Raw genomic sequence first — 72089 nt, forward strand, 5'->3', positions numbered from 1 at the left:
AGGCGCCGCGACATTTAGGCTCAGCGACAATTTGGCGCCGCGACATTTAGGCTCCGCGACAATTTGGCACCGAGACATTTAGGCTCCGCGACAATTTGGCACCGAGACATTGCCGTAAAATTTTCGTGAAAGATTTGAGATATTTTATTAAGGAACATGACAAGTCCTTTTAGGGGGGTTCCCATTCAACCGAATCTCATTGGACAGAATCGCAATCGGCAGAAAATGTTTGGCTATAATTTCAAAATCTAGCCCAACGGCGGGTTTCAATTGAGGTGCAATATTTTATAACATTTTTAAATCAGTTTAGGGTTAGGTTTGGTTGCAATTGGTTTATTGATAGGTTAGGTTAGGTTAGGTTAGGTTAGGTTTAGGTTAAGGTTTAGGTTTAGGTTTAGGTTTAGGTTTAGGGTTAGGTTAGGTTAGGTTAGGTTAACTTAGGTTAGGTTAGGTTTGGTTGTGTTTGGTTTGGTTAGGTTTGGTTAGGTTAGGTTAGGTTAGGTTAGGTTAGGTTAGGTTTGGCTTATTATAAGTCAAAGAATTGTTTGCTTGCAAAGATGCATTGTTTGCGCTCAAGGGAATTAAATTCATTTTAGTTCCATCGGGTGTATATGAGCATGCATTCTTGTCCCAATGGACCGAATCCGAAACCCGGAGAAGTGCGGGTTTTTCGGTTGATTGGGACTGGTTACGGCCGAATGCGATTCGGTCCAATGGGGCAGAGCCACTTTTAGGCTTATATTCTTTTTATTCAACTGACTTCAGAGTTCAACCATTTTTTTGTTTATCTTCATTGACTTCCTAAAATAATATGCCTTTTCCAAAATATCGTTGTTCATGTTCGTTGACTTTCCAAAATAATATGCCTTTTCCAAGATATTGTTGTTTATCATCATTGACTTCCCAAAATATTATGCCTTTTCCAAAATATTGTTGTTCATCTTCACTGACTTCCTAAAATAATATGCCTTTTCCAAAATATCGTTGTTCATGTTCGTTGACTTTCCAAAATAATATGACTTTTCCAAAATATTGTTGATTATTTTCATTGACTTCCTAACTAAGGTTAGGTTAGGTTATGTTCTTTTTTATTATTTTAAGACTGTTTTGTAAAAACAAGTAAGGTTTCGTGTCCTTTATTGGGGATTGCGAACTTAGCCATGCAGTGACGCACAGGGACAATACACGGGTTGCCAAATTGAGAGGTCATTACGGATTTTTAGAAGAAATAATGGAAAAATTATTGGCACGTAAATGTCTCGGCGCCTAAATGTCGCGGAGCCTAAATGTCACGGCGCCTAAATGTCGCGGCGCCTAAATGTCGCGGCGCCTAAATGTCGCGGCGTCTAAATGTCACGGCGCCTAATTGTCTCGGCGCCTAGTTGTCACGGCGCCTAATTGTCTTGGCGGCTAAATGGCGGCGCCTAAATAACCAGCGCCTAAGTGGCGGCGCCTAAATGTCACGGACCGTTCCTTACTCCCTGGATATATCGAGAAATCATAAAACACAATTCACAATCATTAACCCCCACTTGTACAATTAAGTGAAATGCTTAAACTTACTATTACAATCCCCATCCATGTAAAAAACTAACGAAAAATATCACCTCACCACAATCGTCTTTCATTAACTGTCCCTTCATTGACGAACCAAAAATTTTACACTACTACTTCTACGAGAATGACAACAGGGCAGGTCAAACTAAGAGCCTTATCGTAGATGTACATCATACGATGAATGTTTAAATAGAGGAGCGGGATTGAATGCGTGAAATCCTTATTGTCGACGGGTGACAGAAATTTTAAAGGGAAAGTTTAACACCTTCCTTTACATTAAGGCATTCCTATAATCGTTTCTTTCGCTTTAGATATATCGAGAAAACGTAAAACACAATTCACAATCATTAACCCCACTTGTACAATTAAGTGAAATGCTTAAACTTACTATTGCAATCCCCATCCATGTAAAAAAGGAACGAAAAATATCTCCTCACCACAATCGTCTTTCATTCACTGTCCCTTCAATGACGAACCAAAACTTTAACACTACTACTTCTACGAGAATGACAAAAGGACAGGTCAAACTAAGAGTCTCATCGTAGATGTACATCATACGATGAGGCTAAAAATCAAAAAGCGAGATTGCTTTTCTCGCTAGTCAAAAACTTTTAACACGAAAGTGTTAACCCATTTTCCATTTTATAGAATATTGTAAAAATCAGATGCCAAAAGGTTCATCATCCTTGTGAAACTTTGTCTAAAGTAAATTGCCTTGCAAGCCTAGATCAAAATATTGTATTAATGGTATTTTAATATTATGAGAACCTAATTTCGGGGCCCCTCTGAAATTTACGGGTAGGCTGTAGCCTACCTAGCCTACCCCCTGGCGGCGCCACTGTTTATTTCGCGTTGCTGAGGCGAGATTTAATCACGGTCTCGGAATTGAGAAACAGATTTTTGCACTTTCCTTTTTTGTCAGTTCTGGTGGCGGTTAGAGAGCAAATCAACCCAGTTCCTAATAACGGCGGATTATTTAAAACGATCCCTGAACATGAAGTAAATTCCATATTAGAAATTCTATTAGACGACTAATAATAATCTTAGCAGTCAACAGATGTTTTCATACAATGCATTTCGGACCCATGCCTGTTAATAGTTTACCCATTTTATAACAAAATAACGATGGATTTTTTATGTCAAATAAATTGTCAAAAAAAGAGTGGCCTATAAATAGATTTTTTGTTACAAACACAGCAAATAAGGGACAATACTTGTAATAAACAAGTTGGGAAAACCAAAATATTACCTCTCCGTGTCAAGAAGATTATATAAACTTAAGTATCCAATGAAAACGTTATTACGTGTTTGAGTTGGGGTTTCCCATTTTTGTTGTTGTTTTGAAAAATATATCGCAATGCACGGGCCTTGATAGATATAGGAGGCAATGAATGAAATATATCACAATGCACGGGCCTTGATAGATATAGGAGGCAATAAATGAAATATATCACAATGCACGGGCCTTGATAGATATAGGAGGCAATGAAGGAAATATATCGCATGCACGGGCCTTGGTAGATATAGGAGGCAATGATAATCTCTCTCTTTGCACGAGAGGTTTATCTTTAATATTTAAATAAATATAATTATTTTTAATTATTTTAATCTTCAATAATTAACATTAATAATAGTTAAATCGTTTAAAATAAAGTTATACCTATTATCTTCTTAAACTTTGCTAATATTGACGTTTAAAGTGAAGGGTACCCCTCTTGCCCGCTTTTTTCAAATTTGGGGTATATATACGATTCGTTTCCATTATAATAGTAAGGAAAAAGCGCAATTGCGAAAACCTTTGGTGGCGATCCCACCTTAGGGAGGCTAGACGTTTCTCGTAACCCTAGCTGATCGCCGCGTATATCCTAAAACCAAACGATGATAATGGAGTAGAAACCAATGATACAGATTGGTGTCTATGTGGAATAGACGGAAGACCAGTGGATGGTGGTGTTAGAAGCCAGTGTAAGTGCAGACTGGTGTCAATGTGGGATTGACAAAGAACAGAAAATGGTGGTGATTAGAAGCCAGTAAGAACAGACTGGTGTCCGTGTGGGATGGACAAAGACCAGAAGATGGTGGTGTGAGAACTCAAGTAGAGGAGCCATTTCCGTGACTGTGAAAGCAGTTCGGAAATGGCGAACACGTTTGCTCCGATACGCAAACTGCGAACGCGGTCACGTGGGTGTAACAACGGACAGACAGACAGACAGACACACAGACAGACAGACAGACACACAGACACGGCCGTTACAGAACCTCTCCTGGACTACGTCACACGGAGAGGTAATAAAAAACAGGGTGCGTAAAGCGTTTCTAGAGATTCTCAAATCTGACAATATCCTTTGTTATCTTCACGTCTGTTAAATAATATGGTTCCGAATTTCCCTAATAGGTCATAAAAACCATTGTACACTTTTCAAAAAAAATCTAACCTATAACAAGATAGTTTCTCACGGTCCTGAATAACACTATGATTGTGTAGGCGAGAAGAAGGGCTACGTAAAGCAATGAATCACAAAATAAATTCCGTTCATAACAAATGGTTCGACCAACCCCCCAAAGCCCTTGCCTGAACGTGTTTACGGAATAGGTAATTTCTAATCAGCCGGGTAGCAACTAGGCACTTAAATATAACATATTTAATTCCTTAAGAGGCTAAATTTCGAAAGTTTTATAGTAGAGACAGCGCCAATTGAGCTAGTATTCGTTATGAAAAGGTTTATCTGCGGGTCAAAATTCTCAAAACAAGTCCAAAAATTAGACGTCTTTCGCAGGAATAGAACAAAAGACCTTTCTCCACCGATGTGTATACAAAACTGGCATAACAAAAGGCGTATAACTCCGAAATGCTATTGATTGGGTTAATTTGGGATTAATGATAATTTTCGCTACTGGCTAGTGATAGACTAGTACCTTTAAAAGGGACACAATTGATTGTGAAAGGTTTGTAAATAAAGAAAGCTAAACCCAGAGCAATTTGGTCCTATATGGACAAATAATTCCAGTATTCCAAAATAAAATTATGGTTTTGTCTGAAAAAGGTCACTGTCCGTCTAACGAGGGATTAAGACTTTGAAGCACTTAATTTTAAAAGTGTTAACGCATTCGTATCATGGGGGCGATAGAGTCAAGGGATTTCTCTTATCATTCATTAATAAAAACGGCACACCACAACGTTTCGTCTTCTAACGTTTATTTGTAAACCCTAATTAAATAAACCTGTTAACCTCACTAAAAAATCAGAGACTTTGTGAGAATGACTGAAACAAACAAGGATTTGAGCATGATTTTTCTGCAAAATCAATCTTAATCTCGTCAAAGTTCTGTATAGGCGTAAATATCTGGCAAGGACTGTTTTACTCTACCCAACTTGTTAACAATGTTGAACCCCCAACCAGTATTTAAGATCGGCTTAAGAGACTTCATGGAGCGGGAAAATCACAATATATTGTATGGTTTGCGAAAAAAAGGTTAAAAAATATACTGTTTTTTAACATGTGTTTTGATTAATCCTAGATTGATACCGCGTTTACTTGAGATGTAAGCACTGAAAGTTTTTGATTTAGCTGTCAGATTGAAGGTAAAATGGGGTATTTAGGATTGCTTTGTTACATTATTTGCTACGTTAAAGATGATAAAAGAGCGTTATTTCGTGCATCTTTAAAAAAAGAACGAAATTAGTCTCCTAGCCTATAGTTCTGGAAAAATACTCATATATTTTCATGGTTTCGGTTAGCGCACCAAAAATATCCTAAACATGTAGAGACTTGTCAGGATAATGCCTTCAAGGCAAACACCTAGAATCAAATGTTTCGTGGTAGGAAGAGTCACCAACTAACAAAGCAATAAATCACAAAATAAATTCCATTCGTAACAAAACAAATGGTTCGGCCATGCCCCTAAACCCATTAAGACACGTAGGGACGTGCTTAAGTAAAAATAAGAACGGATGGGGATAAATCCTTTTGTTATGGATCAAGTTCGACCTCTTCCCCCTAACCCTCATAAATCCAAGTGGGTGGTTAAATTAAAGAAAGGGCAATAAATTACAATGTAACTAAAAAAAATCTATGAGCATTAGACAACAATCGAAGGAAGCACCACCCTAAAGTCTGAACTTCTCAAGAATAAGCGACCCTAACCACTAATAATAGTGTTATATTAAATTTAGTCAAAGAAGGCGTCAAATTTTGTAACTATTGGTGTAAAAACCAGTATTTTTCATGATATTCAAATGTTATATTAAGGAAGATTTTTAATGACGTAACTGAATGTTTAAATTTAACCATTTCGTAAGATTTCTCTCTTTTGTTAGTTCATTTGTACGTTTCTGTTTGTAATATTCCCCGTTTGTATATACTCTCGTATTGTATCTAGACTCTTGTGCCCTGGAGGGGGGTCGTACCCAGTTCACGACCCTATCCCTAGAGCCTTATTAAATAAATAAATAAATTGCAACAATAAGAGTAAAGCTAGTTTTGAGGTATAGAAAATTAAATTCCTTAAGTCTGTAACACCATCTAGTTATGTATTGAAATTAATGATTCTGAAATAAATGAAAATATGCTTTTCATCGAATCAATTTGATAAATATTGCGAAAATCATCGCAACGTTTTTAGTCATGTGAACTGTTCTTCAAATGACTCGTTTCGTCATTTTAAGGCAACTAAAGAAACAAAGTGAGTTGGATTAACTCAAGTCAGTACTTTGAAATTTCAAATTTTGTATGCAATTCTTTGGGGAATTTAGGAAACCCAAATAAGCATTTTTATAGAAAAATGTTGCGTACAATATTTCCTTCTATTGCTAGAAATCCATGATTCATGCACTGGCATTAGCTAAATGACACTCTGTGTTGTACTTTGAACTTTTCGCTGCTGCTATATTCTGTTTTAGTATATAGGGATGTATGTCTTTTCTATAGGTGTTAGTTAAAATCTGTGTTTTTCCCTAGAACAGTGTAAATAGCAGTGAAATTCTAGTGTGAAACTATGTAAATGATTCGGCATTGTATACATACAGGGTGTTTCTGAAAAGTCCATCACAAATTAAGGGGCGTGTTTATGGGACCAAACTGAGCGGAAAGTACCAAAGAACATGGGGTGTACAACATTTTGTTACGGAGATATGGCCTTCCAAACATTCGCCCCTAAAACAAGGAAATATCCAAAAATGAGGAGTAACACTTAAGACCGACTAACCAGCTTGTTTAAAATTACTAGACAATTTCAATAGCCTTTAATCGAACAATTGATTTCTACCTTTACTAATCAGAAGCGTATAAATGAGTAGAAGTATGCCTACGGTGGTAATGTAAAATTAATCCCAAGTGACATGATGTTTCAAGATCTTCCCAGCACCAAGTAAAATGAATCTGATTGAAGGGACTTTTATTAGCACAGCGTAAACAACGTTATTTTCAGGAATTAGTCCAAATGTCCACGGGCGGCATTACAAAAACGAGGCAGTCTTTCGAATGATACTTGGACATGTTGGAAGATCCCTGGCTTGTTCCTGCTATCTCAAACCGTAAAAAGCTACGCAAATCTTCATCATCACGGACAACACTCTTGTACGTTAGGTATGACCTTGAGAAAACCTAAAAGGACATCTCGAATGTATTTGAAAAACCCATCTCCAATTAAGGGGCGTGTTGTTTGTTTCCAACAGAGTAAACTCGCCCAGAGAACAATTACAATGCAGAGCCACGTTTCGGCGTTAATGGCCCACAAAGGTGGTCCCAAACAAAAGAACAAACTTTAATTTGTTTCGTTCAGAAAGTATTTCATGTGTCATAGATAAAACGCCATGATTAATGCACAAAGAAAATGTTATTGACAAGTTTTCGGACCGCGATGCTGAAATGTGGTGGTGCACCATCGTGCATGAACCACATTCTGTTTATTAAATCTAAGGGTACGTCTTCGAGTAGTTCTGGTAAATCGTCCCGTAAGAACTACAAGTAAGCCACACCGTTTAACCTGGGCTCTAGGAAATATGGCCCAATTAAATTGTCACCCACAATACTACACCACACGTTTAAGCTGAATTGTACTTTGTGAATTCTAACGCAAGTTGCGTGTGGTTTTTTCTTAATCAGCAAACCAATTGGCGGCTGCTTGTTTTTGGATCGTCCTCGAAAATAGTGAGAACTTCGCCTATTCTTAAAAAACAGAGCACTATGTTTTTTAAGAAAGGAATAAAAGAGGTTTCACGTACATGTGTTTGTTTTATTAAACTCATAATTCAACGAAGTCCGTTACAATGCCTTTCTTCACAAATGCCGAATATGCGGATATGCACCTAATGTATGGACTAGCCGAGGGGAATGCCGCTGCAGCTGTACGCTTGTATCAGGAAAGATTTCCGCAGAGGCGACTACCAAATCGACTGACGTTCGAGGCTGTGGACAGACGTTTGAGGCAAGATGGACGAATCCAACCGGCTGGACCTCAACCTAGAGCGAGAGCCATCCCAGAGGCCGTAGAAGACGAAGTTCTCACCATTTTCGAGGACGAGCCTGAATCAAGTACCCGCCAAGTTGGTCGCCGATTAGGCGTAAACCACACGCTCGTGTGGAAAATCCTCAGAAGCCACCGGTTTCATCCTTTCCATGTTCAAAAAGTTCAAGGTTTGAATCCAGCGGACTACCCACGACGCACGGCGTTTTGTCAGTGGTTTCTGGCTAAAGTAAACGATATCGATTTCCCACGGGATTTGTTGGTTACTGACGAAGCTAACTTTTCACGGGATGGTATTATTAACTTACATAATAAACATCAATGGTCCCAGCTAAACCCCCACGCAACTTGCGTTAGAAGTCACCAAGTACAATTCAGTTTAAACGTGTGGTGTGGTATTGTGGGTGACAATTTAATTGGGCCAAATTTCCTAGAGCCCAGGTTAAACGGTGTGGCTTACTTGCAGTTCTTACGGGACGATTTACCGGAACTACTCGAAGACGTACCCTTAGGTTTGGTAAACAGAATGTGGTTCATGCACGATGGTGCACCACCACATTTCAGCATCGCGGTCCGAAATTATCTTAACGCGACCTTCCCTTTGCGGTGGTTAGGTCGAGGTGGACCTGTGGAGTGGCCTGCTCGATCACCCGATCTGAACCCTTGTGATTTCTTTCTTTGGGGCCACCTGAAAGACTTAGTTTATCAGACTGAAGTGCCCGATGTTGAAGAGCTACGTCGACGAATAATTCACGGCTGTCAAACAATTCGCGAAACTCCAGGCATTTTTCAACGTGTAAGGGAATCATTTGTAAGACGTGCTAATGTGTGCCTTAACGCGGGTGGTGAACACTTTGAACAATTTTTGTAACTAGATGCAATTAAATGTTAAAACTTGTCAATAAATTCATTTTCTTCTTTTGTTTGGGACCACCTTTGTGGGCCATTAACGCCGAAACGTGGCTCTGCATTGTAATTGTTCTCTGGGCGAGTTTACTCTGTTGGAAACAAACAACACGCCCCTTAATTGGAGATGGGTTTTTCAAATACATTCGAGATGTCCTTTTAGGTTTTCTCAAGGTCATACCTAACGTACAAGAGTGTTGTCCGTGATGATGAAGATTTGCGTAGCTTTTTACGGTTTGAGATAACAGGAACAAGCCAGGGATCTTCCAACATGTCCAAGTATCATTCGAAAGACTGCCTCGTTTTTGTAATGCCGCCCGTGGACATTTGGACTAATTCCTGAAAATAACGTTGTTTACGCTGTGCTAATAAAAGTCCCTTCAATCAGAACCATTTTACTTGGTGCTGGGAAGATCTTGAAACATCATGTCACTTGGGATTAATTTTACATTACCACCGTAGGCATACTTCTACTCATTTATACGCTTCTGATTAGTAAAGGTAGAAATCAATTGTTCGATTAAAGGCTATTGAAATTGTCTAGTAATTTTAAACAAGCTGGTTAGTCGGTCTTAAGTGTTACTCCTCATTTTTGGATATTTCCTTGTTTTAGGGGCGAATGTTTGGAAGGCCATATCTCCGTAACAAAATGTTGTACACCCCATGTTCTTTGGTACTTTCCGCTCAGTTTGGTCCCATAAACACGCCCCTTAATTTGTGATGGACTTTTCAGAAACACCCTGTATACTTTGGTATTTTAATACTCGTGCTCGAATTGACGTTTCCCTAGAAATATTTTGGTTAATTAGCTTAGTCTTTGTTATAGTAAAAGGTTGCTATACTAGTTTCTGCGAAGAGGGGGGGGGTCAAGAGGTAATAAATTTTTATTTAAATAGAAAACAATTGGTGGAATTTTGCTAAATCAAAAGTGTTTTTGGTGAAACATAGGGTAATTTTTATAAATTTAGCTAAAATTTATCGAAACGTTTTTAATCATTTGAAATGATTTTCAAATGACTCGTTTCGTGTTGTTAAAATGCAATGTACATGACTGTTTTCGTTTCGGTGGATTATTCATTTCCCCATGTATTCCTATGGGATTTTAGGAATTTTAAATTATCGTTTTCGTGTCGGTCAATTGTAACGTAGTTGATCAAAAACGTTTCGATTGTTTTTTACTTCTAACACGAAATGCGTTGTGAATGATGCTTCTTTCAATACCGTTTTACGTTTTCCACAAATTTTTGATTACGTTGCCGATAATTTTGATAAATATAGTACGTTTAGGTTAATGTTTCGGTTTAATGATATATTGCCTTTCTGTTGACGCAATGGAAACATCTTAAACTTGTTGAGACTTGTCCTAATAATACCCTCGGGGCAACCACCTGTAATCAATTAAATGCTTGAACCCCATTGTAGGATGTGTCACCGCTCACCTCAATGACATAAACTTGGACATAACACATTTGTGTGAGTTATAAATCACTCTAAATATAAATTTCATTGATTCAATACAAATGGTTCGACCCCCCCCCCAAAAAAGCTATTAAGACATGCCTGGACATGTTTACGTATAAATAAAAACTAGATGGGGATAAAGGTTTAACCCTGCCCCTTTAATAAAACCTGGTGGGTGGTCCAATTAATGAAAAATAAATTACATTGATAGCAATGCAAGGAATCTAGTGGCACTGCCAAGCCCCCCCCAAAGCCCTTTAGACACGTTTGAATGTGTTTACGTATAAATAGAAACAGATGGGGATATAGTTCTACCTCATCCTCCCCCTTAATGTCATATAATATATACCTGTTAGGTGTCCAAAAGGCAATTTTGTAAACTATAGAGAGTCTATCACTTCCGAACACTGGAGAGAAAGGTTGTTGACAAGGTTTGTAACAAATCATGTGTTACGTAACTAATTACCAGCTATCAAGTTGTGTAAAAAGTGCCGTATTTCTTCTTTTTTGATACTAAAATTTACTATTGTTCTAACCCAGTAACTCGCTTAATAACCAACACACAAAAGGAGTACATCTAGAACATCATCGTAGCTTAATTTGTACCCTTTTCAATAAACTACGTAGAGCTTATCTCAATTAAAACTGGTTCTTTAATATAAGAGAAACATAAACATACATGGAGACCTCAAAATCATACAGAGAATAGCATTACAGGATGGTGTAGAAAGGGCCTACTGAACCTATAAAAATCATATCCTTAATGTACACAATATCCTAAAGATACACCTAGTAATAATAATACAAAACATGAGTACACCTAGAACCGCATCGTAGCTTAATTGGTACCTTTTGCAATGTAAACCATATCTCAATTAAAACTAGTTCTTTAGTATGACATAAACATACATGGATACCTCAAAATCATAAAGAGAATAGCATTACAGGATGGTGTAGAAAGGGCCTACAGAACCTATAGAATTACCAATAAATCATCCCCTAAATGTACACAATATCCTACAGTACCACTATGGACACTGAATGTAGTCACCATCGACAAGTCACGTGACTTCATACCGATAAACCAAAAATAAATTCAAATTTCCCGCCAACAATATCACGTGATACGTGCCGTCAACCCCCCAACCATATTTTCCCCCTTCAGGCACGGTACCATCTAGAGGAACGAGATAGATAGAAAGGGGGGGGCAACAAATGGGGCTACGTAAAGGCAGCCTGTATACCGAATTAATTCGGTTTACAAGCGTCTATATTCTCAGACTTTCATTTTGTTTTTCTTGGGCTGTTTCATGCGGACGGAGTTCTCGACGGAAAACTACTATTACATCGATACTCTATCAGACTTGGTCAAATCGGGAATTCCAACAGGAATGTTCCCGGAAACATACGAACACCTCCAAGTTTCGGTGAATATTCTTCTGTTTGTTAAGTTTTTCAATTCTTCTAACGTCATTGGCGCGTATCTACAGGCACCCCAACACCCCGTTGTTAAGGAATGGCTAGGCGCACTCGATATGAAGAACGTATATCGTAATTTTATAGATATTGTACTTGATAACTTTTTTCCCATTATTTCCGGGAAGAAAGCAGCGATCACAACGGTCGACTTTCTGATTAATTACTTGATAGACTTCGAAGACGATAAAGACGACAAAGACTTCTTACACGCGATCAAAGGAGCTATTTATTTGTCGCAGCAAGACGTTTCCTTCGACTACCTAAACACCATGTTCAACAGCTCTTGGTTAAGAAGAAGTCCCTAACTGCAAGAGTCCCTCCAACTGAGGTTGGTAATGAATTTTATGGTAAAATGAGTGGGTTTGACGAATGTTCTATTGCAGCATGGCGCCCTTTTTCGAAACGCAAGTTTTCAAGTACCTGCACAGAAAAAAAAGTGTTTACACACAAAAAAATGAGTGTTTCTTTGGAGTGAAAATGGTGTACTTTTTAAATACACTTATCTATATTGCCTAACATTTTCACATGAATAACAAAAACGGTGTTATATTGGTATTTTAAAGGTGACCATTATCTTCGAAAAAAAAATCTTAGTTAATGAAGGTGTAAAATCCATCTGGAATTACTCCTTTTTTTTGGAAAGGGTGTTATAAGGGTAGATCTCAGATTTTAAATTTTATAAACTGGTAATTTTAGCACAATTCTGTAAATTTTTCATTGCTATATATATAGTTAAACTGTCTCATACAATAACGCGAGAGGCGAGAGAACAATTTCTTATTTTTTTATTGATTTATGATTAATATTACTATGAAATAGTTTTGTGGATAATTAATATTTAGTGAAATGAAAGTTTTAAAAGAGTGTAATTTAAGAAAACACTTTTTTTACAAATTAAAAACACCCAAAATAGAGTTTCGTCACCTTGAGTTTATCCGGACAATTTAAGGTGTAAATTCTGTAATAAAAAACCTTCAAAACACCGTTTGAAATTAAACGTAGAAATTAAATAATAATACTGCGTGTTTGCTTCTAAAATGAGGTCTTCCGTATGTTTTAATTTTGAAGTCAATCCAAAGATTATTAAGTCAAGGAAAAAGACTTAATTGTTCGTTTTAAATTAATTATAACAGCATTTTTTAACGATGGTATTTTCTTAAGAAAATATTTTTATCCCTGAGTAAAACGTATGGAATTGGTGATCAGGTGGTATGGTAGCTTTATAAAATCTGCTCAATGTCTTATGTGACACTTTTAAAAGCGTTACGCGGCATTCTTAAAAGCGTTACGCGACACTCTTAAAAGCGTTACGCGACACTCTTAAAAGCGTTACGCGACGCTCTTAAAGGCATTACAGGACACTCTTAAAGGCGTTACGCGACACTCTTTAAGGCGTTACGCGACACTCTTTAAGGCGTTACGCGACACTCTTAAAGTTGTTATGCGACAAGCTTAAAAGTGTTATTTTAAGCTCGCAAAGGTGCTGAGACGCATCCTGTAAGGAATTGCACAACACACATAAAAGAGTAACAATTATCTTTTAGTACGAAAGACGAGTTGATAAGGTGTTAAACTGCATCTCTGTTGAACAATTTCCATTCTTATTTTCGACACCCATTGTTCAAATAAGTGTGTTTAAATCCTTTCAGCTTAATATCTAATGAACAGTTTCGAAGTCCACCTTATTTGACATTACCCATAAAGTTCTATAATCATTAATTGTTTTGACGCATTGCGTCCCGGGTTTAACATTTTTAATCCAATCAAACAAGGTTAATTTATCGTTAAGCGCTCACGACGCCCACACTCTGCGTATACGGTCCAAAGTATTGGTTATCGTTTGAATTAATAGTTTAGAAAACCCATATAATAACAAAATTTCTTCTGCACTAAAAGTTCGTGATTCTGCGGATGAAAATTTGAACTACAGACAAACCTTTCATTAAAAATCCATAAATATCTCAACAATTTACTGGAACATGTTTATTTACCACAATTTAAATATAAATTTGTCTTTTAGGCATCATGTTACAATAATAACAAAGGATATGTTATGGATTATGGCTAATTTCACCTTTCCCTTATATTTAGATATGCCTTCAAATCGTTAAACAATGTATCACTTAGCAACTCTGTTATTATCAGAGAAATTTTAGCAATGGACACTTTCGTTAAGTGTAGTTTTTTGGGGCTATTTACCACTTTTCAAAACCGCCTATGTTGTGGACGTTTGGTCGAATGGGACCTCCCAATTATGGTTTCGGTCTGTGTGAAATGTGGACCCATAAAAACTACTTTTAAAGGTGTTAAAAAACACTAAATATTTGTGTGTGTACAGTGAAAAGTATATATAGCACCTTTATTGAGAATAGCACGATGTGGTAAAAGTGTCAAACTGAATTAGAATCACGCTGTGTAATACAGCCTTCCTACAATATTTCACGCCTTTTCTGCACTATTTCACACTTCAGTAGTTCAAATTCACGCGATTTGAAGAATATTGGAAGAAGATACAAACACTTAATGAACACCTTTTAAAAATATTGTTATTAAAAGGTGTAAGAAATAGCTCAATGAAGTGTAATAAATGTGTCAGTGGGAAATATTTTTAAGATGCAGTGTTAAAAATGGTCCATTTAACACTTTCAGAGGTGTTGTTTTACAACTTTAAATTAAGACCAAAGGTGCTAAATCACACCTTTTGTTTTTCTTTTCTGCACTATTTCACACCTCAATAAAAAATTGACGCCTTTTGAAGAATATTAGAAGAACATACAGACACTTTAAGAACACATTTTAAAAATATGGTTCTTAAAAGGTGTAAGATAAAGCCTTATAAGGTGTAATAAATGTGTCGGGGGAAAATATTTTTAAGACGCAAAGGGTTGAAAATGGGCTATTTAAAACTTTCAGAGGCGTTATTTAACCACATTAATGGTGCTGTTTTTGGACCCGTCAAAATTAAGACAAAAGGTGCTAAATCACACCTTTGATTTTAAGAGTGTAGGTTTGCAACATCTGAACATGTTTTGATGTTAAACATTGGTGTGATGTAATGTTTATTGCTTCAATGTTGATGTCTAATTTCATATCTGTTTCTCTAAGGATCTTTATAATTGTGTTCCAAATAGGAACACTTCTTATTCTATCACGTTTAAGAGGTAAACACAGAATAATCTTAACACTAAGCTAAACATCAACGGTTACCAGGTGTTATTTAACGTAACATGTTTTTAATACGTTGGTATATACCTTAAATTTTTTTAAATCTTTATCTTAAGAAGAATTATAATATTTTAAAAAACAACTAAAAAGTGGAGGTATATTTTACCACAAGGTGAATAATCTAACACCTTGTGGCTATATTCATAATGTAAGTCACAATGGCTTTCATTTTATATTGAGAAAATGACTTCCTTGACTCAAATTTTGAGCAAAATATATGTTTAAAGTGATGGTTCGACAAGAAGAATAAATAAGCTTTCTTGGCTTTAATAGTAGAACAACATTTCCAACAGGTCGGCTAGATTTGTTTACATAGGTATATTCCCATTGCTTAGAATTCCATTAGGCCGAATCCCGCCAAAGTTTCTACTGAATTTAGCCCAACCGCGGGTGTTGGTATTTACAATTCAAACGACGCTATTTGTCGAATTTAGCGACCTCAAAAGTGCTAGCGTTTTCAATACATTCGTGCTGCCTTGGAAACGCCAATATTTGACGACTATGCAACAAGATGATAATAAAAAACGACCTCGGTAAGTTTTCAACACCGTGTCTTCTAAATACTGTATATAAGATAACAGTATACAGAAGTGAAAATTGGACTTGGGTTAAGCATTAAACAAAAACAATTTCGTCCAATAAAACGTTTTTGTTCAAAACCAGGTTAGGTTAGTAATATTTTATAAATCATTTAACATTGTTACGCCTTTTCCAAAATATTGATGTTTATCTTCATTGACTTCTCAAATAATATGCCTTTTCCAAAAAGTTACTGTTCGGTTAGGTTTGGTTTGGTTTGGTTAGGACGTCTCTTCCTCTTTGGGGTGGTTATACACTTCAAGTACAGTAAAACGGCTGGCTTAAAGTATTTTCATAATGAATATAACATAAAACAATAAATCAATATTAGCAATTGATTTTATTATTTCATATATTGCTGATTTATTACTATTTCGTTCTTATAATCCTTAGTTGTAAAATAATAATTTAGAAAATGTTTGGATCTAGTGTTTATTTTACGTAGGCCGTGAATTGTTTTAAGTTAATTTAATTTAAATTCGATCGGGAAAACCCGAAATGAGGGTTTTTTGGTACAATCGGATTGTCCCATTTTACAGCATCGTAAATCCTCCGAAGTGAGAGTTTTTCGGTTGAATGGGACTCGGTACAATGTTACTAAAGTGTTTAAGTTAAGCTAAGTTGAAGTTCAACGGAAATTGTGTTTTCCCACGAGGAGCGGCACGGGTTTTTCTGAAAACAATGTATTTTATTTCGCAGGAATTATTTAAACCGACGCACGTCATATACCATTCAAATTATTTCAAGATAAACCTGCAAATATCTTTAAAACTAAGCTTATAAACCCTTAAACATGATAGGAAGCTAAGCCTATAAACCTTTAGTCATGTTTAAAACCTAAACATATAATCCTGAAAACATGTTATACAACTAGGCATATAATCGTGTAAACACGTTTTGTTACTAAGCATTATAGCAAAATAACCTGACATATACCACCTTAAACATGTTTAAATACTAAATATGACAAGCGATCAACACATTTTGAACCTAAACATAAGATGTTGCAAACCTAAACACCATTCTTATTTAAACATGATTGTTTTTAAACATGATAAAATATCTGTTGAATTTTCGTGTTTAGGCAAGTGTTTAGTTTCTAAACACTTTTTTTTCTGTGTGGATTTTAAGAAACAATACAGGATTGAACAGTTCAAGTGGGAGAAACCGTTGAAAAGCGTTTCTGATTTGGACCAGAGTAGCGTCGGCGTTCCTTACTACTTTCTTCTCATGATGTTGTCGGGAACAGTAGCCGTCGTCATCACCGAAATAATCTTCTACTAATAAACATTAATGATGCAAATTAAAAACGTCACCACACCAGATCTAAATTTCTCGATAATACATCTAAACTTTCTATTTACTTCGAAATGTAGTTCACCAACAAAATCACTGCGTTTTGCGATCTACTCTTGAACTTATTGGGGGTAATTATGCAGTTATGACACGAATGCAATTCTACACTCTAAGAAATGGAAGTGTTAAAAACGTGTTAAAACGGTGTAAACACCGTAAAAACACCCAAAAGAGAGTTTTTACCTCTCCGAGTGACGTATGTCACGGAGAGGTTCTAATTTCGACGTGTCTGTCTGTCTGTCCGTTGTTACACCCACGTGACCGCGTTCGCAGTTTGCAAATCGGAGCAAACGTGTATTCAATTTCCAGACCGCATTTACAGTCCCGGAAATTGTATTCGACTTACAGGCTATTACTCCATTGCCTGTTTAACAACTCTGTTCATTTGTCCACCCCACATGAACACCAGTCTGAAGTTATTGGCTTCTAAACACCACCATCTTCTAGTCTTTCGCCCATTCCACGTGGACACCAGTCTGTACTTACTGGCTTCTAAACACCACCACCTTCTCGTCTTTGTCCTTTCCACATGGACACCAGTCTGTACTTACTGGCTTCTAAACACCACCATCTTCTATTCTTGTCCATCCCACATGGACACCAGTCTGCACACCTGGCTTCTAATACCACCATCATCCTTAAGGTTAATACATACGCGTCGATCGGCTAGGGTTACGAGAAACGTCTAGCCTTCCATTGATGGGGTCTTCCGCCAAGGTTCACGCAATTGCGATGTTCTTATCCATAGCTGCGATTCGAAACCCTTATATACTACCTATTTGAATAAGGCGAAGCAGCAGTCATATCCTTCAATTCAAACGTCAATATTAGTCAAGTCTCTCAAGGTAGTTTAATTATTCTTTTTTAAAACGATGTAACGCACAATAAGGCGAACAACTAACGAAGAAAATATTTAATATTAATTATATTTATTTTAATATTTAAGATAATCTCTTTTCTCAATTCAAAATTAATACGGAAGAGTTAAAAAGCAGTCTATTTTTTTGTCTGTGTGTGTCTGTCCGTTGTCACACTAGTGCGCCGAGTTAGCAGTTCGCTTTGTTTTGATGTGTTAAGAAATCCTACAGAACCTTAATATTCACTTTTTTCATAATATAAAGTGAATATGTGGAAATCGTTTTCGTAGTTACGATGCATTTAGTACTTTTGTAGCTTTAAAGCTCTGTTTCATTTTGATATTCCAAGGATGTTTTTTATAATTATTATTTGAAATGGATGTTTAAATATTACTTAAGCTATACTACATCTGTTTATAGCATAATCCTTTCGTTATTGAAGACAAGAAGAACGCTACTAGGTCGGTCAAATGAACTTTTATTAGTCAATAGGCCTAGTGAACCCAAAAGTAAACGCTTGGGTGTGGTTCTCGTTTCTGTAATGCAGAGACATTAACGGTTCAGAGTGGGCCGAAAGTTAAATACACTTTTAAATAATCGGGCTTAGATTTTATAATTGAATAAAGCATCATGGTGAAAATCTAGGCCACGTTCAGCAGAGCTCAGCGCTGTTAGCAGTGTCGTACAGAAGGGGATTTTGTTTTAGAATTTAGACGTCACGGTGCTCAGCGCTGAACCAGCGCGGTCACCAAAGAAAATAAACGGGTGTTTGGATAACGTTACGTAATACGCTTAGTTCTCAGCTTGGCGGTAGGAACATGGAGGTATTATTACAAATAGCTCTTGCCAATACCTCCTATATAAGTATCAAGGCCCGAGTATGCTCCCTCGTCAGATGGGGATTGGAACTTGTATATAATTGTGCGGTTTCCCCGTGAGGTGGAGCTCGTTTCAGGATATCTTATTTCAAATCACGCCCGTTCGAATTAGCACAATGACTTTGACTATTTGGCCAACAATCGTTAATTAGAACTATTTTATGTTTAATACTAGCCGTTACCCGCGGCGTCGCTCGCGTGTAATAAGAACTTCCATCTAAAATGATATAATGAATGTTTAGATTTTACTGATGACTTTTTTTGTAGCACCCTAGGAGCTAAGGCACTCGGCACAGTCCGTCAGCTCGTCGGGATATTTTTAATTACTTTTCACGCGGACATTATCACATAAAGGGTTTTTAAATTTTAGGCCACCATTTAAAAAGATGGCAACAAATCGAACCCGAAAGACCTTTCAGCCCGTCTATAGGTTAAAGGAAACCATTGTACTAGATATTAGTGAAATCGGTTGAAACGCGCAGACTTTATTGCATATTGAATATTTTCTTACATTTCTGGGCGCCATTTTAAAAGATGGCGACAAATCGAACCCGAAAGACCATTCAGCCCGTCTTAAGGTTAAAGGAAACCAGTGTACTAAATATTTGTGAAATCGGTTGAAACGCGCGTACTTTATTGCATAGAGAATATTTTTACATTTCTGGGCGCCATTTTTTAAGATGGCGGCGGGTTGGAAAAATCTTTCTTAGTACGCGCCTACTACTTATGAGTAACGTTCCTGCAAAGTTTCAGCCTTCTAGGGCAAGCGGTTTGGGCTGGGCGTTGATTATCAGTCAGTCATCTGTCAGTCAGTCAGTCAGTCAGGACTTTGATTTATATAGATATAGATTAATAGACTTAATTCAATACCAGTTTCATACTTTTAATTTATAATTATAGGCAAGCTTAAAAAACAGGTGTTATTAAAGTTGAAAAATAGTTTTATTAAAACTCAGTGCATCAGTTTTAATTTTAAACTTTTAATAAAAACAATATCTATTAAAATTCAAAATTATCTTATCAAATTTTTACTTTTAAATCTCATTTAAATGAGTGAACTTAAACATCAACTTATCTTGTTTAAATAATTATATTCAGGGAACCATTTTGAACCTGTTTTGAAATACTGTTAAGAAAGAATTGAAAATTTATTTCTACATTTCCTATTATGAAAATAGACCAATGGTTAAATGCTTTTTAAGTCAATATTTAATACAAGTAAATCGATAATCAAATATTTAGTACTTCTTTAGTATTTTGAAAAAAAAGTTAAAGAAAAAGTTAAAGAAATTACCTTAACATAAAGTAATATAAGAAACCTCCCTACGGGATGTTTCTTATATTATATCTGCCTTAACGCATAATTCACAAATGTGACGAACAAAAAGTTCTCGAGCAGTCCCTCCCAGTCCGCCAAGACAACCAAGCGAGCCTCTCGTCTGCTTCAGACGCCACAAACACGTGATAGCTGTGACGTCAAAGTCTGGAAACGAGCGCCGCGCTGCGTCTAAATCCCGCGAATTAAAATGCCTCATTTCGAAGATAAAAAAATTCCCATACTCGGGTCTTGATACTTATATAGGAGGTAGTGCTCTTGCCGATTCTGATGGGACTATACCTATTTAATTGGCGTGAAACCAGTTGATCACGCGAGAATTTTAAGAGACATGTTAGTCTTTCTAATTTTAATTATAAAAGTTGTTCTTATCTATCTCTATAAATATGTTATATATGTATATCCTTATAGAGTAATTTCTTTCCCATATACGGCAACGTTATAACCCACTATCTCTTACCTTAGTGATATCCCCCCTCCCCTTCCCTTCCGGGGGCAAATAGTATTCTCTAGTACAAAGTTGCCCCAAACGTAGGGGATACACAGTTCACTCCCCCTTCAGTATTTGTTCATAAAAAGAAACATTTCCATATCTGGGTAAATAAGTTTGTAAGTAGGCTTCATCTTGACTCGGAGAGGTAATATTTTGGTTTTCCCAACTTGTATTACCTTGGGGCCAATTTAAAGTGTAAATTCGGTGTAAAATAACACTATTAAAACACCGTTCGAAATTAAACATGAACAAGTTGGGAAAACCAAAATTTTACCTCTCCGAGTCAAGAGGTGTACTACTACAAACGTATTTACCTAGATATGGAATTATTTCTCTTTTTTGAAGTAAAAATTTACGAAATATTGAAGCAGTATTCCAAGCATAGCGAATAATACAGTAAAGCAGACGACATTTTACATCCAATAAGGATAAATCTTGGGCAATGGGGAAAAGATCAGGAAATGAAGTCTACGCTTCAGCTGTATACAATATATTGTGATAGCTACATTGACAACTGGTTTGCAGTGTAAACTCTATCGTCTCGTCTCACCTCAACAATATTCTTAGTTTGCCAACATGAATGTTAACGTTAAATAACACCAAAGCTAAATTGTAGCTAGACGCACTAATAGGCAACGCGCACCTTAAAGAGAATAAAAAGTCTGTAGCTACTACCCGTTTACCATTAGCCCTTTTACTATTCTAATTGCCACCATGATCTTTTCTTCTATTATAAAATCTTAACCTGATTATTTAATAGTGTATTTAAATTTCGGCTCACTCTGCACCGTTGATGTCTCTTCATTTCAGACACGAAAATCAAAGCCCAAAGTTTACTTCACCTCAGGCCTCAATTATTTACTCTTTGTTTCAATAAGCCTATTGCGGATGATCCTTAATATACCCGCCGGAGTCTAGGTCTTAGTTTTCTTCATGTAATCAATAAACCAAGGATTATTCTATATACAGATGTAGTATAGCTTAAGTAATATATAAACAGCCATTTCAAATAACAATATTAAAAAAAATCTTTGGAATATCAAAATGAAACAGAGCTTTAAAGCTACAAAAGTACTAAATGCATCATAATTACGAAAAATACTTCCACATATTCACTTTATATTATGGTAAAAGGGAATATTAAGGTTCTGTAGATTTCTTTACACATCAACACAAGGCTAACTGCTAACGCGACGCACTGGTGTAACAATGGACGGACACACACAGACAACAAGTTGGGAAAGCCAAAATATTACCTCTCCGAGTGGAGATGACTATCACTACCCCTTAAACAACCTAAATATATGCATCTATCGCTTTTTTTAATTCTTTGCAAGTGCAGGAATTGAATTTTAAAATAGTCACTTAATTACCCCTATATTATAAAACTTATCGACTTCATACTTGTATATTATCATCATTACTTGTCTTAAATAACCTTCGACGGCCGAACGAGGTTCATCTTACATAATATAGGGACGATGTCATATATTTTAACGTTCACTTTATTTACTTTTCATTTAATTCAAGACCATAACATTCTGAAAGTACATTAGGCTCAGAAGACAGTATTTATAATATTACATTAGTCTCAGAAGACAGTATATATAACACTTCAACAATACTTCAATATATACAAAGAAATAAATAACATAATATTAAACTGTACAGTAAAAGTTAAATATAACCTAATTAAAACCATAAAACCCACAATACATATGGGAACAAAAGGTTCTTGAAAAACCATTAACAGAACAGTATTTATAATACTTCAACGTTTCTATCTATATACAACAATGAATAGTTATTTAACATTATATATTGGAACCTTCAGTATAATTTAACATTAAGCAAATTCGAACCATAAAAACCCACAGCGCATATGGGAAAAAAGGTTCTGGGAAAACCCATTTGGGAAAAAACCATAATCACAGTTGAATTATTAATATTGAAACACTTATTTTTAAATTATTGATTTTCCACTTTGACGTCTGAGCTATCCACGAATAAATTGATTAATAGCATTAACAAACGATGCAATGGATGTCAAATATTCATGTCATAATACAAGCTAATTCGAACCATAAAAACCCAGAGCGCATATGGGAAAAAAGGTTCTGGGAAAACCCATTTGGGAAAAAACCATAATCACAGTTGAATTATTAATATTAAAACACTTATTTTTAAATTATTGATTTTCCACTCTGACGTCTGAGCTATCCACGAATAAATTGATTAATAGCATTAACAAACGATGCAATGGATGTCAAATATTCATGTCATAATACAAGCTAATTCGAACCATAAAAACCCACAGCGCATGTGGGAAAAAAGGCTCTGGGAAAACCCATTTGGGAAAAAACCACAATCAAATTAGGACTATTAATATTAAAAACTTCTTCAGACTGTTTAAGGATGAATGTTTGGTGGATAGCGTCCGAAAGAAAGCAATAACCTAGTAGATGAGGCGTAGTTCATAAAGTTTCGTTTTTTCGAAACTATTACATAGGTGTATTGGCGCTGTACGTTTCAGATAACAAAGACCAAGACGACTCCAGTTCCACAAAATAGGAAAACTCTGCCTCTTGGCGTTAAGTTTTTCTCCTTTCTGTATTTCCACTGCTAGACCGCTATGCAGCCCGCCCTTGTATTGCTCTACTTGCTGCTCCCATAACATTGAACGTGCTAGAACTATAGTTCTAGTCGATCAATTGCGGCGAAGTCCAACTTCCGCTTTGAGCGTTGGCCAACTTTTGAGGACGCTGCAGTGTTACCAACGGCAGAAAACGCAGCCAGGAACATTTTCAAAATCACCTCGGCCGCGTTTTGCCGAAAAAAGGGGATTTTCGACTAGGACTATTGAATTGTCGCCGATTATTCAGCCATTTCCGCTTCGCCATACCTAAAACATTTTTAAAGTACGCTATACAAAATTGCTCCATTCTTCACCAAACCTATGAAACTTGGTGCAACACTTACACTTTGTTCAGTGGTTCGCCTTTACATGAACCCACAGTTGCCGCTCCAGATCTCAGTCATCTGACGCAACCATTTTAACGTTTTGAGAGTTGTATTTCACCTTTATTAAGCCTAAGGATAAGCCTTGAGATATATTTCCCGACGTATTTTCTGAAGAACCACAATAAATCACCTCAACGATTATCCCCATTAACTAATTATCACTATTACATACCTTGTTTACAATTTCGTTGGCCTTGTCCTCCATGGTTACCCATGAACTAAACCAATGCTGTAGGGTATTCATGAACTACGCATATCCTATAGGGTATTCATGAACTACGCATAACCTCTAGGGTATTCATGAACTACGCATAACCTCTAGGGTATTCATGAACTACGCATAACCTCTAGGTTATTCATGAACTACGCATAACCTCTAGGTTATTCATGAACTACGCAAATCCTGTAGGCTACTCATGAACTACGCCAATCCTCCAGGTTACTCATAAAATATACCATATTTTTAAATGGATTAATACCAAACTTATATGACCGTCAATTCCAATAATGATACTTACCATTTTTTTTTCAAATCTTGAAGTCAGATGTGGGTTCTTTAGTCAAGGATCCCAAGCCTTGTGTGGGTCTCTTAGTCAAGGATCCCAAGCCTTAAGTGGGTCTCTTAGTACAGGATCCCAAGCCTAATTTTAGGTTTCTTAGTACAGGATCCCAAGCCTAATTTTAGGTTTCTTAGTACAGGATCCCAAGCCTAATTTTAGGTTTCTTAGTACAGGATCCCAAGCCTAATTTTAGGTTTCTTAGTACAGGATCCCAAGCCATATGTGGGTTTCTTAGCCAAGGATCCAAAGCCTATTTCTCGTAGTTTAGACCCTTAAAGCAACATGCGGCTCCATTGGCGCCCCTACCATGATGCCTAACCTTGTATATACATAATAATTTTACCTTGCCGTAGGTAGGTAACAATGAAACTTAATGCATTAGGGAGGATCTGAAAATTATCCTAACAAGTTAAACCCAATGTACAATAGAAAGGTCGTCAATAAGGGGCGCACTGGAGCTCCACCTTGCTTTAAATAAATTTTTCCATTTCAAACTATGTTCTTTTAAAAATGCAAATACCCTTGTGGTAAGAATAATAAGACTCTCTATAACATGCATCGTATCGGTCTCGAAAAAGTTTGTTACCAAACGCCAAATCTAATTGACAATGATAGTCAGTCGAATACTTTTGTTCTAGACCCGGCAAAAGAGATATTCCATGTGAATCAAAGAACATTCTCAGTGCCGTTTGGCTCTTTAAAAAGTTAATATTGAAATCTCCAACCACAACTGTTGGAATAGACGAATCATATTTCATGTCAAACAAAGGGTTAAAGTCCTCAAACACAGTTCTCAAACTTCCTAAGGGAGATTTGTACAACAATACCACAGATATAAGTTCTCCTTCTATGTAAACATCTAACCAGCAACGTTCCACGTGAGAATTTCTAACAGGAATGTCGCTTCGTAAAACTCTAGTATCTATCTCTTTAACTTCGTTTTTAGGCGTGTCTCTTAAATATATGGACGAACCAAAAGCAACTCTGCGTGCCGTACTTGGCAAGTAAATACCACCTACTTCCTTAAAAGATGGCACTCTAAAATCGTCCGTCTCTTTTTTCCACGTTTCAACAAAACATAACATTTGACTTTTCATTATTACATTGTCTGCTAAAACATCTTCTAAATGAGCATTTAAAGACTGCACGTTATGTACATAAATGTAAAGGGGATCATGCAAGAAAGGTAGTTCGATGCTTTTTGTGTCTCGCAACCTCTTAAGTTCCAATTCTACTAGGTTGTTTTTGGGTGAATTAGGAACTTTAAATTTTCCATCAATATATAAACCGGAAGCGGTTTTCGCTCTACTACAAGCCACATATAAATGCGCTCTTTCAATTTTTTTTGTAGCCTTACAATGAACCACTACCGAGGAGTAAGTATCACCCTGACTTTTATGTATCGTAATGGCCTCAGAAACAACCAAAGGCAATTGTTTCCTAGAAACTGAGGCATTATTTTGTCTCCATTTTCTATTAAACGACTTGATGACCTTTTCAACAGGCGTCCACGAAGCGTTAATATCACTATTCAAATATAAACCATGACATTTTTGCCTCAACATTTTCCCAACTTTGGGATCGTCAAACTCCATCCATACCCTGAACGGGATTTTATCCCCGACCCTATTTGTGCCGTACTCTATCTTTCTTAACCAACCTGTCGCGCCATTAGTTAGTCCGTCAGAGGTGTCAACATTGTTGGTCATCATAGATCTCGCGCCACACGCAAGAGTCAATTGTTTGGGCAGACCATACGTATCAGACGTTGCTAACTTTTCAACTTGGGAAAGTATCTTATTTTTAACTTCACTACTAAGATCACCATTGACAACATCTACTGAAACCGAAACAGCCTTTTCCGTATTCATGTTTAAAAGCTTATTTTGATTAAATTGGTTTACTTCCGCGTTAGTGGCGAAAAGATGTATCGCTTCTTTTGGGGGTACACGCTCAGGCGTTACCTCCAGACTACTAAAGAAATCAATATCATTTTGAGTCATACTTCCCACAGCCATTCTATTTAAAGCTTCAGCAAATATTTTATCATCCCTCTGTCTCATAATTTCCTCAAGTTCGGCAAATTCAAATTGCTCCCATATTGGGTTACCAATTAACGACGCGTAAGGATTATCTTTCTCACTTTGACCTTGAAATGCGAAATAATCGCAAACTGGTCTCAATTGGTTAAAGTCTCCAACTAGAACGACAGACACACCACCAAAATAATCAGGACAACCCATAATCTCTTGTAACCTAGCGTTTACCCGATTAAACACCTTCGCTCCAACCATTGAAATTTCGTCAATTATTACTAGTTTTACTTGACCATAGAGTAACCTGCATTTATGAAGTGTTTCACTTTCCAATCTCGATATATTTCCACCAAATTGGCTAACGGGTAAACTAAAAGTACTGTGCAAAGTTGCCCCACCTATGTTAAAGGCAGCCTTGCCAGTAGGTGCGCAACGGATTACTTTCGCTTCCGATGGATTACTCCCAGGTTGTTTGTTGTAAAACCTTGACACAGATTCAAATATAGCACTAATCAAAAGACTTTTCCCCACACCAGCGCCCCCTGTAACAAAGAGACGCAACGGAGTTTCTTTGCTTTTTACATGATACAAAACATGGTAATATATCTCTCTTTGTTTGGAATTCAATTTTCTAAGAAGGGCGTTGTACTCAGAGTCATTAATTAAGGTAATTGACGGAGCAACAGTATTTTCGGCATTGCCATCAATAATATCTCTATTAATATTTCCTACAGGTTCTTGAACCGTATTAATTAAAAAATCGGAATCATCCATAGCTAAAGATCTATCAACTTCATTTCTATGTTCTAATTCAGGCTGGATATTAGTAACATCCACTTGAATTTCTCCATTTTCAAAATCTGCTACAGCCTGTTCTACGGCTTCTTCGTCAATTTCATTGTGAAATTCTTTCCTAACTTCATTAATAGTTTCGCGACAAAGCTCATATTCTGATTTCATATCCTTTGTCAAAATATCATTACTTTCATCGCGCCAAGGCTTAAACAACATTAATTGTTCACGATAAAAGTTATCGGGATCTTTTTCTAAATTGAATCTTCTGTACCTAATAATTTTAGCACGGCCACGTTTCCTAATAAACCCTGATTCATCTTTAAGTTTCAGCCATTTACCACAAGTTTCAACTTCATTGCTCTCTCCCTCATCAACATGATCGTGGGCGGCTTTAGTCACTCTACGGGCTTTGGAATATTCGTACCAGGCACCAAATTGAGCTAACGTTATTGCCTCTAGTTCCTCTGGCCTTTGAACATAATGTTCTAGCATCCCAGAGGCAAAAACGTCATTACTGTCTGCTGGTAGTTCTTCAAGTTCAGATTGACTCTTTAGAATGTGTACACGATTTTCAGGGGCATTGGTGTTTATAAATACACAGGCGCGACTGCACCTGGACACAGGAATTTGTAAACCACAGTAAGCCGCTTCCTGAGCGCTTACCTCGTGGGCATTCAAGAACTGATTAGCAATTAGTTTCAACTTCTGTTTTACTGAACATTTATCATTTTTTGCCTGTTTAGAAGCTTCGCGCAGAAGCAAAGACATCCCTCTTTGAGACTTTCCTATATATGATACAATATACATAACCAGTGCGTAAGCATCAAGAACGAATTGAATGTCCATATTCGCCTGCCAAAGACGCAAAGCGCACGGATTGTAAGGATTAACTCTAGTATCTTTGGGGTGTCTTTTCAACAAAACTGTTTTCCTTTTGAGGTCATAAGTAACGGCAGAAATATACTCGTCTTCAGTTATACGCAACTTAGCTAGCAACTCCTCAAAACTATCTACCCAAAACTCTTTTTCTTTCGATTGCAACATCTCATACAATTTCTTTGACCTTTCCTTAGATCTGAGTTCTTCCTGTACGCTACCAGGCTCTCTTAAACTAGGGTCGTAAATTATGGTTCTGGGCATAGGTGGAAACGGGATTCCAAAACGACAAACGGAATTATTATCGACCTTCTTTCTACAAGTCGTTGTGTGTTTGTGAATTTGTAATCGTGTTAACAAATCTAAATGTTCGTCATTGTGCTCAGCAGCACAAGAAATAACATTATCAATAAATTCCTCTACTTCCTTAACATTTGAGAGATCATTTTTAAGTTTTGGAGCATCTTTTATCCAAATCAAACCATGTTGGTGGGGCGAACCTCTTTGCTGTATTTCAACTCTAAAATAATAGTCTTCTATAACGCCAAGAGGACCTAATTTCTGTAAAGCCTTAAGCAAAGCCCGAAAACGGTGGTCAAAATATCTAGCGCAAGTAACAGGATCATCCTGAATCAGTTTTGCCCTTTCCGAAAAACTTAAATTATTAATATCATCGTTAGGTAAACTCTCCTGCCCAGAGGTTAGTCTCAAAATATTCAGTAGCTCAGGCCATTTACTTTCGGCAGCCGAAAACGTTATGAAAAAGGTAGCCGTACCAAGCTGTCTAATCATACCCATCAATTCCTTTTGTCTGTGTTGCCAATAAGAAGGCCAGCTCTGTAGTCTTTCTAAAACCCTAAAACCATCATCCTGCTTAATTAAAGCATCAAGAGAACCTGCAGAAGCTAAAAGTCCAGCAGTATAATTCGACCCATCTGTTCTTTTAGTTTTCCTCATGCAAACCTGTATAGATTGACTAACTTTCAAGGTTTCTAATTTGACAAAAGAGTAAAACAATTTCGAAGGATTTTTAGCACAGCGCCTATCAATATTACGAAGCTCCCATTTAAAAATATCACCAAAACTTCCCTTAACCTTAAGATTCATTTTTTGACCTACGTAAATGCTCGGGAATGACAATTCTTCCGCATCCTCGTCAAAGAGTAAAGACATTGGGGTTTGACCTTCACCGGGAGCAAACTTAACATGCATGGTATTACTTGGCAAGAAATTACTTAAAGAAACTAATAATGTGTCTTGATTCCCAACTGTTAACGAACTACTTTCGTTGGGTTCATTCCACATATCATCGCTATCATTCTCTGCGTTTATTGGCGCTACTGGATTATCTCCTGATACATCAACTTGATTTACCTGACGGTCATTTTCGTCAACAATAAATTCAAGTTCTTCAGGAATGGGGTCTAATATGTCACTCTTAACGGTAATTCCATGTTTAACATACAAAGGCGTTTTTACCAGAACGTTAAGGGCCTCTAAAATGACTTTGGGTCTCACAGTTTCGTACAAATAGGGTGTGTTATACTGCATTCTTCTCATAAACTCAATTTGAATAGTATCCGTGTCTCGAGGTAACCTGGGTAAAACCGAGGCGGTGGACTCTACATTTATAGGGACGTTAACCACATTTCCTTTAATACCACGTTGTTGGTCACACCCTAACCTTCGTATTTGCATGAATGGTATTCGTGGTGATATCATTCTTTCTTCTAAATTACTTATGTTACTTAATTGCGCAGGTATTTCAGGAAACACAAATCCATTTTCCCTTGAAAATTTTGGAATTTGCTTTCTCTTAACGCTTTTATTACAAGTACTACACAAAAATATTTCATCATTCAACTCTCTTTGTTCAATACCAGGGACTGACAAAAAATCTATGGACTTTACAATGGTGCCAGATGACTTAAAAAAAAGATTTGAACATCCTTCACACGGCCACGTTGGGCCATCTTTTATGCTATCAAAATAGGTCTGCTCTATAAGCGAGGGGTTTGCTCGCCTATCTGCGGCCGAAGATCTTTGTCTAGCACGTTCAACATCTCTATACTCGGGATCTTGGCGTTTAGCCGCCATACCTGTCTGGTTTCTAGCACGTTCAACATCTCTAAACTCGGGATCTTGGCGTTTAGCCGCCTTACCCGTCTGGTTTCTAGCACGTTCAACATCTCTATACTCGGGATCTTGGCGTTTAGCCGCCATACCTGTCTGGTTTCTAGCACGTTCAACATCTCTAAACTCGGGATCTTGGCGTTTAGCCGCCTTACCCGTCTGGTTTCTAGCACGTTCAACATCTCTATACTCGGGATCTTGGCGTTTAGCCGCCATACCTGTCTGGTTTCTAGCACGTTCAACATCTCTAAACTCGGTATCTTGGCGTTTAGCCGACTTATACAATTGGTTTCTGACACGTTCTCTTTCCCTATAATTTGGATCTTGGCGTTCAGTAGCCTTACTTATCTGATTTCTTACACGTTCGCTTGCTTTATACCATTCATCAACCCTTTTTAATTTCTTGGTAAATATTCCACCCTGATTTTCAATTTCACAATTTGACTCATTCTCTCGCTTTTTCCCCTTACCTAGCGACTCCCTCTTACTGCATTCTTCATTTTGTCTCAAGATTCTTAATCTTTCTAAGGGATAGACATTACCATGGGACGTACAAGGTACTTGTTCATAGCCTTCGATTATTTCACTAATATTAGCATTATCATTTTGTACATTATTGGGTTCCTCATTAATAGATATGCCTACGCTTACGGTACTTTCAATAGAGCTTTTATTTAATGCGTCATCTTTCGCAGAATCATGGCCAACTGGCCTCGCGGTAGGACCAACATTGGGTGTGCTAGAACCTGTTCCCGAAACAGCCTTTTTTTCAGCTGCTAACACTCTTCTCCTTTCATTTTCTCGTTTCCTAAATTCAGGATCTGACCTTTTTGCCCTCATTCTTTCCCTTGCCTTTCGTTTTCTGATTTCCTCTTTACTTAAATTATTATCTTCCTCCATTTACTTATTAATCAGTTAAATACTCACAAACGTTGGCAAAATCAATCTCCTTAAATACTCACACAGGTTGGCAAAATCAATCTCCTTCAGTAATACGTAAGGCTTAATTATATTATTTGCCGAACAAAATTAATCGAGCAAATCTAACACTTAACTTCTGCCTTCGAAATTCTATCAAAGAATGAATCAACTGTTTAAAAAAAGGTTTTTTTCGCAAATTGGGCGCTATCATACCAACAGCAATTCCGTCATATTTAAAAAATATACATTGCCAACACTTTTTTCAAATAAAGAATGATAAAAGTGCGTAAAAAAGGTCTTTCACAAATAGGCCTAGGGGGCGTATAAACTAAACAGCAACAACGCTCTACAGCTACACTAATCTTACACAAACAAGGAGTACTATAAACCCACTACTGGAAGCGGTATTTTTATTCAAACGTAAAACAATTTCGCTTAAGCTTAACATCTCTAGACATCGGTATAAATGTCTCTATCACTCCTAGGTAACTGTATGCACAGGATTTTACGACATTATAACTCAAATTCATCTGATTATGTTTTAACAAGGTTAAATCTAACTGGGAGTAAGATGAAAGGAGTAGAAGCTTATCTGTCTTAGGAAATATGAAATTTTATCTTAACAGTTCGTTAAATCATAAGTTTATAACGAAAAAACGCGGAAGGGGAAAACGAGCAGACAACAGCGATTTTTGGGGGTAGAAGGTTAAGAGCGCCATCTGTCGTCCGTGCCAAAGTTGAACTTCCACTCGAAACGCAATGAGAAAGTGGATAAAATAATGCCATCAGCTATTTAACTGCGTCGATATATTTAACGACTTGACCCATGACATGCCCATAACACTGGCTTCTATGAATCCTATATATTCTTGGATGCTAGGAAACTTGGTAGACGTAACAGTCTGTACCAAGTACCCAAGCATCCTTCAATAAACGCCTGGCAACATTGTGGTACGCATGGTACAACTAAAAAATAGGATGTGTATCTATCTTTCCAGTCACTCCAAGTCGTTAAGCCCTCATTACAGAGGATTTGAAACACTATCGTAATTCCAAGTGTCTCGAATCTCTACGTTCCTGTCCATTATGAACAGTGCTGAGAGAATGATACATCAGAAAGAGCCATTCAAATCGAATTGCCGAAAATATTATCCATATTTTCATTTCATATAACAAAGAAAATAAATTATTATGGATACAGGAGGCAATGTAGGAAATATAACGCAATGCACGGGCCTAAAAAGATATAAGAGACAATGTACGAAATATAACGCAATGCACGGGCCTTGATAGATATAGGAGGCAATGATTTAACGACTTCGGTACTTGGGTTTATCTTTAATATTTAAATAAATATAATTATTTTTAATTATTTTAATCGCCAGTAAATAACTTTAAAAATAGTTAAATCGTTTAAAATAAAGTTGTTCCTATTATCTTTCGAAACTTTGCTAATATTGACGTTTAAAGTGAAGGGTACCCCTCTTGCCCGCTTTTTTCAAATTTTGGGGTATATATACGTTTCGTTTCCATTATAATAATAGATAAAAACGCATTCGCGTGAACCTTTGGTGGAAGCCCTGCCATTGGGAGGCTAGACGTTTCTCGTAACCCTAGCCGATCGCCGCGTATATCTTAAAACCAAATAATAGATAAAAACGCATTTGCGTGAACCGATGGTGGAAGCCCTGCCATTGGGAGGCTAGACGTTTCTCGTAACCCTAGCCGATCGCCGCGTATATCTTGGAACCAAACGATGACGGAGGAAAAGAAGCCAGAATGTACTGACTGGCGTCCATGTGGAATGGACAAAAGACCTGAAGATGGTGGTGCATTGAAGCTGGTGTCAATGTGGAATTGACGAAGAACAGAAGATGGTGGTGCATAGAACCTGGTGTCAATGTGGAATTGACGAAGAACAGAAGATGGTGGTGCATAGAAGCTGGTGTCAAGGTGAAATTGACGAAGAACAGAAGATGGTGGTGCTTAGAAGCTAGCAAGTACAGACTAGTGTCCATGTGGGATGGACAAAGACTAGCAGATTGTGGTCCTTAGAAGCCAGTTAGTAAAGACTTGTGTTGGTAGATGAATGGCCAAATTTCCGTGAACCGCGAACGCGTTCCGGAAATCGGGTATTTGTTTGCTCCAATACGCAAACTGCGAACGCGGTCACGTGGGGTCTGACAGACGCACAGACACGGCCAGTGTAATACCTCTCCGTGAAATACGTCACTCGGAGAGGTAACAAGTTGGGAAAGCCAAAATATTACCTCTCCGAGTGGAGATGACTATATGCATCTATCGCTTTTTTTAATTCTTTGCAAGTGCAGGAATTCAATTTTAAAATAGTCAATTGTTCAAGCCTTTTCAATATCTCTCAATTGCTGTGGAAACTCTACTCTCTCGCTATACCTCAACCGTATTCTTAGTCTACCAGTATGATTTGTAACATTTGTCCATATCAAAGCTGAATCATACCTCGCCACACAAAAAGCAAATGTCCCCAAAACATGGAAGCCACAACCCAATCACACATAAGCTAGGCTCGTACTTGTTCATCGCCTTCGATTATTTCACTAATATTAGCATTATTATTTTGTACATTATTGGATGCTAGGAAACTTGGTAGACGTAACAGTCTGTACCAAGTACCCAATCATCCTTCAATAAACGCCTGGCAACATTGTGGTACGCATGGTACAACTAAAAAATAGGATGTGTATTTATCTTTCGACTCACTCCAAGCCTTTAAGCCCTCAATACAGAGGATTTGAAACACTATCGTAATTCCTAGTGTCTCGAATCTCTACGTTCCTGTCAATTATGAACAGTGCTGAGAGAATGATACATCAGAAAGAGCCATTCAAATCGAATTGCCGAAAATATTATCCATATTTTCATTTCATATAACTGAGAAAACAAATTATTATGGTTCTGAGAGGAGCTTCCCATTTTGGTTGTTGTTCTCAAAAATATATCGCAATGCACGGGCCTCGATAGATATTGGAGGCAATGAAGGAAATATATCACAATGCGTGGGCCTTGATAGATACAGGAGGCAATGTAGGAAATATAACGCAATGCACGGGCCTAAAAAGATATAAGAGACAATGTACGAAATATAACGCAATGCACGGGCCTTGATAGATATAGGAGGCAATGATTTAACGACTTCGGTACTTGGGTTTATCTTTAATATTTAAATAAATATAATTATTTTTAATTATTTTAATCGCCAGTAAATAACTTTAAAAATAGTTAAATCGTTTAAAATAAAGTTGTTCCTATTATCTTTCGAAACTTTGCTAATATTGACGTTTAAAGTGAAGGGTACCCCTCTTGCCCGCTTTTTTCAAATTTTGGGGTATATATACGTTTCGTTTCCATTATAATAATAGATAAAAACGCATTCGCGTGAACCTTTGGTGGAAGCCCTGCCATTGGGAGGCTAGACGTTTCTCGTAACCCTAGCCGATCGCCGCGTATATCTTAAAACCAAATAATAGATAAAAACGCATTTGCGTGAACCGATGGTGGAAGCCCTGCCATTGGGAGGCTAGACGTTTCTCGTAACCCTAGCCGATCGCCGCGTATATCTTGGAACCAAACGATGACGGAGGAAAAGAAGCCAGAATGTACTGACTGGCGTCCATGTGGAATGGACAAAAGACCTGAAGATGGTGGTGCATTGAAGCTGGTGTCAATGTGGAATTGACGAAGAACAGAAGATGGTGGTGCATAGAACCTGGTGTCAATGTGGAATTGACGAAGAACAGAAGATGGTAGGGTATAGAAGCTGGTGTCAATGTGGAATTGACGAAGAACAGAAGATAGTGGTGCATAGAAGCTGGAGTCAAGGTGAAATTGACGAAGAACAGAAGTTGGTGGTGCTTGGAAGCAAGCACGTACAGACTAGTGTCCATGTGGGATGGACAAAGACTAGCAGATTGTGGTCCTTAGAAGCCAGTTAGTAAAGACTGGTGTTGGTAGATGAATGACCAAATTTCCGCGAACGCGTTCCGGAAATCGGGTATTTGTTTGCTCCGATTTGTAAACTGCGAACGCGGTCACGTGGGGTCTGACAGACAGACAGACACACAGACAGACAGACAGACAGACAGACACGGCCGGTGTAATACCTCTCACGTGACATACGTCACTCGGAGAGGTAAAAACATAGACTGCTTTTTAACTCTTTCCGTATTAATTTTGAGTTGAGAAACAAGATTATCTTTAATATTTAAATAAATATAATTATTTTTAATTATTTTAATCTTCAATAATTAACATTAATAATAGTTAAATCGTTTAAAATAAAGTTATACCTATTATCATCTCAAACTTTGCTAATATTGACGTTTAATGTGAAGGGTACCCCTCTTGCCCGCTTTCTTCAAATTTTGGGGTATATATACGATTCGTTTCCATTATAATAGTAAGGAAAAAGCGCAATTGCGAAAACCTTTGGTGGCGATCCCACCTTAGGGAGGCTAGACGTTTCTCGTAACCCTAGCTGATCGCCGCGTATATCCTAAAACCAAACGATGATAATGGAGTAGAAGCCAATGAGACAGATTGGTGTCTATGTGGAATAGACGGAAGACCAGTAGATGGTGGTTTTAGAAGCCAGAATGTACAGACTGGTGTCCAAGTGGGATGGACAAAGACCAGAAGATGGTGGTGATTAGAAGCCAGTATGTACAGACTGGTGTCCATGTGGGATGGACGAAGATCAAAAGATAATGGTGATTAGAAGCCAGTAAGTACAGACTGCTGTCCGTGTGGGATGGACAAAGACCAGAAGATGGTGGTGATTAGAATCCAGTATGGACAGACTGGTGTCCATGTGGGATGGACGAAGATCAAAAGATGGTGGTGATTAGAAGCCAGTAAGTACAGACTGGTGTCCGTGTGGGATGGATAAAGACCAGAAGATGATGGTGTGAGAACTCAAGTAGAGGAGCCATTTCCGTGACTGTGAAAGCAGTTCGGAAAAGGCGAACACGTTTGCTCCGATTTGGAAACTGCGAACGCGGTCACACAGACACACAGACAGACAGAAAGACAGACACACACGATCGTTACAGAACCTCTCCGTGACATACGTCACTCGGAGAGGTAAAAATTATAATACTGCGGGTTTCTTAAATAAGGTCTTTTTACCTCTCCGAGTGACGTATGTCACGGAGAGGTTCTAATTTCGACGTGTCTGTGTGTCTGTCTGTGTGTGTGTCTGTCTGTTGTTACACCCACGTGACCGCGTTCGCAGTTTGCAAATCGGAGCAAACGTGTTCTCAATTTCCGGAAATTTCGGAAATTGTATTACACTTACAGGCTATTACTCCATTGCCTGTCTGACATCACCAGCCTCTGGTCTTTGTCCATCCCACATGGACAGCAACCTGTACACACTGGCTTCTAATCACAATCATCTGCTGCTCTTTGTCCATCCCACATGGACACCAGTCTGTACACACTGGCTTCTAATCACCACCCTCTTGTGGTCTTTGTACATCCCACATTTACACCAGTCTGTACACACTGGCTTCTAATCACCACCATCTTCTGGTCTTTGTCCATCCCACATGGCCACCAGTCTGTACACCTGGCTTCTAATGAGATCCCCACCATCTTCTAGTCTTTGTCCATCCCACATGGACACCAGTCTGTACACACTGGTTTCTACACACCACCATCTACTGGTCATTGTTTTTGTCCATCCCACATGGACACCAGTCTGCACACCTGGCTTCTACTCCATCATCATCCTTAAGGTTAAGACATACGCGGCGATCGGCCAGGGTTACGAGAAACGTCCGGCCTCCCTAAGGTGGGGCTTCCACCAAAGGTTCACGCAATTGCGCTGTTCTTATCTATAGCTGCGATTCGAAACCCTTATATACTACCTATTTTAGTGAGGTGAAGCAACCGGCGTATGCTTCATTTCAAACGCCAATATTAGTCAAGTCTCTCAAGAATGTTTAATTGTTCTTTTTTAAAACGATGTAACGTTCAATAAGGCGAATAACTAACGAAGAAAATATTAAATATTAATTATATTTATTTTAATATTTAAGATAATCTTGTTTTTATATTTAAGATAATCTCTTTTCTCAATTCAAAATTAACACGGAAAGAGTTATAAAGCAGTCTATTTTTTTTGTCTGTGTGTGTCTGTCCGTTGTCACACTAGTGCGCCGAGTTAGCAGTTCGCTTTGTTTTGATGTGTTAAGAAATCCTACAGAACCTTGATATTCACTTTTTCCATAATATAAAGTGAATATGTGGAAATCCTTTTCGTAATTACGATGCATTTTGTACTTTTGTAGCTTTAAAGCTCTGTTTCATTTTGATATTCCAAGGATGTTTTTTAATATTATTATTTGAAATGGCTGTTTATATATTACTTAAGCTATACTACATCTGTATATAGAATAATCCTTGTTTTAGTAAATCAAGTTTGATCCGCAATAGGCTTAGTAAACCAAAGAGTAAATAATTGAGACCTGAGGTGGAGTAAACTTTGGGTTTTGATTATCGTGTCTGTAATGAAGGGACATTAACGGTTCAGAGTGAGCCGAAAGTTAAATACACGTTTAAATAATCAGATATAGATTTTATAATAGAAGAAAGCATCATGGTAGCATTAGATCAGTGAAAGGGCTAATCGTTATCGGGTTAGTGGTAAGCATCAGAGAATAAAATTTAACATAGAACTTATATATTCTTTGTAAATAATGATTTGAAACCTAGGATTAGCGGATGATTATATATTTTACAATGTAGAGAAAACTATTCAATGACTTAAGCCTCGTTAGACAAAACAAAGGGAAAAAATGTTGCTCTAGTATTTCGATATTGAGTCGTATACTAGTCTTTTCCCCGACTCGGAGAGGTAATATTTTGGTTTTCCCAACTTGTTCATTAATGTTATAATATTAAAATCAATTCAAACAGTAAAAAATTATTGAAGAAACGTAATTGTTAAACCTTTTTTAAAGATGATATTCATGAAAGAAAACAGTTTTATCCTTTAAATAAAATTAACAAAGAATTTGGTAATCTGGCGGTGTTGTACCTTCATAAAACTATGCTAAACGTGTTACGCGACACTCTTACAGGTGTTAAGCGATACTTTTAAACAAGATATGCCCCAAGGCATATTAACACTGTTTGCAGTGTGATATTGTCTTTAACAAAACCCCAAATTAGGGATACCAATAAGCAAAGGCGTGGAAAAGTATAGGAAAAATATCAATAGCTTAACATCAATCGTAGTGGCTCAGACGTTGAGTCTCCGCATCCCACACCGTAGACCTCAGTTCGAAACCCGATACCTCCGAGAGACCGCATTTTCTCGTCGAAAATATGATCGAATTTAGTCTAGATGTCGCTAGGGCGGTGGATAATGAAATTCCGGCAAGCTCTGCCGCGTAATTTAAATTTACGAAAATGAACGCGAACGCGAAACAGCCAGCCTGCTTGCCTGCCTGCCTGCTTGCCTGCCTGCCTGCCTGCTTGCCTGCTTGCCTGCCTGCCTGCCTGCTTGCCTGCCTGCCTGCCTGCTTGCCTGCCTGCTTCCAGGGGTCGCCGTATAAAGCTGTTGCTATGGGCAAACAGCTTAAAAACGAGACTAGGTTAGGTACTGGCCTCACACTAGGGACAGCTTGAGAAGCTAAAGTGGGGCACTTGCTTTTGTGACATGTTTTATCATTATTTTGAGAAAAATTAGAATACTAAATGGATTTTTTTGTAAAATCTGTAGTGCAAATTAGATTAAACAAGTTTCAGATGCTCGAAAAACTCTTAGTGAAAAGAGATTATTAAATTTAACAAGAACGTCTATATCTACTGCTTGAATATTATAGCCTCCAAAACAAATTTAATACCCTATGCATTTGTACAAATTAAAAACTTTCTGCCTTTTTCAGAAGTTTATAAACCCGTAAAAATAACTTTATATGCAACAACCCTCGCTTAAAGAGGTATAGTTCTGCATGTGAAAACTTTCCTCCCTATAGGTGATGAAGTTCTCTCAATGCTATGAATATAGCACTAAGTGCTAGTAATACTGCGGAATGGCGGATAATCAAAATTTAATTAAACAGGTAAACCATACTCGATATTTTAGTTATGCCTCATGAGTGGTCAAAATGTAGCTACTATAGTGTATTTTACGTCATCGGTTTTGCTCTTAAGTCTAGGAAAAGTACTAGAATTCCTACTACTATCCTACCAAAAAATCTCCCACTGTTAAAGGTGTTACGCGACACTCTTAAAGGTGTGAAGCGACACTCTGAAAGGTGCTTTGCCGCACCCTTTAAGGAGTTGCACCACACTTATATGAGAGTAAAAATTCACTTTCAGTGCGATATAAGAGTTAAAAAGGTGTTAAACTACACCTCTGTTGCACCATTTTATTCTTATCTTTGCCACCAATTGCTCAAATGAGTGTTTTTAAACCCTTTCAGGGGTGTAAATGAACACCTGTAACGGTGTCAAATTTGGACCCATATAAACTACTTTTAAAGGTGTTAAAGTACACCCCAATTTCTTAGAGTGTAACGAACGTCTCATCTCGAGTGTTCCTAAAACTTGATATCCCAAGGCTAGGCCGAATGTATTTACTGTAGAGTAAATGGTAGTTGAACACCCAAAGTTTTTCTCTCCTAACATTTTTTCTCGGCGCCAACTAATATCAGCCGCGGAAAGCTGGGTCTCACTAAAAAAATTCCACCTCTATTAAAAAATGTACGAAACTTCAATTTTTGGATGGAGGTTGGGTCCGCTTGTGGTGAGTTATTTAGCCAATAGAGTGACGGATATCTTTTAAGACGATCGGAGTTTACGTTATGGCGGAGCAAGTTACGAATAACGAATCGGGTGTAAATGTATTAATTTAGAAATGGATAAAAGGCTCTCAAAACAAACTCAGAGTATTTCCTAGCCAGAAAAATATAATTCCGTCGACTTTCTTTAAAAATGTTTGCACTCCACACGATACACCGTTGCCATAAAAAACGCAAACACCGTGCACTTGGATGAACCCTCCATGCTTGAACTTACTCGGATAAAAAAATTAACCCCACCTGTTTTACTTCACTCTCCACCGCTGTGGAGCGCTGCTTCAAAAGCTCGTTCTCGGTCGTGGCCGATATTTTAGAAATTTTATCTCTCCATTCACGCGCGCTCCGATGGGAACTTTAGAAAGCTTAACGTCAGAACTTTCAGACCCAGAGGCTACGGCAAAAAATCTTACATAGGAACTTGGTGTAAGATTCTTCTACTTGTGCCTATAATTTATCACCATTCTCGATTCAAGTCTCGGATCGAATTATTTTACTCGATGGGAAATGAACAATATTATTATTTTTCTTGTCAGGAAGCCTGGAAGACTGAGAACATCGTGTCAGTTTTCAATATAATGAACAATTATTTGAAACGATCCCTTATAATGAAGTATGTTTCGTACTTGGCCAATTTGGAATTCGATTCGAGTAACTGAGTCAAACGAGGTCGAGTATGCGAATATTCGTCGATAAATACGTATTTACATCTGGAGGGAGGACGTTTGTTCTAACGCTTAGACATTCATCTGTGGCTTGATGACACTCAATCAAAATGTACGAGTGCAGCTTTTCAGTAGCAATGCGGCGTCAGAAAAACTTACCTACTTAAAAATTGTATTGGCGACGAATCTCTGGGCATTTAAATATTAAAATATAGACGCAATTTAGGCTAATCAATCTAAACTCTGCGTTATTAAAATTATGCTGGTATTATAGTGGTGACTCCCCTTAATAAACATATCAACTATTTCTTTGCTGTTACCACATTCTGAAGCTACATCATCCAACACCAGGTTTGATTTCTATTCCAAAATTCTTCGTTATTCGGATGTAACTCTTCCATAAATTCTATTTCGGGGACTTCCCTTTTCAAATTATCAGATTTATTTTGGTAGATTTTATAGCAATAAACAATCCAATCTGGTATGCATTTTCTATACCTTAATAAATTAAAAAACCACGACGATTTACCACACATGCTAGAGCCCGCGAATAGCATCTGAAAGGACGCTGCAAATTTTATTAGACACGTCACGGTTAATAAATGTAAATAAAATGACACAAGAAATTCATTAATTGATTATTTTATTGCTCAATTCCAATTTGGTATATTTCCAGTAACATTTTCTCCTCCTTTCGAATACGATCTTTAAACCTAATACGTCTATCTTCAAACGGTATTTCTTACACAGCAACACTTTCAAATCTAGGCTAGGTTACTTTACGTCTTATGTTGTCTCTAGTAAACACAAATCTTTCATCTACTTGCGTTAGGTATTGCATAAATTTATCTACGCAGTCTTTCCCCTAAAAATGTTAAAATCGTAGACATTTTCCTCTATTTGCATAGCAGAAACTAGAAGTGTATGGTTTATATGGAATTATCAACTATACACTCGGTATCGAAATAGAAGTTGTTTCCTTATCCTTTTTAGTAAGGGATTGGATATAACATAGCCTAGGCGGGTGTTATAGCTTACATTTTGGGCATGCTTTGCTATATTTGTGATTTGTAAGTTGTGTGCAAATTTTGCATCTTTTTAAGGAGTCTACCCATTCAACCGAATACCATTGGAACGAATCCCATTCGTCCGAAAATGTCTAGCCAGTATTTTAAAATCTAGCCCAATGGCGGTTTTCTATTAAAAGGGAATATTTTCCCATTCAATCGAATCCCATTGGAACGAATTCCCTTCAACCGAAAGTTCCAAGCTAGTATATTAGTTTATTTGATTTCGAAGTGGTCTGCGTCCCACCGTGGTCTAGTGGTAAAGCGTCGGATCGTCACGTAGAAAATCTTCGTTCAAATCTCCATCAGGAAGGTGAGTTTACTAAAATCGAATTGTAAGTATAATTCTGAATAATCGATAATAATCGAATTTAATTTCCTTGCATGTGCTGAATTTAGTAGGCGAATTTATAATTCAGCAGTATTAAGCATTTCACAACGAGAAATATAGCATTGTTAGGCTGAGTTACAAATTGGATGTTATAGCTGCATTTTATTTTGGTTTTTTAGGTTAGGTTGGGTTAAGTTAGGTTAGGTTTGGTTAAGTTAGGTTTGTAATATTTTATAAATCATTTAACAATGTTACGCCGTTTCCAAAATATTGATGTTTAGCTTCATTGACTTCTCAAATAATATGCCTTGTCCAAATCATTACTGTTATGTTAGGTTAGGTTTGGTTAAGTTAGGTTAGTAATATTTTATAAATCATTTAACAATGTTACGCCTTTTCCAAAATATTGATGTTTAGCTTCATTGACTTCTCAAATAATATGCCTTTTCCAAAACATTACTGTTATGTTAGGTTAGGTTTGGTTAAGTTAGGTTAGTAATATTTTATAAATCATTTAACAATGTTACACCTTTTCCAAAATATTGATGTTTATCTTCATTGACTTCTCCAATAATATGCCTTTTCCAAAACATTACTGTTATGTTAGGTTTGGTTAAGTTAGGTTAGTAATATTTTATAAATCATTTAACAATGTTACGCCTTTTCCAAAATATTGATGTTCAGCTTCATTGACTTCTCAAATAATATCCCTTTTCAAAACATTACGGTTATGTTAGGTTTGGTTTGGTTTGGTTAGGAGGACGTCTCTTTCTGTTTGGAGCGGTTGTACACTTCAAGTAAGTGTATCCCTTATGGAATGAAAAAATAAATAAATAAAACCATCAAATTCTACTCTATTTGAGTCTTTTTGGGTATGTAATATTGGGTTAATTGGAATAGCAGAACTGGGAATTGGGTTGAATGAGGTTTGGGTAAATGGAAATTGGGTGTTTTAAATTGGGTGACCTTAAATAGAACCCAAAAAGTTATAAGTGTAACATGACCTTTAATTTTTCATATATTTACGTACAAAATATAAAAACATTAATTGGCTAAAACATTTTTATAAGAGGATAACTATAGAGGCTTTTTAGACCAAATTACTGCAAAAATTTACCGCCAAATTCGGCTACATTTCGGTCGAATGGGATTCTGTCGAATGCGTTTCGGTCGAATGGGCCAGGAGCCTTTTTAATTTCTCAGAAATTATTAGTTTTATGTATTTGGAAGCAATCGGGTACTTTAAAATACCTGTTACAATCTGGACATTTCACGACGTCCAGGATGGGCTCTCGTGTCTCAGAGTAACATCGCCAGCATTTTGTAGGTGCATTATAACATTTATGATTTGAGGCCCTAAATGCGTTACTAAATGCGCTGCTCAACTTTTAATAACATGCATATGTGTACATACAAGTAGAAGAAAACAAGTTGGGAAAGCCAAAATATTACCTCTCCGAGTGGAGATGACTATCACTACCCCTTAAACAACCTAAATATATGCATCTATCGCTTTTTTTAATTCTTTGCAAGTGCAGGAATTCAATTTTAAAATAGTCAATTGTTCAAGCCTTTTCAATATCTCTCAATTGCTGTGGAAACTCTACTCTCTCGTTATACCTCAACCGTATTCTTAGTCTACCAGTATGATTTGTAACATTTGTCCATATCAAAGCTGAATCATACCTCGCCACGCAAAAAGCAAATGTCCCCAAAACATGGAAGCCACAACCCAATCACACCCATACGGGCACACGATTGACACTTGGGGACCGGTAAGGAGTGATTGACATCTGAGGACCCAATTAACTATAGTTCATTAAAAAGAGGATTTCATAATTAGTTGAGGGCCGTAAAGCATATAATTAAACACTCGCTGTGGAAAAAGAACCCAAGACATTTATATGTAGGGACCTGAAAACACACGATATTTTCACCGCATAAATGGGGACCTTAATTCCAGATTACTTTCAAATTTCAGATATAGATGTCGCTAGGTGAAAGTCCCCACTTGTCAATGAAGTCACTGCGTGGATCTTGAAAGTGTAAAATCAAAAAATGTCCCCAGATATAAGGTTGGAAGACTGTTTAGGTCCCCACTTGTAAACCTGAAATCAGCTCAAAACTTAAGTGTTAAGCCTTTAAAAGGTCCGATTACCTAAATTTCATTATAATAATCAATATTTAAAATATAAAATTAAAATATACATGAAATTAGAAAATGTGTGTTTAAAAGACCCCACTTGTCTGTTGAAATAACTGTGAAGGTCCCCACTTGTAAATTTATCGAGTGTGAAAAATGAAATTGAAATACCTGATGGAAATATATAGGCTTTGACACTAATTTAAAACCTAATAATTTATACACAAATGTCCCCAGATATAAAGTTGGAAGACTGTTTAGGTCCCCACTTGTAAACCTGAAATCAGCTCAAAACTTAAGTGTTAAGCTAGAAATATGACTGATTACTTAAATTTCATTCTGATAATCAATATTTAAACTATAAAATTAAAATATACATGATATTAGAAAATGTGTGTTTAAAAGACCCCACTTGTCTGTTGAAATGACGGTGAAGGTCCCCACTTGTAAATTTATCGAGTGTGAAAAATGAAATTGAAATACTTGATTGAACCATATAGGCTTTGACACTAATTTAAAACCTAATAATTTATACACAAATGTCCCCAGATATAAGGTTGGAAGACTGTTTAGGTCCCCACTTGTAAACCTGAAATCAGCTCAAAACTTAAGTGTTAAGCCTTTAAAAGGTCCGATTACCTAAATTTCATTATAATAATCAATATTTAAACTATAAAATTAAAATATACATGAAATTAGAAAATGTGTGTTTAAAAGACCCCACTTGTCTGTTGAAATGACGGTGAAGGTCCCCACTTGTAAATTTATCGAGTGTGAAAAATGAAATTGAAATACTTGATTGAACCATATAGGCTTTGACACTAATTTAAAACCTAATAATTTATACACAAATGTCCCCAGATATAAGGTTGGAAGACTGTTTAGGTCCCCACTTGTAAACCTGAAATCAGCTCAAAACTGAAGTGTTAAGCTAGAAATAGGACTGATTACTTAAATTTCATTCTAATAATCAATATTTAAACTATAAAATTAAAATATACATGAAATTAGAAAATGTGTGTTTAAAAGACCCCACTTGTCTGTTGAAATGACGGTGAAGGTCCCCACTTGTAAATTTATCGAGTGTGAAAAATGAAATTGAAATACTTGATTGAACCATATAGGCTTTGACACTAATTTAAAACCTAATAATTTATACACAAATGTCCCCAGATATAAGGTTGGAAGACTGATTAGGTCCCCACTTGTAAACCTGAAATTAGCTCAAAACTTAAGTGTTAAGCCTTTAAAAGTCCGATTACCTAAATTTCATTATAATAATCAATATTTAAACTATAAAATTAAAATATACATGAAATTAGAAAATGTGTGTTTAAAAGACCCCACTTGTCTGTTGAAATGACGGTGAAGGTCCCCCACTTGTAAATTTATCGAGTGTGAAAAATGAAATTGAAATACCTGATGGAACCATATAGGCTTCGACACTAGTACAAAATCTAATAATTTATACACAAATGTCCCCAGATATAAGGTTGGAAGACTGTTTAGGTCCCCACTTGTAAACCTGAAATTAGCTCAAAACTTAAGTGTTAAGCTAGAAATAGGACTGATTACTTAAATTTCATTCTAATAATCAATATTTAAACTATAAAATTAAAATATACATGAAATTAGAAAATGTGTGTTTAAAAGACCCCACTTGTCTGTTGAAATGACTGTGAAGGTCCCCACTTGTAAATTTATCGGGTGTGAAAAATGAAATTGAAATACTTGATTGAACCATATAGGCTTTGGCACTAATTTAAAACCTAATAACTTATACACAAAGGTCCCCAGATATAAGGTTGGAAGACTGTTTAGGTCCCCACTTGTGAACCTGAAATTAGCTCAAAACTTAAGTGTTAAGCTAGAAAAAGGACTGATTACCTAAATTTCATTCTAATAATCAATATTTAAACTATAAAATTAAAATATACATGAAATTAGAAAATGTGTGTTTAAAAGACCCCACTTGTCTGTTGAAATGACGGTGAAGGTCCCCACTTGTAAATTTATCGAGTGTGAAAAATGAAATTGAAATACCTGATGGAACCATATAGGCTTCGACACTAGTACAAAATCTAATAATTTATACACAAATGTCCCCAGATATAAGGTTGGAAGACTGTTTAGGTCCCCACTTGTAAACCTGAAATTAGCTCAAAACTTAAGTGTTAAGCTAGAAATAGGACTGATTACTTAAATTTCATTCTAATAATCAATATTTAAACTATAAAATTAAAATATACATGAAATTAGAAAATGTGTGTTTAAAAGACCCCACTTGTCTGTTGAAATGACGGTGAAGGTCCCCACTTGTAAATTTATCGAGTGTGAAAAATGAAATTGAAATACTTGATTGAACCATATAGGCTTTGACACTAATTTAAAACCTAATAATTTATACACAAATGTCCCCAGATATAAGGTTGGAAGACTGTTTAGGTCCCCACTTGTAAACCTGAAATCAGCTCAAAACTTAAGTGTTAAGCCTTTAAAAGGTCCGATTACCTAAATTTCATTATAATAATCAATATTTAAACTATAAAATTAAAATATACATGAAATTAGAAAATGTGTGTTTAAAAGACCCCACTTGTCTGTTGAAATGACGGTGAAGGTCCCCACTTGTAAATTTATCGAGTGTGAAAAATGAAATTGAAATACTTGATTGAACCATATAGGCTTTGACACTAATTTAAAACCTAATAATTTATACACAAATGTCCCCAGATATAAGGTTGGAAGACTGATTAGGTCCCCACTTGTAAACCTGAAATTAGCTCAAAACTTAAGTGTTAAGCCTTTAAAAGTCCGATTACCTAAATTTCATTATAATAATCAATATTTAAACTATAAAATTAAAATATACATGAAATTAGAAAATGTGTGTTTAAAAGACCCCACTTGTCTGTTGAAATGACGGTGAAGGTCCCCCACTTGTAAATTTATCGAGTGTGAAAAATGAAATTGAAATACCTGATGGAACCATATAGGCTTCGACACTAGTACAAAATCTAATAATTTATACACAAATGTCCCCAGATATAAGGTTGGAAGACTGTTTAGGTCCCCACTTGTAAACCTGAAATTAGCTCAAAACTTAAGTGTTAAGCTAGAAATAGGACTGATTACTTAAATTTCATTCTAATAATCAATATTTAAACTATAAAATTAAAATATACATGAAATTAGAAAATGTGTGTTTAAAAGACCCCACTTGTCTGTTGAAATGACTGTGAAGGTCCCCACTTGTAAATTTATCGAGTGTGAAAAATGAAATTGAAATACTTGATTGAACCATATAGGCTTTGGCACTAATTTAAAACCTAATAACTTATACACAAAGGTCCCCAGATATAAGGTTGGAAGACTGTTTAGGTCCCCACTTGTGAACCTGAAATTAGCTCAAAACTTAAGTGTTAAGCTAGAAAAAGGACTGATTACCTAAATTTCATTCTAATAATCAATATTTAAACTATAAAATTAAAATATACATGAAATTAGAAAATGTGTGTTTAAAAGACCCCACTTGTCTGTTGAAATGACGGTGAAGGTCCCCACTTGTAAATTTATCGAGTGTGAAAAATGAAATTGAAATACCTGATGGAACCATATAGGCTTCGACACTAGTACAAAATCTAATAATTTATACACAAATGTCCCCAGATATAAGGTTGGAAGACTGTTTAGGTCCCCACTTGTAAACCTGAAATTAGCTCAAAACTTAAGTGTTAAGCTAGAAATAGGACTGATTACTTAAATTTCATTCTAATAATCAATATTTAAACTATAAAATTAAAATATACATGAAATTAGAAAATGTGTGTTTAAAAGACCCCACTTGTCTGTTGAAATGACGGTGAAGGTCCCCACTTGTAAATTTATCGAGTGTGAAAAATGAAATTGAAATACTTGATTGAACCATATAGGCTTTGACACTAATTTAAAACCTAATAATTTATACACAAATGTCCCCAGATATAAGGTTGGAAGACTGTTTAGGTCCCCACTTGTAAACCTGAAATCAGCTCAAAACTTAAGTGTTAAGCCTTTAAAAGGTCCGATTACCTAAATTTCATTATAATAATCAATATTTAAACTATAAAATTAAAATATACATGAAATTAGAAAATGTGTGTTTAAAAGACCCCACTTGTCTGTTGAAATGACGGTGAAGGTCCCCACTTGTAAATTTATCGAGTGTGAAAAATGAAATTGAAATACTTGATTGAACCATATAGGCTTTAACACTAATTTAAAACCTAATAATTTATACACAAATGTCCCCAGATATAAGGTTGGAAGACTGTTTAGGTCCCCACTTGTAAACCTGAAATCAGCTCAAAACTGAAGTGTTAAGCTAGAAATAGGACTGATTACTTAAATTTCATTCTAATAATCAATATTTAAACTATAAAATTAAAATATACATGAAATTAGAAAATGTGTGTTTAAAAGACCCCACTTGTCTGTTGAAATGACTGTGAAGGTCCCCACTTGTAAATTTATCGAGTGTGAAAAATGAAATTGAAATACTTGATTGAACCATATAGGCTTTGGCACTAATTTAAAACCTAATAACTTATACACAAATGTCCCCAGATATAAGGTTGGAAGACTGTTTAGGTCCCCACTTGTGAACCTGAAATTAGCTCAAAACTTAAGTGTTAAGCTAGAAAAAGGACTGATTACCTAAATTTCATTCTAATAATCAATATTTAAACTATAAAATTAAAATATACATGAAATTAGAAAATGTGTGTTTAAAAGACCCCACTTGTCTGTTGAAATGACGGTGAAGGTCCCCACTTGTAAATTTATCGAGTGTGAAAAATGAAATTGAAATACCTGATGGAACCATATAGGCTTCGACACTAGTACAAAATCTAATAATTTATACACAAATGTCCCCAGATATAAGGTTGGAAGACTGTTTAGGTCCCCACTTGTAAACCTGAAATTAGCTCAAAACTTAAGTGTTAAGCTAGAAATAGGACTGATTACTTAAATTTCATTCTAATAATCAATATTTAAACTATAAAATTAAAATATACATGAAATTAGAAAATGTGTGTTTAAAAGACCCCACTTGTCTGTTGAAATGACTGTGAAGGTCCCCACTTGTAAACCTGAAATCAGCTCAAAACTTAAGTGTTAAGCCTTTAAAAGGTCCGATTACCTAAATTTCATTATAATAATCAATATTTAAACTATAAAATTAAAATATACATGAAATTAGAAAATGTGTGTTTAAAAGACCCCACTTGTCTGTTGAAATGACGGTGAAGGTCCCCACTTGTAAATTTATCGAGTGTGAAAAATGAAATTGAAATACTTGATTGAACCATATAGGCTTTAACACTAATTTAAAACCTAATAATTTATACACAAATGTCCCCAGATATAAGGTTGGAAGACTGTTTAGGTCCCCACTTGTAAACCTGAAATCAGCTCAAAACTGAAGTGTTAAGCTAGAAATAGGACTGATTACTTAAATTTCATTCTAATAATCAATATTTAAACTATAAAATTAAAATATACATGAAATTAGAAAATGTGTGTTTAAAAGACCCCACTTGTCTGTTGAAATGACTGTGAAGGTCCCCACTTGTAAATTTATCGAGTGTGAAAAATGAAATTGAAATACTTGATTGAACCATATAGGCTTTGGCACTAATTTAAAACCTAATAACTTATACACAAATGTCCCCAGATATAAGGTTGGAAGACTGTTTAGGTCCCCACTTGTGAACCTGAAATTAGCTCAAAACTTAAGTGTTAAGCTAGAAAAAGGACTGATTACCTAAATTTCATTCTAATAATCAATATTTAAACTATAAAATTAAAATATACATGAAATTAGAAAATGTGTGTTTAAAAGACCCCACTTGTCTGTTGAAATGACGGTGAAGGTCCCCACTTGTAAATTTATCGAGTGTGAAAAATGAAATTGAAATACCTGATGGAACCATATAGGCTTCGACACTAGTACAAAATCTAATAATTTATACACAAATGTCCCCAGATATAAGGTTGGAAGACTGTTTAGGTCCCCACTTGTAAACCTGAAATTAGCTCAAAACTTAAGTGTTAAGCTAGAAATAGGACTGATTACTTAAATTTCATTCTAATAATCAATATTTAAACTATAAAATTAAAATATACATGAAATTAGAAAATGTGTGTTTAAAAGACCCCACTTGTCTGTTGAAATGACGGTGAAGGTCCCCACTTGTAAATTTATCGAGTGTGAAAAATGAAATTGAAATACTTGATTGAACCATATAGGCTTTGACACTAATTTAAAACCTAATAATTTATACACAAATGTCCCCAGATATAAGGTTGGAAGACTGTTTAGGTCCCCACTTGTAAACCTGAAATCAGCTCAAAACTTAAGTGTTAAGCCTTTAAAAGGTCCGATTACCTAAATTTCATTATAATAATCAATATTTAAACTATAAAATTAAAATATACATGAAATTAGAAAATGTGTGTTTAAAAGACCCCACTTGTCTGTTGAAATGACGGTGAAGGTCCCCACTTGTAAATTTATCGAGTGTGAAAAATGAAATTGAAATACTTGATTGAACCATATAGGCTTTAACACTAATTTAAAACCTAATAATTTATACACAAATGTCCCCAGATATAAGGTTGGAAGACTGTTTAGGTCCCCACTTGTAAACCTGAAATCAGCTCAAAACTGAAGTGTTAAGCTAGAAATAGGACTGATTACTTAAATTTCATTCTAATAATCAATATTTAAACTATAAAATTAAAATATACATGAAATTAGAAAATGTGTGTTTAAAAGACCCCACTTGTCTGTTGAAATGACTGTGAAGGTCCCCACTTGTAAATTTATCGAGTGTGAAAAATGAAATTGAAATACTTGATTGAACCATATAGGCTTTGGCACTAATTTAAAACCTAATAACTTATACACAAATGTCCCCAGATATAAGGTTGGAAGACTGTTTAGGTCCCCACTTGTGAACCTGAAATTAGCTCAAAACTTAAGTGTTAAGCTAGAAAAAGGACTGATTACCTAAATTTCATTCTAATAATCAATATTTAAACTATAAAATTAAAATATACATGAAATTAGAAAATGTGTGTTTAAAAGACCCCACTTGTCTGTTGAAATGACGGTGAAGGTCCCCACTTGTAAATTTATCGAGTGTGAAAAATGAAATTGAAATACCTGATGGAACCATATAGGCTTCGACACTAGTACAAAATCTAATAATTTATACACAAATGTCCCCAGATATAAGGTTGGAAGACTGTTTAGGTCCCCACTTGTAAACCTGAAATTAGCTCAAAACTTAAGTGTTAAGCTAGAAATAGGACTGATTACTTAAATTTCATTCTAATAATCAATATTTAAACTATAAAATTAAAATATACATGAAATTAGAAAATGTGTGTTTAAAAGACCCCACTTGTCTGTTGAAATGACTGTGAAGGTCCCCACTTGTAAACCTGAAATCAGCTCAAAACTTAAGTGTTAAGCCTTTAAAAGGTCCGATTACCTAAATTTCATTATAATAATCAATATTTAAACTATAAAATTAAAATATACATGAAATTAGAAAATGTGTGTTTAAAAGACCCCACTTGTCTGTTGAAATGACGGTGAAGGTCCCCACTTGTAAATTTATCGAGTGTGAAAAATGAAATTGAAATACTTGATTGAACCATATAGGCTTTAACACTAATTTAAAACCTAATAATTTATACACAAATGTCCCCAGATATAAGGTTGGAAGACTGTTTAGGTCCCCACTTGTAAACCTGAAATCAGCTCAAAACTGAAGTGTTAAGCTAGAAATAGGACTGATTACTTAAATTTCATTCTAATAATCAATATTTAAACTATAAAATTAAAATATACATGAAATTAGAAAATGTGTGTTTAAAAGACCCCACTTGTCTGTTGAAATGACTGTGAAGGTCCCCACTTGTAAATTTATCGAGTGTGAAAAATGAAATTGAAATACTTGATTGAACCATATAGGCTTTGGCACTAATTTAAAACCTAATAACTTATACACAAATGTCCCCAGATATAAGGTTGGAAGACTGTTTAGGTCCCCACTTGTGAACCTGAAATTAGCTCAAAACTTAAGTGTTAAGCTAGAAAAAGGACTGATTACCTAAATTTCATTCTAATAATCAATATTTAAACTATAAAATTAAAATATACATGAAATTAGAAAATGTGTGTTTAAAAGACCCCACTTGTCTGTTGAAATGACGGTGAAGGTCCCCACTTGTAAATTTATCGAGTGTGAAAAATGAAATTGAAATACCTGATGGAACCATATAGGCTTCGACACTAGTACAAAATCTAATAATTTATACACAAATGTCCCCAGATATAAGGTTGGAAGACTGTTTAGGTCCCCACTTGTAAACCTGAAATTAGCTCAAAACTTAAGTGTTAAGCTAGAAATAGGACTGATTACTTAAATTTCATTCTAATAATCAATATTTAAACTATAAAATTAAAATATACATGAAATTAGAAAATGTGTGTTTAAAAGACCCCACTTGTCTGTTGAAATGACGGTGAAGGTCCCCACTTGTAAATTTATCGAGTGTGAAAAATGAAATTGAAATACTTGATTGAACCATATAGGCTTTGACACTAATTTAAAACCTAATAATTTATACACAAATGTCCCCAGATATAAGGTTGGAAGACTGTTTAGGTCCCCACTTGTAAACCTGAAATCAGCTCAAAACTTAAGTGTTAAGCCTTTAAAAGGTCCGATTACCTAAATTTCATTATAATAATCAATATTTAAACTATAAAATTAAAATATACATGAAATTAGAAAATGTGTGTTTAAAAGACCCCACTTGTCTGTTGAAATGACGGTGAAGGTCCCCACTTGTAAATTTATCGAGTGTGAAAAATGAAATTGAAATACTTGATTGAACCATATAGGCTTTAACACTAATTTAAAACCTAATAATTTATACACAAATGTCCCCAGATATAAGGTTGGAAGACTGTTTAGGTCCCCACTTGTAAACCTGAAATCAGCTCAAAACTGAAGTGTTAAGCTAGAAATAGGACTGATTACTTAAATTTCATTCTAATAATCAATATTTAAACTATAAAATTAAAATATACATGAAATTAGAAAATGTGTGTTTAAAAGACCCCACTTGTCTGTTGAAATGACTGTGAAGGTCCCCACTTGTAAATTTATCGAGTGTGAAAAATGAAATTGAAATACTTGATTGAACCATATAGGCTTTGGCACTAATTTAAAACCTAATAACTTATACACAAATGTCCCCAGATATAAGGTTGGAAGACTGTTTAGGTCCCCACTTGTGAACCTGAAATTAGCTCAAAACTTAAGTGTTAAGCTAGAAAAAGGACTGATTACCTAAATTTCATTCTAATAATCAATATTTAAACTATAAAATTAAAATATACATGAAATTAGAAAATGTGTGTTTAAAAGACCCCACTTGTCTGTTGAAATGACGGTGAAGGTCCCCCACTTGTAAATTTATCGAGTGTGAAAAATGAAATTGAAATACCTGATGGAACCATATAGGCTTCGACACTAGTACAAAATCTAATAATTTATACACAAATGTCCCCAGATATAAGGTTGGAAGACTGTTTAGGTCCCCACTTGTAAACCTGAAATTAGCTCAAAACTTAAGTGTTAAGCTAGAAATAGGACTGATTACTTAAATTTCATTCTAATAATCAATATTTAAACTATAAAATTAAAATATACATGAAATTAGAAAATGTGTGTTTAAAAGACCCCACTTGTCTGTTGAAATGACGGTGAAGGTCCCCACTTGTAAATTTATCGAGTGTGAAAAATGAAATTGAAATACTTGATTGAACCATATAGGCTTTGACACTAATTTAAAACCTAATAATTTATACACAAATGTCCCCAGATATAAGGTTGGAAGACTGTTTAGGTCCCCACTTGTAAACCTGAAATCAGCTCAAAACTTAAGTGTTAAGCCTTTAAAAGGTCCGATTACCTAAATTTCATTATAATAATCAATATTTAAACTATAAAATTAAAATATACATGAAATTAGAAAATGTGTGTTTAAAAGACCCCACTTGTCTGTTGAAATGACGGTGAAGGTCCCCACTTGTAAATTTATCGAGTGTGAAAAATGAAATTGAAATACTTGATTGAACCATATAGGCTTTGACACTAATTTAAAACCTAATAATTTATACACAAATGTCCCCAGATATAAGGTTGGAAGACTGATTAGGTCCCCACTTGTAAACCTGAAATTAGCTCAAAACTTAAGTGTTAAGCCTTTAAAAGTCCGATTACCTAAATTTCATTATAATAATCAATATTTAAACTATAAAATTAAAATATACATGAAATTAGAAAATGTGTGTTTAAAAGACCCCACTTGTCTGTTGAAATGACGGTGAAGGTCCCCCACTTGTAAATTTATCGAGTGTGAAAAATGAAATTGAAATACCTGATGGAACCATATAGGCTTCGACACTAGTACAAAATCTAATAATTTATACACAAATGTCCCCAGATATAAGGTTGGAAGACTGTTTAGGTCCCCACTTGTAAACCTGAAATTAGCTCAAAACTTAAGTGTTAAGCTAGAAATAGGACTGATTACTTAAATTTCATTCTAATAATCAATATTTAAACTATAAAATTAAAATATACATGAAATTAGAAAATGTGTGTTTAAAAGACCCCACTTGTCTGTTGAAATGACTGTGAAGGTCCCCACTTGTAAATTTATCGAGTGTGAAAAATGAAATTGAAATACTTGATTGAACCATATAGGCTTTGGCACTAATTTAAAACCTAATAACTTATACACAAAGGTCCCCAGATATAAGGTTGGAAGACTGTTTAGGTCCCCACTTGTGAACCTGAAATTAGCTCAAAACTTAAGTGTTAAGCTAGAAAAAGGACTGATTACCTAAATTTCATTCTAATAATCAATATTTAAACTATAAAATTAAAATATACATGAAATTAGAAAATGTGTGTTTAAAAGACCCCACTTGTCTGTTGAAATGACTGTGAAGGTCCCCACTTGTAAATTTATCGAGTGTGAAAAATGAAATTGAAATACCTGATGGAACCATATAGGCTTCGACACTAGTACAAAATCTAATAATTTATACACAAATGTCCCCAGATATAAGGTTGGAAGACTGTTTAGGTCCCCACTTGTAAACCTGAAATTAGCTCAAAACTTAAGTGTTAAGCTAGAAATAGGACTGATTACTTAAATTTCATTCTAATAATCAATATTTAAACTATAAAATTAAAATATACATGAAATTAGAAAATGTGTGTTTAAAAGACCCCACTTGTCTGTTGAAATGACGGTGAAGGTCCCCACTTGTAAATTTATCGAGTGTGAAAAATGAAATTGAAATACTTGATTGAACCATATAGGCTTTGACACTAATTTAAAACCTAATAATTTATACACAAATGTCCCCAGATATAAGGTTGGAAGACTGTTTAGGTCCCCACTTGTAAACCTGAAATCAGCTCAAAACTTAAGTGTTAAGCCTTTAAAAGGTCCGATTACCTAAATTTCATTATAATAATCAATATTTAAACTATAAAATTAAAATATACATGAAATTAGAAAATGTGTGTTTAAAAGACCCCACTTGTCTGTTGAAATGACGGTGAAGGTCCCCACTTGTAAATTTATCGAGTGTGAAAAATGAAATTGAAATACTTGATTGAACCATATAGGCTTTAACACTAATTTAAAACCTAATAATTTATACACAAATGTCCCCAGATATAAGGTTGGAAGACTGTTTAGGTCCCCACTTGTAAACCTGAAATCAGCTCAAAACTGAAGTGTTAAGCTAGAAATAGGACTGATTACTTAAATTTCATTCTAATAATCAATATTTAAACTATAAAATTAAAATATACATGAAATTAGAAAATGTGTGTTTAAAAGACCCCACTTGTCTGTTGAAATGACTGTGAAGGTCCCCACTTGTAAATTTATCGAGTGTGAAAAATGAAATTGAAATACTTGATTGAACCATATAGGCTTTGGCACTAATTTAAAACCTAATAACTTATACACAAATGTCCCCAGATATAAGGTTGGAAGACTGTTTAGGTCCCCACTTGTGAACCTGAAATTAGCTCAAAACTTAAGTGTTAAGCTAGAAAAAGGACTGATTACCTAAATTTCATTCTAATAATCAATATTTAAACTATAAAATTAAAATATACATGAAATTAGAAAATGTGTGTTTAAAAGACCCCACTTGTCTGTTGAAATGACGGTGAAGGTCCCCACTTGTAAATTTATCGAGTGTGAAAAATGAAATTGAAATACCTGATGGAACCATATAGGCTTCGACACTAGTACAAAATCTAATAATTTATACACAAATGTCCCCAGATATAAGGTTGGAAGACTGTTTAGGTCCCCACTTGTAAACCTGAAATTAGCTCAAAACTTAAGTGTTAAGCTAGAAATAGGACTGATTACTTAAATTTCATTCTAATAATCAATATTTAAACTATAAAATTAAAATATACATGAAATTAGAAAATGTGTGTTTAAAAGACCCCACTTGTCTGTTGAAATGACTGTGAAGGTCCCCACTTGTAAACCTGAAATCAGCTCAAAACTTAAGTGTTAAGCCTTTAAAAGGTCCGATTACCTAAATTTCATTATAATAATCAATATTTAAACTATAAAATTAAAATATACATGAAATTAGAAAATGTGTGTTTAAAAGACCCCACTTGTCTGTTGAAATGACGGTGAAGGTCCCCACTTGTAAATTTATCGAGTGTGAAAAATGAAATTGAAATACTTGATTGAACCATATAGGCTTTAACACTAATTTAAAACCTAATAATTTATACACAAATGTCCCCAGATATAAGGTTGGAAGACTGTTTAGGTCCCCACTTGTAAACCTGAAATCAGCTCAAAACTGAAGTGTTAAGCTAGAAATAGGACTGATTACTTAAATTTCATTCTAATAATCAATATTTAAACTATAAAATTAAAATATACATGAAATTAGAAAATGTGTGTTTAAAAGACCCCACTTGTCTGTTGAAATGACTGTGAAGGTCCCCACTTGTAAATTTATCGAGTGTGAAAAATGAAATTGAAATACTTCCCTTACAAAAATGTTCTTAAGAATTCCAAAGGCCATTCTTTGGAACCCTATGGAGGCCTTGGGATCATTTTCTAAAGAATCAATTCCCAAAGACTTTCTTTGGAATTTCCTAAAGAAGTCTTGAGACAAATGTCCAAAGAATGTCTTGAGATTATTTTCCAAAGAAATTCTTTAGGAATTCTAGAGATAAATTTCCAAAGAAGGTATAAGGTTTATTTTCCAAAGAAACTCTTTAGGACTTCTAGAGATTAATTTCCAAAGAAGATATAACGAATGTTTTCCAAAGAAATTCTTTAGGAATTCTAGAGATTAATTTCCAAAGAAGGTATAACGAATATTTTCCAAAGAAATTCTTTAGGAATTCTAGAGGTAAATTTTCAAAGAATGTATAAGGTTTATTTTCCAAAGAGACTCTTAAGGAACTCTAGATATTAATTTCCAAAGAAAGTATAACGAATATTTTCCAAAGAAATTCTTTAGGAATTCTAGAGGTAAATTTCCAAAGAACGTATATGGAATATTTTTCAACGAAATTCTTAAGGAATTCTTGAGATACATTTCCAAAGAAAGTCTAGGGTTAATTTCCGAAAGAAATTCGATAGGAATTATTGAGATAAATTTCCAAAGAACGTCTATGGAATATTTTCCAACGAAATTCTTAATGAAATCTTGAGATAAGTTTCCAAAGAAGGTCTGGGGTTTATATTCCAATGAAATTCGTTAAGAATTCTAGACATGAATTTCAAAGGGCCAGATATATTTGCAATTATGCTTTACATATAATTATCTGAAAATATTTTTACCCAAATTGTTTAGCTAAAGTTTTCCTGCATGGAAACCGACTTGATGGCTAAAAAATTAAAAACGTTTCACGAAGGCTTGTCCCGTAGCTAAGGCTCAGCAAGTGCTGAAATGGTTTATCATATTTACCCATTTTTGTATTTTGCCTTTAATAATCCGTGAGGTGTTTATGCAAAGGTTAAATTAAATTAAAAGTAAAATACGCGTAGTAAAAATCGTGATGTTTAGATTTACAGGGAGTATAAGCTGGCAGTCGAAACTTTCGCTTTTGAAAAGTAAAATTAACCTAAAATTAATTCTTTTGTGACAGTTCTATCTTTATTTCGAGCGTAATTAGAGTCCAAAATAAATATTTTTTTAAAAAATATTGTAGATAAAATTTGGTTAAACGCGTTTCTGGTACTCAAAAAACTCTCAGTGAAAATACATTATTATAGTTAACAACAACATCTTTATCTACTGCTTGGCGATTGAAGCCTCCAAAACCCACTTAGTACCCCATATATATGCACAAAGTTAAAACTTTCTGCCGTTTTCGGATGTTTTTAGGTCGACTAATGACTGACTTTATAAGCAGTTTCGCACTGCATGCGAGAACTGCCCGCACTATAAGGTGTGTTGTTCAGCATATAAGAACTGCACTCCCTGCATTGGGATATGGTTCTGCATGTGAGAACTATCATCGTTTCTAGAGGGCTAACTTAATTTACCCCATTATCTTCCCTATATTTCCCATGAAAATTCCTAAGATATTTCCCAAGAAAATTCCTAAGATATATCCCAAGAAAATTCTTAAAGGGACTGTAAAGAGGTCGGCGGACCGTTGAATTTCTTGTTTTAAAAAAACTCACCCGACCCATCCTCCCCTCTCTTGTGATTGGTTGTGATTCGCCCTGCTTCGGCGTTTCCCCTATTCTGACCCGCGAGAGTCCGAATACATTTGGAATTTCTTTAGGAATACTTTTGGAATTTCTTTAGGAATACTTTTGGAACTTCTTTAGTAATACTTTTGGAATGTCTTTAGGAATACTTATGGAATTTCTTTAGGAATACTTTTGGAATTTCTTTAGGAATACTTTTGGAATTTCTTTAGGAATACTTTTGGAATTTCTTTAGGAATACTTTTGGAATTTCTTTAGGAATACTTTTGGAATTTCTTTAGGAATACTTTTGGAATTTCTTTAGGAATACTTTTGGAATTTCTTTAGGAATACTTTTGGAATTTCTATGTTTTTCTATGGAAAAAGGGGCCAATTTTCCGCAATTTTCCTTACGATTTCTTAAGACGTTTCTTTATGTTTGCCTAAGAAATTTTCTTATGGAATTCTTAAGAACATTTTTGTAAGGGTTGATTGAACCATATAGGCTTTGGCACTAATTTAAAACCTAATAACTTATACACAAATGTCCCCAGATATAAGGTTGGAAGACTGTTTAGGTCCCCACTTGTGAACCTGAAATTAGCTCAAAACTTAAGTGTTAAGCTAGAAAAAGGACTGATTACCTAAATTTCATTCTAATAATCAATATTTAAACTATAAAATTAAAATATACATGAAATTAGAAAATGTGTGTTTAAAAGACCCCACTTGTCTGTTGAAATGACGGTGAAGGTCCCCACTTGTAAATTTATCGAGTGTGAAAAATGAAATTGAAATACCTGATGGAACCATATAGGCTTCGACACTAGTACAAAATCTAATAATTTATACACAAATGTCCCCAGATATAAGGTTGGAAGACTGTTTAGGTCCCCACTTGTAAACCTGAAATTAGCTCAAAACTTAAGTGTTAAGCTAGAAATAGGACTGATTACTTAAATTTCATTCTAATAATCAATATTTAAACTATAAAATTAAAATATACATGAAATTAGAAAATGTGTGTTTAAAAGACCCCACTTGTCTGTTGAAATGACGGTGAAGGTCCCCACTTGTAAATTTATCGAGTGTGAAAAATGAAATTGAAATACTTGATTGAACCATATAGGCTTTGACACTAATTTAAAACCTAATAATTTATACACAAATGTCCCCAGATATAAGGTTGGAAGACTGTTTAGGTCCCCACTTGTAAACCTGAAATCAGCTCAAAACTTAAGTGTTAAGCCTTTAAAAGGTCCGATTACCTAAATTTCATTATAATAATCAATATTTAAACTATAAAATTAAAATTTACATGAAATTAGAAAATGTGTGTTTAAAAGACCCCACTTGTCTGTTGAAATGACGGTGAAGGTCCCCACTTGTAAATTTATCGAGTGTGAAAAATGAAATTGAAATACTTGATTGAACCATATAGGCTTTAACACTAATTTAAAACCTAATAATTTATACACAAATGTCCCCAGATATAAGGTTGGAAGACTGTTTAGGTCCCCACTTGTAAACCTGAAATCAGCTCAAAACTGAAGTGTTAAGCTAGAAATAGGACTGATTACTTAAATTTCATTCTAATAATCAATATTTAAACTATAAAATTAAAATATACATGAAATTAGAAAATGTGTGTTTAAAAGACCCCACTTGTCTGTTGAAATGACTGTGAAGGTCCCCACTTGTAAATTTATCGAGTGTGAAAAATGAAATTGAAATACTTGATTGAACCATATAGGCTTTGGCACTAATTTAAAACCTAATAACTTATACACAAATGTCCCCAGATATAAGGTTGGAAGACTGTTTAGGTCCCCACTTGTGAACCTGAAATTAGCTCAAAACTTAAGTGTTAAGCTAGAAAAAGGACTGATTACCTAAATTTCATTCTAATAATCAATATTTAAACTATAAAATTAAAATATACATGAAATTAGAAAATGTGTGTTTAAAAGACCCCACTTGTCTGTTGAAATGACGGTGAAGGTCCCCACTTGTAAATTTATCGAGTGTGAAAAATGAAATTGAAATACCTGATGGAACCATATAGGCTTCGACACTAGTACAAAATCTAATAATTTATACACAAATGTCCCCAGATATAAGGTTGGAAGACTGTTTAGGTCCCCACTTGTAAACCTGAAATTAGCTCAAAACTTAAGTGTTAAGCTAGAAATAGGACTGATTACTTAAATTTCATTCTAATAATCAATATTTAAACTATAAAATTAAAATATACATGAAATTAGAAAATGTGTTTAAAAGACCCCACTTGTCTGTTGAAATGACTGTGAAGGTCCCCACTTGTAAATTTATCGAGTGTGAAAAATGAAATTGAAATACTTGATTGAACCATATAGGCTTTGGCACTAATTTAAAACCTAATAACTTATACACAAATGTCCCCAGATATAAGGTTGGAAGACTGTTTAGGTCCCCACTTGTGAACCTGAAATTAGCTCAAAACTTAAGTGTTAAGCTAGAAAAAGGACTGATTACCTAAATTTCATTCTAATAATCAATATTTAAACTATAAAATTAAAATATACATGAAATTAGAAAATGTGTGTTTAAAAGACCCCACTTGTCTGTTGAAATGACGGTGAAGGTCCCCACTTGTAAATTTATCGAGTGTGAAAAATGAAATTGAAATACTTGATTGAACCATATAGGCTTTGACACTAATTTAAAACCTAATAATTTATACACAAATGTCCCCAGATATAAGGTTGGAAGACTGTTTAGGTCCCCACTTGTAAACCTGAAATCAGCTCAAAACTTAAGTGTTAAGCCTTTAAAAGGTCCGATTACCTAAATTTCATTATAATAATCAATATTTAAACTATAAAATTAAAATTTACATGAAATTAGAAAATGTGTGTTTAAAAGACCCCACTTGTCTGTTGAAATGACGGTGAAGGTCCCCACTTGTAAATTTATCGAGTGTGAAAAATGAAATTGAAATACTTGATTGAACCATATAGGCTTTAACACTAATTTAAAACCTAATAATTTATACACAAATGTCCCCAGATATAAGGTTGGAAGACTGTTTAGGTCCCCACTTGTAAACCTGAAATCAGCTCAAAACTGAAGTGTTAAGCTAGAAATAGGACTGATTACTTAAATTTCATTCTAATAATCAATATTTAAACTATAAAATTAAAATATACATGAAATTAGAAAATGTGTGTTTAAAAGACCCCACTTGTCTGTTGAAATGACTGTGAAGGTCCCCACTTGTAAATTTATCGAGTGTGAAAAATGAAATTGAAATACTTGATTGAACCATATAGGCTTTGGCACTAATTTAAAACCTAATAACTTATACACAAATGTCCCCAGATATAAGGTTGGAAGACTGTTTAGGTCCCCACTTGTGAACCTGAAATTAGCTCAAAACTTAAGTGTTAAGCTAGAAAAAGGACTGATTACCTAAATTTCATTCTAATAATCAATATTTAAACTATAAAATTAAAATATACATGAAATTAGAAAATGTGTGTTTAAAAGACCCCACTTGTCTGTTGAAATGACGGTGAAGGTCCCCACTTGTAAATTTATCGAGTGTGAAAAATGAAATTGAAATACCTGATGGAACCATATAGGCTTCGACACTAGTACAAAATCTAATAATTTATACACAAATGTCCCCAGATATAAGGTTGGAAGACTGTTTAGGTCCCCACTTGTAAACCTGAAATTAGCTCAAAACTTAAGTGTTAAGCTAGAAATAGGACTGATTACTTAAATTTCATTCTAATAATCAATATTTAAACTATAAAATTAAAATATACATGAAATTAGAAAATGTGTGTTTAAAAGACCCCACTTGTCTGTTGAAATGACTGTGAAGGTCCCCACTTGTAAATTTATCGAGTGTGAAAAATGAAATTGAAATACTTGATTGAACCATATAGGCTTTGGCACTAATTTAAAACCTAATAACTTATACACAAATGTCCCCAGATATAAGGTTGGAAGACTGTTTAGGTCCCCACTTGTGAACCTGAAATTAGCTCAAAACTTAAGTGTTAAGCTAGAAAAAGGACTGATTACCTAAATTTCATTCTAATAATCAATATTTAAACTATAAAATTAAAATATACATGAAATTAGAAAATGTGTGTTTAAAAGACCCCACTTGTCTGTTGAAATGACGGTGAAGGTCCCCACTTGTAAATTTATCGAGTGTGAAAAATGAAATTGAAATACTTGATTGAACCATATAGGCTTTGACACTAATTTAAAACCTAATAATTTATACACAAATGTCCCCAGATATAAGGTTGGAAGACTGTTTAGGTCCCCACTTGTAAACCTGAAATCAGCTCAAAACTTAAGTGTTAAGCCTTTAAAAGGTCCGATTACCTAAATTTCATTATAATAATCAATATTTAAACTATAAAATTAAAATATACATGAAATTAGAAAATGTGTGTTTAAAAGACCTCACTTGTCTGTTCAATTACGGTGAAGGTCCCCACTTGTAAATTTATCGAGTGTGAAAAATGAATTTGAAATACTTGATTGAACCATATAGGCTTTGACAATAATTTAAAACCTAATAATTTATACACAAATGTCCCCAGATATAAGGTTGGAAGACTGTTTAGGTCCCCACATGTAAACCAGAAATTAGCTTAAAACTTAAGTGTTAAGCTAGAAATAGGACTGATTACTTAAATTTCATTCTGATAATCAATATTTAAACTATAAAATTAAAATATACATGAAATTAGAAAATGTGTGTTTAAAAGACCCCACTTGTCTGTTGAAATGACTGTGAAGGTCCCCACTTGTAAATTTATCGAGTGTGAAAAATGAAATTGAAATACCTGATGGAACCATATAGGCTTCGACACTAGTACAAAATCTAATAATTTATACACAAATGTCCCCAGATATAAGGTTGGAAGACTGTTTAGGTCCCCACTTGTAAACCTGAAATTAGCTCAAAACTTAAGTGTTAAGCTAGAAATAGGACTGATTACTTAAATTTCATTCTAATAATCAATATTTAAACTATAAAATTAAAATATACATGAAATTAGAAAATGTGTGTTTAAAAGACCCCACTTGTCTGTTGAAATGACGGTGAAGGTCCCCACTTGTAAATTTATCGAGTGTGAAAAATGAAATTGAAATACTTGATTGAACCATATAGGCTTTGACACTAATTTAAAACCTAATAATTTATACACAAATGTCCCCAGATATAAGGTTGGAAGACTGTTTAGGTCCCCACTTGTAAACCTGAAATCAGCTCAAAACTTAAGTGTTAAGCCTTTAAAAGGTCCGATTACCTAAATTTCATTATAATAATCAATATTTAAACTATAAAATTAAAATATACATGAAATTAGAAAATGTGTGTTTAAAAGACCCCACTTGTCTGTTGAAATGACGGTGAAGGTCCCCACTTGTAAATTTATCGAGTGTGAAAAATGAAATTGAAATACTTGATTGAACCATATAGGCTTTAACACTAATTTAAAACCTAATAATTTATACACAAATGTCCCCAGATATAAGGTTGGAAGACTGTTTAGGTCCCCACTTGTAAACCTGAAATCAGCTCAAAACTGAAGTGTTAAGCTAGAAATAGGACTGATTACTAAAATTTCATTCTAATAATCAATATTTAAACTATAAAATTAAAATATACATGAAATTAGAAAATGTGTGTTTAAAAGACCCCACTTGTCTGTTGAAATGACTGTGAAGGTCCCACTTGTAAATTTATCGAGTGTGAAAAATGAAATTGAAATACTTGATTGAACCATATAGGCTTTGGCACTAATTTAAAACCTAATAACTTATACACAAATGTCCCCAGATATAAGGTTGGAAGACTGTTTAGGTCCCCACTTGTGAACCTGAAATTAGCTCAAAACTTAAGTGTTAAGCTAGAAAAAGGACTGATTACCTAAATTTCATTCTAATAATCAATATTTAAACTATAAAATTAAAATATACATGAAATTAGAAAATGTGTGTTTAAAACCCCACTTGTCTGTTGAAATGACGGTGAAGGTCCCCACTTGTAAATTTATCGAGTGTGAAAAATGAAATTGAAATACCTGATGGAACCATATAGGCTTCGACACTAGTACAAAATCTAATAATTTATACACAAATGTCCCCAGATATAAGGTTGGAAGACTGTTTAGGTCCCCACTTGTAAACCTGAAATTAGCTCAAAACTTAAGTGTTAAGCTAGAAATAGGACTGATTACTTAAATTTCATTCTAATAATCAATATTTAAACTATAAAATTAAAATATACATGAAATTAGAAAATGTGTGTTTAAAAGACCCCACTTGTCTGTTGAAATGACTGTGAAGGTCCCCACTTGTAAATTTATCGAGTGTGAAAAATGAAATTGAAATACTTGATTGAACCATATAGGCTTTGGCACTAATTTAAAACCTAATAACTTATACACAAATGTCCCCAGATATAAGGTTGGAAGACTGTTTAGGTCCCCACTTGTGAACCTGAAATTAGCTCAAAACTTAAGTGTTAAGCTAGAAATAGGACTGATTACTTAAATTTCATTCTAATAATCAATATTTAAACTATAAAATTAAAATATACATGAAATTAGAAAATGTGTGTTTAAAAGACCCCACTTGTCTGTTGAAATGACTGTGAAGGTCCCCACTTGTAAATTTATCGAGTGTGAAAAATGAAATTGAAATACTTGATTGAACCATATAGGCTTTGGCACTAATTTAAAACCTAATAACTTATACACAAATGTCCCCAGATATAAGGTTGGAAGACTGTTTAGGTCCCCACTTGTGAACCTGAAATTAGCTCAAAACTTAAGTGTTAAGCTAGACAAAGGACTGATTACCTAAATTTCATTCTAATAATCAATATTTAAACTATAAAATTAAAATATACATGAAATTAGAAAATGTGTGTTTAAAAGACCCCACTTGTCTGTTGAAATGACGGTGAAGGTCCCCACTTGTAAATTTATCGAGTGTGAAAAATGAAATTGAAATACTTGATTGAACCATATAGGCTTTGACAATAATTTAAAACCTAATAATTTATACACAAATGTCCCCAGATATAAGGTTGGAAGACTGTTTAGGTCCCCACATGTAAACCAGAAATTAGCTTAAAACTTAAGTGTTAAGCTAGAAATAGGACTGATTACTTAAATTTCATTCTGATAATCAATATTTAAACTATAAAATTAAAATATACATGAAATTAGAAAATGTGTGTTTAAAAGACCCCACTTGTCTGTTGAAATGACTGTGAAGGTCCCCACTTGTAAATTTATCGAGTGTGAAAAATGAAATTGAAATACCTGATGGAACCATATAGGCTTCGACACTAGTACAAAATCTAATAATTTATACACAAATGTCCCCAGATATAAGGTTGGAAGACTGTTTAGGTCCCCACTTGTAAACCTGAAATTAGCTCAAAACTTAAGTGTTAAGCTAGAAATAGGACTGATTACTTAAATTTCATTCTAATAATCAATATTTAAACTATAAAATTAAAATATACATGAAATTAGAAAATGTGTGTTTAAAAGACCCCACTTGTCTGTTGAAATGACTGTGAAGGTCCCACTTGTAAATTTATCGAGTGTGAAAAATGAAATTGAAATACTTGATTGAACCATATAGGCTTTGGCACTAATTTAAAACCTAATAACTTATACACAAATGTCCCCAGATATAAGGTTGGAAGACTGTTTAGGTCCCCACTTGTGAACCTGAAATTAGCTCAAAACTTAAGTGTTAAGCTAGAAAAAGGACTGATTACCTAAATTTCATTCTAATAATCAATATTTAAACTATAAAATTAAAATATACATGAAATTAGAAAATGTGTGTTTAAAAGACCCCACTTGTCTGTTGAAATGACGGTGAAGGTCCCCACTTGTAAATTTATCGAGTGTGAAAAATGAAATTGAAATACCTGATGGAACCATATAGGCTTCGACACTAGTACAAAATCTAATAATTTATACACAAATGTCCCCAGATATAAGGTTGGAAGACTGTTTAGGTCCCCACTTGTAAACCTGAAATTAGCTCAAAACTTAAGTGTTAAGCTAGAAATAGGACTGATTACTTAAATTTCATTCTAATAATCAATATTTAAACTATAAAATTAAAATATACATGAAATTAGAAAATGTGTGTTTAAAAGACCCCACTTGTCTGTTGAAATGACTGTGAAGGTCCCCACTTGTAAATTTATCGAGTGTGAAAAATGAAATTGAAATACTTGATTGAACCATATAGGCTTTGGCACTAATTTAAAACCTAATAACTTATACACAAATGTCCCCAGATATAAGGTTGGAAGACTGTTTAGGTCCCCACTTGTGAACCTGAAATTAGCTCAAAACTTAAGTGTTAAGCTAGAAATAGGACTGATTACTTAAATTTCATTCTAATAATCAATATTTAAACTATAAAATTAAAATATACATGAAATTAGAAAATGTGTGTTTAAAAGACCCCACTTGTCTGTTGAAATGACTGTGAAGGTCCCCACTTGTAAATTTATCGAGTGTGAAAAATGAAATTGAAATACTTGATTGAACCATATAGGCTTTGGCACTAATTTAAAACCTAATAACTTATACACAAATGTCCCCAGATATAAGGTTGGAAGACTGTTTAGGTCCCCACTTGTGAACCTGAAATTAGCTCAAAACTTAAGTGTTAAGCTAGACAAAGGACTGATTACCTAAATTTCATTCTAATAATCAATATTTAAACTATAAAATTAAAATATACATGAAATTAGAAAATGTGTGTTTAAAAGACCCCACTTGTCTGTTGAAATGACGGTGAAGGTCCCCACTTGTAAATTTATCGAGTGTGAAAAATGAAATTGAAATACTTGATTGAACCATATAGGCTTTGACAATAATTTAAAACCTAATAATTTATACACAAATGTCCCCAGATATAAGGTTGGAAGACTGTTTAGGTCCCCACATGTAAACCAGAAATTAGCTTAAAACTTAAGTGTTAAGCTAGAAATAGGACTGATTACTTAAATTTCATTCTGATAATCAATATTTAAACTATAAAATTAAAATATACATGAAATTAGAAAATGTGTGTTTAAAAGACCCCACTTGTCTGTTGAAATGACTGTGAAGGTCCCCACTTGTAAATTTATCGAGTGTGAAAAATGAAATTGAAATACCTGATGGAACCATATAGGCTTCGACAATAGTACAAAATCTAATAATTTATACACAAATGTCCCCAGATATAAGGTTGGAAGACTGTTTAGGTCCCCACTTGTAAACCTGAAATTAGCTCAAAACTTAAGTGTTAAGCTAGAAATAGGACTGATTACTTAAATTTCATTCTAATAATCAATATTTAAACTATAAAATTAAAATATACATGAAATTAGAAAATGTGTGTTTAAAAGACCCCACTTGTCTGTTGAAATGACGGTGAAGGTCCCCACTTGTAAATTTATCGAGTGTGAAAAATGAAATTGAAATACTTGATTGAACCATATAGGCTTTGACACTAATTTAAAACCTAATAATTTATACACAAATGTCCCCAGATATAAGGTTGGAAGACTGTTTAGGTCCCCACTTGTAAACCTGAAATCAGCTCAAAACTTAAGTGTTAAGCCTTTAAAAGGTCCGATTACCTAAATTTCATTATAATAATCAATATTTAAACTATAAAATTAAAATATACATGAAATTAGAAAATGTGTGTTTAAAAGACCCCACTTGTCTGTTGAAATGACGGTGAAGGTCCCCACTTGTAAATTTATCGAGTGTGAAAAATGAAATTGAAATACTTGATTGAACCATATAGGCTTTAACACTAATTTAAAACCTAATAATTTATACACAAATGTCCCCAGATATAAGGTTGGAAGACTGTTTAGGTCCCCACTTGTAAACCTGAAATCAGCTCAAAACTGAAGTGTTAAGCTAGAAATAGGACTGATTACTAAAATTTCATTCTAATAATCAATATTTAAACTATAAAATTAAAATATACATGAAATTAGAAAATGTGTGTTTAAAAGACCCCACTTGTCTGTTGAAATGACTGTGAAGGTCCCACTTGTAAATTTATCGAGTGTGAAAAATGAAATTGAAATACTTGATTGAACCATATAGGCTTTGGCACTAATTTAAAACCTAATAACTTATACACAAATGTCCCCAGATATAAGGTTGGAAGACTGTTTAGGTCCCCACTTGTGAACCTGAAATTAGCTCAAAACTTAAGTGTTAAGCTAGAAAAAGGACTGATTACCTAAATTTCATTCTAATAATCAATATTTAAACTATAAAATTAAAATATACATGAAATTAGAAAATGTGTGTTTAAAAGACCCCACTTGTCTGTTGAAATGACGGTGAAGGTCCCCACTTGTAAATTTATCGAGTGTGAAAAATGAAATTGAAATACCTGATGGAACCATATAGGCTTCGACACTAGTACAAAATCTAATAATTTATACACAAATGTCCCCAGATATAAGGTTGGAAGACTGTTTAGGTCCCCACTTGTAAACCTGAAATTAGCTCAAAACTTAAGTGTTAAGCTAGAAATAGGACTGATTACTTAAATTTCATTCTAATAATCAATATTTAAACTATAAAATTAAAATATACATGAAATTAGAAAATGTGTGTTTAAAAGACCCCACTTGTCTGTTGAAATGACTGTGAAGGTCCCCACTTGTAAATTTATCGAGTGTGAAAAATGAAATTGAAATACTTGATTGAACCATATAGGCTTTGGCACTAATTTAAAACCTAATAACTTATACACAAATGTCCCCAGATATAAGGTTGGAAGACTGTTTAGGTCCCCACTTGTGAACCTGAAATTAGCTCAAAACTTAAGTGTTAAGCTAGAAATAGGACTGATTACTTAAATTTCATTCTAATAATCAATATTTAAACTATAAAATTAAAATATACATGAAATTAGAAAATGTGTGTTTAAAAGACCCCACTTGTCTGTTGAAATGACTGTGAAGGTCCCCACTTGTAAATTTATCGAGTGTGAAAAATGAAATTGAAATACTTGATTGAACCATATAGGCTTTGGCACTAATTTAAAACCTAATAACTTATACACAAATGTCCCCAGATATAAGGTTGGAAGACTGTTTAGGTCCCCACTTGTGAACCTGAAATTAGCTCAAAACTTAAGTGTTAAGCTAGACAAAGGACTGATTACCTAAATTTCATTCTAATAATCAATATTTAAACTATAAAATTAAAATATACATGAAATTAGAAAATGTGTGTTTAAAAGACCCCACTTGTCTGTTGAAATGACGGTGAAGGTCCCCACTTGTAAATTTATCGAGTGTGAAAAATGAAATTGAAATACTTGATTGAACCATATAGGCTTTGACAATAATTTAAAACCTAATAATTTATACACAAATGTCCCCAGATATAAGGTTGGAAGACTGTTTAGGTCCCCACATGTAAACCAGAAATTAGCTTAAAACTTAAGTGTTAAGCTAGAAATAGGACTGATTACTTAAATTTCATTCTGATAATCAATATTTAAACTATAAAATTAAAATATACATGAAATTAGAAAATGTGTGTTTAAAAGACCCCACTTGTCTGTTGAAATGACTGTGAAGGTCCCCACTTGTAAATTTATCGAGTGTGAAAAATGAAATTGAAATACCTGATGGAACCATATAGGCTTCGACAATAGTACAAAATCTAATAATTTATACACAAATGTCCCCAGATATAAGGTTGGAAGACTGTTTAGGTCCCCACTTGTAAACCTGAAATTAGCTCAAAACTTAAGTGTTAAGCTAGAAATAGGACTGATTACTTAAATTTCATTCTAATAATCAATATTTAAACTATAAAATTAAAATATACATGAAATTAGAAAATGTGTGTTTAAAAGACCCCACTTGTCTGTTGAAATGACGGTGAAGGTCCCCACTTGTAAATTTATCGAGTGTGAAAAATGAAATTGAAATACTTGATTGAACCATATAGGCTTTGACACTAATTTAAAACCTAATAATTTATACACAAATGTCCCCAGATATAAGGTTGGAAGACTGTTTAGGTCCCCACTTGTAAACCTGAAATCAGCTCAAAACTTAAGTGTTAAGCCTTTAAAAGGTCCGATTACCTAAATTTCATTATAATAATCAATATTTAAACTATAAAATTAAAATATACATGAAATTAGAAAATGTGTGTTTAAAAGACCCCACTTGTCTGTTGAAATGACGGTGAAGGTCCCCACTTGTAAATTTATCGAGTGTGAAAAATGAAATTGAAATACTTGATTGAACCATATAGGCTTTAACACTAATTTAAAACCTAATAATTTATACACAAATGTCCCCAGATATAAGGTTGGAAGACTGTTTAGGTCCCCACTTGTAAACCTGAAATCAGCTCAAAACTGAAGTGTTAAGCTAGAAATAGGACTGATTACTAAAATTTCATTCTAATAATCAATATTTAAACTATAAAATTAAAATATACATGAAATTAGAAAATGTGTGTTTAAAAGACCCCACTTGTCTGTTGAAATGACTGTGAAGGTCCCACTTGTAAATTTATCGAGTGTGAAAAATGAAATTGAAATACTTGATTGAACCATATAGGCTTTGGCACTAATTTAAAACCTAATAACTTATACACAAATGTCCCCAGATATAAGGTTGGAAGACTGTTTAGGTCCCCACTTGTGAACCTGAAATTAGCTCAAAACTTAAGTGTTAAGCTAGAAAAAGGACTGATTACCTAAATTTCATTCTAATAATCAATATTTAAACTATAAAATTAAAATATACATGAAATTAGAAAATGTGTGTTTAAAAGACCCCACTTGTCTGTTGAAATGACGGTGAAGGTCCCCACTTGTAAATTTATCGAGTGTGAAAAATGAAATTGAAATACCTGATGGAACCATATAGGCTTCGACACTAGTACAAAATCTAATAATTTATACACAAATGTCCCCAGATATAAGGTTGGAAGACTGTTTAGGTCCCCACTTGTAAACCTGAAATTAGCTCAAAACTTAAGTGTTAAGCTAGAAATAGGACTGATTACTTAAATTTCATTCTAATAATCAATATTTAAACTATAAAATTAAAATATACATGAAATTAGAAAATGTGTGTTTAAAAGACCCCACTTGTCTGTTGAAATGACTGTGAAGGTCCCCACTTGTAAATTTATCGAGTGTGAAAAATGAAA

The 72089-nt window shown here is 34.7% G+C and overlaps 3 protein-coding genes and 1 long non-coding RNA gene across 4 annotated transcripts; 1 reads left to right on the forward strand and 3 right to left on the reverse strand.

The window, feature by feature from the left end:
* The first annotated feature begins 11699 nt into the window (after window positions 1-11699).
* LOC149720093 (uncharacterized) lies at window positions 11700-12618 on the forward strand. Its single transcript, XM_089864174.1, has 3 exons — window positions 11700-11816; window positions 11880-12196; window positions 12252-12618. The coding sequence occupies exons 1-2, from the start codon at window positions 11700-11702 to the stop codon at window positions 12171-12173; spliced, it is 411 nt and encodes a 136-aa protein (XP_089720300.1). The 3' UTR covers window positions 12174-12196; window positions 12252-12618.
* A 9463-nt stretch (window positions 12619-22081) lies between these two features.
* Window positions 22082-24412, reverse strand: LOC149720094 (uncharacterized). The gene is made up of 4 exons (XR_016376429.1): window positions 24132-24412; window positions 23786-24055; window positions 23572-23721; window positions 22082-23494 (listed from the first exon to the last, which is right to left on the reverse strand). It is a non-coding gene; the product is annotated as an uncharacterized LOC149720094 (long non-coding RNA).
* Window positions 24413-24426: 14 nt separating this feature from the next.
* LOC149720095 (uncharacterized) lies at window positions 24427-25879 on the reverse strand. The gene is made up of 2 exons (XM_089858588.1): window positions 25001-25879; window positions 24427-24903 (listed from the first exon to the last, which is right to left on the reverse strand). The coding sequence occupies exons 1-2, from the start codon at window positions 25766-25768 to the stop codon at window positions 24871-24873; spliced, it is 801 nt and encodes a 266-aa protein (XP_089714714.1). The 5' UTR covers window positions 25769-25879; the 3' UTR covers window positions 24427-24870.
* A 2984-nt stretch (window positions 25880-28863) lies between these two features.
* Window positions 28864-31301, reverse strand: LOC149720096 (uncharacterized). Its single transcript, XM_089864186.1, has 4 exons — window positions 31148-31301; window positions 30043-31084; window positions 29360-29502; window positions 28864-28872 (listed from the first exon to the last, which is right to left on the reverse strand). Exons 2-4 carry the CDS (start codon window positions 30911-30913, stop codon window positions 28864-28866), a joined length of 1023 nt encoding a protein of 340 aa, XP_089720312.1. The 5' UTR covers window positions 30914-31084; window positions 31148-31301.
* Window positions 31302-72089: the final 40788 nt, after the last annotated feature.

Source organism: Phalangium opilio, unplaced genomic scaffold (assembly GCF_054372755.1).
Source record: "Phalangium opilio isolate 3A_F unplaced genomic scaffold, DU_Popi_V2 ptg000002l_1, whole genome shotgun sequence".
Classification (NCBI taxonomy): Eukaryota; Metazoa; Arthropoda; class Arachnida; order Opiliones; family Phalangiidae; genus Phalangium; species Phalangium opilio.

What these genes read in the sequence shown, in the direction of transcription:
- LOC149720093 (XM_089864174.1), top strand. Translation starts at nt 11,700, where the DNA reads ATGCGGACGGAGTTCTCGACGGAAAACTACTATTACATCGATACTCTA. An exon ending in ACGAACACCTCCAAGTTTCG is followed by an intron (nt 11,817 to 11,879) that starts GTGAATATTCTT and finishes GCGTATCTACAG; the next exon opens with GCACCCCAACACCCCGTTGT.
- LOC149720095 (XM_089858588.1), bottom strand. Translation starts at nt 25,768, where the DNA reads ATGGAGTTTGACGATCCCAAAGTTGGGAAAATGTTGAGGCAAAAATGT. An exon ending in AAGGAGAACTTATATCTGTG is followed by an intron (nt 24,904 to 25,000) that starts GTATTGTTGTAC and finishes CTATTCCAACAG; the next exon opens with TTGTGGTTGGAGATTTCAAT.
- LOC149720096 (XM_089864186.1), bottom strand. Translation starts at nt 30,913, where the DNA reads ATGGAGGAAGATAATAATTTAAGTAAAGAGGAAATCAGAAAACGAAAG. An exon ending in ACGTGCTAGAAACCAGACGG is followed by an intron (nt 29,503 to 30,042) that starts GTAAGGCGGCTA and finishes CTATAAATGTAG; the next exon opens with AGTCCACCGCCTCGGTTTTA.